This window comes from Gobius niger (genome assembly GCF_951799975.1).
Source record: "Gobius niger genome assembly, chromosome: 12".
Classification (NCBI taxonomy): domain Eukaryota; kingdom Metazoa; phylum Chordata; class Actinopteri; order Gobiiformes; family Gobiidae; genus Gobius; species Gobius niger.
Genome location: NC_136863.1, coordinates 1,525,523 through 1,596,454, shown reverse-complemented (window position 1 = coordinate 1,596,454; position 70,932 = coordinate 1,525,523). Strand labels below are relative to the sequence as shown.

The following is a 70,932-nucleotide window of genomic DNA, read 5'->3' as shown; positions in this document are numbered from 1 at the left end:
CAACCCGGTCCAGAGCTCGAGGTCAGTGTCCCCGAACCCCGGGAGCTCAACCCGGTCCAGAGCTCGAGGTCAGTGTCCCCGAACCCCATGAGCTCCACCCGGTCCAGAGCTCGAGGTCCGTGTCCCCGATCCCCGGGAGCTCGACCCGGTCCAGAGCTCGAGGTCAGTGCCCCCGAACCCCGGGAGCTCGACCCGGTCCAGAGCTCGAAGTCAGTGCCCCCGAACCCCGCGAGCTCGACCCGGTCCAGAGCTCGAGGTCAGTGTCCCCGATCCCCGCGAGCTCGACCCGGTCCAGAGCTCGAGGTCAGTGTCCCCGAACCCCGCGAGCTCAACCCGGTCCAGAGCTCGAGGTCAGTGTCCCCGAACCCCGGGAGCTCAGCCCGGTCCAGAGCTCGAGGTCAGTGTCCCCGAACCCCGGGAGCTCAGCCCGGTCCAGAGCTCGAGGTCAGTGCCCCCGAACCCCGCGAGCTCAACCCGGTCCAGAGCTCGAGGTCAGTGTCCCCGATCCCCGCGAGCTCGACCCGGTCCAGAGCTCGAGGTCAGTGTCCCCGAACCCCGCGAGCTCGACCCGGTTCAGAGCTCGAGGTCAGTGTCCCCGATCCCAGCGAGCTCAACCCGGTCCAGAGCTCGAGGTCAGTGTCCCCGATCCCAGCGAGCTCAGCCCGGTCCAGAGCTCGAGGTCAGTGCCCCCGAACCCCGGGAGCTCGACCCGGTCCAGAGCTCGAGGTCAGTGCCCCCGAACCCCGCGAGCTCGACCCGGTCCAGAGCTCGAGGTCAGTGTCCCCGAACCCCGCGAGCTCGACCCGGTCCAGAGCTCGAGGTCAGTGTCCCCGAACCCCGCGAGCTCGACCCGGTCCAGAGCTCGAGGTCAGTGTCCCCGAACCCCGCGAGCTCCACCCGGTCCAGAGCTCGAGGTCAGTGTCCCCGAACCCCGGGAGCTCAACCCGGTCCAGAGCTCGAGGTCAGTGTCCCGAACCCCGGGAGCTCAACCCGGTCCAGAGCTCGAGGTCAGTGTCCCTGAACCCCGCGAGCTCAACCCGGTCCAGAGCTCGAGGTCAGTGTCCCCGAACCCCGGGAGCTCGACCCGGTCCAGAGCTCGAGGTCAGTGTCCCGAACCCCGGGAGCTCGACCCGGTCCAGAGCTCGAGGTCAGTGTCCCTGAACCCCGGGAGCTCAGCCCGGTCCAGAGCTCGAGGTCAGTGTCCCTGAACCCCGGGAGCTCGACCCGGTCCAGAGCTCGAGGTCAGTGTCCCTGAACCCCGGGAGATAAACCCGGTCCAGAGCTCGTTTCCATGGAGATCTGCCCCGTGAGGAAGGGACGCTCTCTGTATCAGGGACGAGAGCTGGGGCTGAGCGTTTATTTCTTCTTCTTCTGTGAAAACCTTCGGTTGTTCCTGTGAGCGTCGTAAACACCTGGTGACCTTCAGCCGCGGTCAGAAACAAATGCATAGTTTATCGGTGTTTGTGCTCAAGGTTACTCCCCCCTCCCTCCTCTCCCCCCCCCCCCCTCCTCTCGCCCCCCCCCCCCCCCTCGCTGATATGATTCCTGTGTCGCCGTGAGATGGATCGCGCCGCGGAGGATCGTAATCTCAAAGACGTCAGAAAGAGGAACAAATGACGGGATCACAGAGGGAAAAGGGGGGGAGGGGGGAATAGCCGGACCGAGGGGGGGGCAGATGATGGAACGATGCTCCATGTTTCCTCCGTGTAGCTTTCCCTTCGTGTCAGAAACCACAGACTCTCTCTTTATGATTGTGACTCCAGCGTGGTCGTTCATTCATAAATCCTGACGGGTTTGGTGTCCACGTGTAGCACGAAAGACTCTCTGATTCCTGAAGGATTTATTGAGCTTTGAACCAAAAAAACGAGGACAATTTTGAGATTTTTCCTCACAAATAAATAAATCACAGAAAATTAGGGACGTCCCGATCCGATAATCGGTATCGGCCAGAATGAAATGCCTTTGAAATGACCATGTTTGGATCACAGCCTTTTGTGCTACACGTGGATACCAAACATGTCAGGATTTGTGAATGAATAAGCGCGGGAAAAAACATGTTGGAGCCACTTCCTGGATAAATCAGAGAATAAACCTGGTTGGGAGTCTGAGGGTTTGGGGGTTTGAGGGTCTGAGGATATGGGGTTTGAGGATATGGGGGTCTGAGGATATGAGGGTCTGAGGATATGGGGGTCTGAGGATATGGGGGTCTGAGGATATGAGGGTCTGAGGATATGAGGGTCTGAGGATATGGGGGTCTGAGGATATGAGGGTCTGAGGATATGGGGGTCTGAGGATATGAGGGTCTGAGGATATGGGGGTATGGGGTTTGAGGGTCTGAGGATATGGGGGTCTGAGGATATGAGGGTCTGAGGATATGGGGGTCTGAGGATATGAGGGTCTGAGGATATGGGGGTATGGGGTTTGAGGGTCTGAGGATATGGGGGTCTGAGGATATGGGGTTTTAGGGTCTGAGGGTCTGAGGATATGGGGTTTGAGGGTCTGAGGGTTTGGGGGTCTAGGGGCCTGGGGGTCTGGAGGCCTTGGGGCCTGAGGGTCTGGGGGTCTGGACTCACCTCAGTCCCCCCTTAAAGGCGTCCCTGTCGACTCTGAGTCTAACTCTCTGAGACAAACGGCCGTGAGCCTGAGCCTCAGACACGACAGACGCTCGGCGGGATCTGTGCAGAAACAGGCCGCCATTTTGTTTTTTCACATGACGCTAAATCAAGAATAAAAGAAACTTAAATGGATCTAAATGAGGCTGAAAGTCGGTTCTTAATCGTGCAGTAAAAACAAACCTGAGTCTCGTGGTCTCAGAGTCTCGTGGTCTCAGAGTCTCGTGGTCTCAGAGTCTCCGCGGTCTCAGAGTCTCAGAGTCTCGTGGTCTCAGAGTCTCCGCGGTCTCAGAGTCTCCGTGGTCTCAGAGTCTCAGAGGTGACGGTTGTTGATCCGGCGTTTGGCCTGAGTCTGATCCGCGCTGACGGCTCCTGCATTATTCAAACCCGCGCCTGTTTCAGAGGCTAAAAATACCCCCCCCCCTCCCACCGATACACCCCCCCCCCCCGCTGACGGTGGCAGAGCGGTTAGTCTCCTGCTCGTGTACAGCATTAATGTTTCAGACAAAGACAGAGAATCTCGAGGGGGGGGCGGGGCTCCTCAGGGGGGGTCGGAGTCGCTTTATTCACCGTTTACAAACACACAGGGCCGAGTCACGTCAGGCTGAACCGTCCGGTCTCGGAGCAAACCGTTGTGAGAAGATATCGGAGAAAATATCGGCTCGAGATCAGCCGTTCAAATATCGATCTCTAGACAAGTGTGTTGTTCAGGCATCAGTCCTGGTTCAGTCCTGGTTCAGTCCTGGTTCAGTCCTGGTTCAGTCCTGGTTCAGTCCTGGTTCAGTCCTGGTTCAGTCCTGGTTCAGTCCTGGTTCAGTCTTGGCTCAGTCTTTGCTCAGTCTTTGCTCAGTCTTGGCTCAGTCTTGGCTCAGTCTTGGCTCAGTCTTGGCTCAGTCTTGGCTCAGTCTTGGCTCAGTCTTGGCTCAGTCTTTGCTCAGTCTTGGCTCAGTCTTTCCTCAGTCTTTGCTCAGTCTTTGCTCAGTCTTTGCTCAGTCTTTGCTCAGTCTTGGCTCAGTCTTGGCTCAGTCTTGGCTCAGTCTTGGCTCAGTCTTGGCTCAGTCTTGGCTCAGTCTTGGCTCAGTCTTGGCTCAGTCTTTGCTCAGTCTTTGCTCAGTCTTGGCTCAGTCTTGGCTCAGTCTTGGCTCAGTCTTGGCTCAGTCCAGGCTCAGTCTTTGCTCAGTCCTGGCTCAGTCTTGGCTCAGTCTTTGCTCAGTCTTTGCTCAGTCTTGGCTCAGTCTTGGCTCAGTCTTGGCTCAGTCTTGGCTCAGTCTTTGCTCAGTCTTTGCTCAGTCTTTGCTCAGTCTTGGCTCAGTCTTGGCTCAGTCTTGGCTCAGTCTTGGCTCAGTCTTGGCTCAGTCTTGGCTCAGTCTTGGCTCAGTCTTGGCTCAGTCTTTGCTCAGTCTTTGCTCAGTCTTTGCTCAGTCTTGGCTCAGTCTTGGCTCAGTCTTGGCTCAGTCTTTGCTCAGTCTTTGCTCAGTCTTGGCTCAGTCTTGGCTCAGTCTTTGCTCAGTCTTGGCTCAGTCTTGGCTCAGTCTTGGCTCAGTCTTGGCTCAGTCTTGGCTCAGTCTTGGCTCAGTCTTGGCTCAGTCTTTGCTCAGTCTTGGCTCAGTCTTGGCTCAGTCTTTGCTCAGTCTTGGCTCAGTCTTTGCTCAGTCTTTGCTCAGTCCCGGCTCAGTCCCTCCTCGGTCCAGGCTCAGTCCCTCCTCGGTCCCGCCCCCGGCTCGACCCTCTGCGCGGCCGTGATTGATTCTTTCATTTCCGTTTGGCCGCGCTGCGTTCAGGGTCAGCGACGCGGTGGGAATCCGTAAACCTCAGAGTCCAGTCACGTCCGAGGCCTGAGGCGGATTCAGGACCCGCTGGTCTGAGAGACTCCGCCTCCAACTGGTCTGAGAGACTCCGCCTCCAACTGGTCTGAGAGACTCCGCCTCCAACTGGTCTGAGTCTGACTCTGATCCGCCACGAAAACCAGGAAATCAAGTCCTTAAATGTCATTAAAAGCATCAGATCAGATTCAAAGTGGCCTTAACCTCTTAACTCCCGCCTGAACCCAGAGGATCTTTTTCCTCACGTCATCAAATTTATTTATTTTTCCATCATTTTTTTGTTGGGTATTCAACTCATTTTAGTAACTTTATTGTCATTTTTTTTGTCAACTTTTGTCAACTTTTTGTCATTTAAAAAAAAAAAAAGTTCAATTTTTTTGGTTTGTCATTTTTTGTTACATTTTATTATTATTTTTTCGTTAATTTTTTATCATTTTTTTGTCATTTTTTTGGTAATATTTTTGTTATTTTTTGTCAAATTTGTATCACATTTTAGGCATTTTTTGGTCATTTTTTGGCATTTTATTCGTCAATTGTCAATTTCTTGTGACATTTTTGCCACTTTTTCATCAATGTTTTCTCAGTTTTTTTTTTCACATTTCCATCATTGTTTTCGTCTCAGTTTTGTTACAATTTTCTCACCTTTTTTCCAGAAGCTTTTGGATTGGGGTAAAGCCAAACTGGAGAAAATGTGCTCGGTTCAGGTGGGAGTTAAGGGGTTAAATCTGCATTTATTGGAAAATGATGACATCGCTCAACAGTTTTTACTGTGTGAGTTCATAAAAGGTTTAATCCATAATGTGAACAACGATGTAAAATAAGAACCGCGTGTGAGGAGCGTGTGAGGAACGCGTGAGGAACGTGAAGGTGCTGCTCTGTTTCTTCTGTCAGGCCGTTTTCACTCAATGACAAAACTCCTGATCCCACAACCATGTTGGATGTCGGCCATGTTCTAAACTCATGTGACCCGTGTTCTTCCGTGTTCTTCCGTGTTCTAACCCGTGTTCTCCCGTGTCCTTCTGTGCAGGTGATCCATAAGCACTTCTACCTGAAGCGTGTGGAGATCATGTCCCAGTGCGAGGACTGGATCACGGACATTCAGCAGTACAGCTCAGACAAACGTGTGGGACGCACCATGTCGCACCACGCCGCCGCGCTCAAGGTAAACGCCGCCTCAGGTCCTTCTGAGGTCTGACCCTTAACCTCCATCTGACCTTTAAAGGGACAGGCCAGTGTTTTTCCACACTGAGATATGTTCTTACCTGAGCTGTGACGAGTTCTTTAGGACCTGTCTGATCTTCAGTCACGTAAACACAGCACAGACGGCGTTAGCATTTAGCCTCTCCCTCTCTCCAAAACAGGTCAAGATAGAAGCTACCAAGCTCTTCCACGTTTTCCCTATTTAAATATGGTTACGTGAAGTGTTCCACTACAAAGTATAATTACACACAATTAAACAATGTGGATTTTCTAAGCGGATAAAAGGGGGGACTATATTGTAAGGTGTAATAATACCAGGAGTAGTTTGGCGTCCGCACAGTAATCTTCACTTTACTGCGCGGACGCCAAATTACTCCTGGTATTATTACACCTTCGCAATATAGTTATATAATTGACAAAAAATTGACAAAAAATGATTAAAAAATGACAAAAAATTGACAAAAAAATTACAAAAAAATTACAACAAATTCACAAAAAATGATTAAAAAATTACAAAAAAACGACAAAAAATTACCAAAATTTGAAGAAAAAAATGACAAAAAAATGACAAAAAATGACAAAAAATTGATTAAAAAATGAAATAAATTGATAAAAAAATGAAAAAAAAAAATCAGAAAAAAATCACAAAAAAATGAAGAAAAAAAATTACAAAAAAACGACAAAGAAATTGATAAAAAATTAACAAAAAAAATGATTAAAAAGTGACAAAAAATTGATTAAAAATTGATTAAAAAATTACAAAAAAGTCACAAAAAAATTACAAAAAATTGAAAAAAAATTACAACAAAATTACAATAAATTCATAAAAAAATGATTAAAAAAATTACAAAAAAACGACAAAAAATTACCAACATTTGAAGAAAAAAAAATGTCAAAAAAATGACAAAGAAATTGATAAAAAATTGACTAAAAATTGATTAAATAAATGAAAAAAAAAAATGAAAAAAAAATTACAAAAAATTGACTAAAAATTGATTAAAAAATTACAAAAATGTGACAAAAAAATGACACACAGTAAAGTGAAGATTACTGCGCAGTAAGGCACGGCTGAAGATCAGACAGGTCCTCAAGAACTCGTCTAAGGTAAGAACATATCTTAAACTTAAACTTAAACATATCTCGGTGGCCTATTCCTTTAAGTTCCCCTCTGACCCTTGACCCCCTCTGACCCTTGACCCCCCTCTGACCTCTGACCTCCGTCTCCCCCGCAGCGCCACAGCGCGCAGCTCAGAGAGGAGCTGCTCAAACTCCCGTGTCCCGACGGCCTCGAACCCGACGCCGACGACTTCCCCGACAAGAGCCCCGCCCTCCTGGCCGAGCCGACCAATCAGGACGCGGTGGCGGCGGCGGCGGAGAAGCCCGGGGGCAGCCGCGACGACGAAGGCCAGCTCTGAGGGAAAAAAACAAAACACACGAACTGTCTCTTTAAGCGCGGCGTGACCTTCGGCGCCGCCCCCTTTGTGCATATTTGTATGTAAAGATCGTCACCGCGGGAACAACGGAAATAAAACCCCGGGAGAATTTTATTTACCTGTAAAAGAGTGTAAACATTTGTGCTTTTTCCAATGTCGCTGCCACGCTTCTGTACAATAATGACAAATACAGAGTCTATGAGGGAACGGCGAGGGGGCGGAGCTTTCTTTTCCCTTTTTTTATTGTTTTTGGGGAGGAATATTTAAATTAAAGTTTCGGTTTCGGCGGCGGCGGCGGCGATGGCGGTGGTGGTGGGCGGGTCTTAAAGCAACAAGACAATGATGATGAATAAAATGGTTTTAACAAGAAATCCAAGCCGTCTTTGAAGAGAGAAAAACACATCAGGTCAAAGGTCAAACCGAGCACGTTCAGTTCAGCTTTACCTGAATCTGGAGGTTTTACAGCCTGGAGGCCAGAGGAGGATCTGCCCTGACCTTTAACCCCTGAACTCCCGCCTGAACCGAGCACGTTTTCTGCAGTTTGGCTTTACCCCAATCAGAAAGCTTCTGGAGAAAAGGTGAGAAAATAGAAACAAAACTGAGACGAAAACAATGATGGAAATGTGACAAAAAAGATGAAAAAGTGGCAAAAATGTCACAAGAAATTGACAAAAAATTTGGCAAAAAAAAGACAAAAAATAAAAAAAAAATTGACAAAAAATGATGAAAAATGTTTAAAATGTGAAGAAAAAAATTACAAAAAAATTACAAAAAAAATTACAAAAAATGTCCAAAATGTGACAAAAATGTGAGAAAAGAATAATTAACAAAAAAATAAATGTGATAAAAATGTGACAAAAAATTATTAAAAAAAATAAAAAATGTGACAAAATGTGACAAATGACAAAAAATGATGAAAAATATGAGAAAAAAAAAAAAAGACAAAACTGTGATAAAAAATTGATTAAAAAAAAAAAGTGACAAAATGTGAAAATAATTGACAAAAAATACAAAAATGTGATTAAAAAAAATGACAAAAAAGTTACAAAAATGAGTTGAATACCCAACAAAAAAGCACAAACCACAAATAGGCCGACATATTTGGAAAAAGATGGAAAAAGATCCTCTCGGTTCAGAGTTAACAGGTTAAGGATTTTTAGTCTTTTTGTTTCGTTTTTGTCGGGGTTTTTTAAGCAGCTTCAGATTTAGGTAAAGTCGAGCTGGAGAGAATGTGCTCGGGGTCAGAGGTCATGAAAAGGTTTGTGGTTTGTTCTTGAAAGAGGGGGGGGCGGTTTCGTAAAGGCACAAACGACTGAACTCACAGAACTACATGACTCTTCGCTACAAGGATGTGAGAGAAGAAGAAACTTTATTCGTAGCACAATCCAAAAGCTTCTGGAAAAAAGCTGTGAAAATAGCAACAAAACTGAGACGAAAACAAGGATGGAAATGTGACAAAAATGTGACAAAAAACTGATGAAAAATGGACAAAATTACAAAAATTTGATGGAAAAATTGACCAAAAATTGATTTAAAAAAATTCTGACAAAATTACAAAAATTTGATACAAATTTGACTAAAAAATGTAACAAAAATTTGACCAAACAATTGACAAAAATATGATAAAAAAATTTTTACAAAAAAATGACAAAAATGTGATAAGAAAGATGAAAAAGTGGCAAAAATGTCACAAGAAATTGACAAAAAAATGACAAAAAAAGACAAAAAAATTACAAAAAAAATGACAAAAATGTGACCAAAAATGACGAAAAAAGTTACATAAATGAGTTGAATCCCCAACAAAAAAACGATGGATAAAAATCCTCTCGGTTCAGAGTTACAGGTTGAGGGTTTTTGGTCTTTTTGTTTCGTTTTTGTCGTTTTTTTTTTTTAAGCAGCTTCAGATTCAGGTAAAGTTGAGCTGGAGAGAATGTGCTCGGGGTCAGAGGTCATGAAAAGGTTTGTGGTTTGAGGGGGGGGGCGGTTTCATAAAGGCACAAACGACTGAACTCACCTGAGTCTGAAACTGCTCAGTCGTTAGGACTTAGAACTACATGACTCTTCGCTACAAGGATGTGAGAGAAGACGAAGAAACTTTATTCGTATAAAGCACAAAAACAATCTGACCCTCGTCAATGAACAGCAGCGTCTGCAGCTGCTAAAGAGTAAAGAGTAAAGAGTAAAGAGTAAAGGGTAAAGAGTAAAGAGTAAAGAGTAAAGAGTAAAGAGTAAAGAGTAAAGGGTAAAGGGTAAAGGGTAAAGAGTAAAGAGTAAAGAGTAAAGAGTAAAGAGTAAAGAGTAAAGAGTAAAGAGTAAAGAGTAAGGGTTTAGGGTAAAGGGTTTAGGGCAGGGGAGGCAAGTTTGTGTCATGCATTTTCTTCAATACCAAAACATTTTTGGTATTGTAAACAGTATTTTGTGCAGGAAAAGCAACAAAAAAGTTACAAAAAATTGATAAAAAATGTGACAAAAAATTGATAAAAAATTGACAAAAATGTGATTAAAACTAACGAAAAAATGACAAAAATGTGACAAAAAAGTGACAAAAAGTCACAAATTGACAAAACATCAAGGGCCGAAACTCACTATTGTCGCCCAAAGTAAAGCAACTTTTTTCTACAAATATAAGTTTTGCACATAATAAATGACCTAATCAGGTGTTTTGCTGAGAAATGTGAAAATATTAAGAGTATTTTCCACTTTTCACATATTTAGTCTCTGATTTATGAATAAATGTTTCTTCAAAATTCTCTTGGGGGCCAAAGGTTTTATGCTGGAGGGCCGAATTTGGCCCCCGGGCCTGACGTTGCCTACCCCTGGTAAAGGATATAGGGTTTAGGGTAAAGGGTCTGATCGTCCAGTCTGAGCGAGACAAAGGTTTGTTTTCATTAAGTGTCACATCACGACACGAAGCTCCTCCTGTTCCCATGAAAAAACATATTTGATCTAAGAAAGTCTAATGTATTTTTCTGTTTGTTCAGACGTTTAAAAAGAGCCTAAAGGTTCAAAGTGAAGAGAAAAAGCCTCATTAGTGACTTTAAAGCAGTGACATTAGTTTAACCCCTTAACTCCCACCTGAACCGAGCACGTTTTCTCCAGTTTGGCTTTACCCCAATCCAAAAGCTTCTGGAAAAAAGTGACGAAAATAGCGACAAAACTGAGACGAAAACAATGATGGAAATGTGACGAAAAACTGAAAAAACATTGACAAAAAATTTATGAAAAAGTGATAAAAATTTGCCGAAAAAATGACAAAAATTTACCGAAAAAATGACAAAAAAGTGACAAAAAATGGTTGAAAAAATGACAAATATTTGACCAAAAAAAATGACCAAAATTGACAAAAAAAATTACAAAAAATGGACAAAATTACAAAAATTTGATGGAAAAATTGACCAAAAATTGATTTAAAAAAAATTACAAAAAAAATTACAAAATTACAAAAATGTGATACAAATTTGACTAAAAAATGTAACAAAAATTTGACCAAACAATTGACAAAAATATGATAAAAAAAAATGACAAAAATGTGACAAAAAAATTACGAAAAATGTGACAAAAAAAGTTACATAAATGAGCTGAATACCCAACAAAAAAATGATGGGAAAAAATGTGATGCCGTGAGGAAAAAGATCCTCTCGGTTCAGGCGGGAGTTAAGAGGTTAAATATTAAAAACATCACATGTGACTGAAGAAAAACGTCCGAAAAGATAAACTGAGCTGGATCAAAAGTTCTGATTGAGAAGGTCGACGATGAAGAGGATCGGCCGATATTTAACTCATTTATTTGGGTGTTTTTTATCTCATGTGTTTTTATAGTAAAGGTTTTAATCATAGAAATATCTCTGCTGTGGGTTAAACTGAGGCCGATCTGCACCAGCGATACTTGAACCGTCTGCGTGTGAAGCTTCTACACGTGTCAGTGCTGAGCTGTGGCAGCAGGGGGCGCCGGGCCGGGACCTGGACCTGGACCTGGACCGAGACCGAGACTCGGCACATCCAAAACCATCTGAGAGGACAGGTTTTAACGGTGAGACTCTATTTGCACCTTCTGAAACTCGACGCCACCTCAGTCAGTTTGTTCTGGAGATATCGGCCGATGCAAAGATCGAGAGCCGATATATCGGCCGTGCCCAACTTTACACGCAGGAACATTTTATGTAAATTTCTACCTTCTTTAGGCCCAAAGCGCTTTACATCAAGGAACCAGTCGCTCATTCACAGACGCTGGAGGTGAGGAGGGTGAAGTGTCTTGCCCAAGGACACGACGACAGTGTGAAGATCAGTCCTTGTTTTGAAATGGAAAAGACTAAAACTCAACATAAAACCCGTTGTGTTTGTTTTACCCCAAGGAAGAATAAACGAAAAAATGTGACGAAAAATTGAAAAAAAGTGACAAAAAATTGATAAAAAATTGACAAAAAAATTACAATAAATTGATAAAAAATTGACAAAAAAATTACAAAAAATTAATAAAAAATTGACTAAAAAATTACAAAAAATTGATGAAAAAATTGATAAATTGACAAAAAAAATTACCAAAAAAATTACAAAAAGATAAAAAATTGACGAAAAAATTGACGAAAAAATGACAAAAATGTGACAAAAAAATGACACACAGTAAAGTGAAGATTACTGCGCAGTAAGGCACGGCTGAAGATCAGACAGGTCCTAAAGAACTCGTCACAGCTCAGGTAAGAACATATCTCAGTGTGTAAAAACGGGGACCTGTTCCTTTAAGTTCTGACCCTTGACCCCCTCTGACCTCTGACCCCCCTCTGACCCTTGACCCCCTCTGACCTCAGACCCTTGACCCCCCTCTGACCTCTGACCCCCTCTGACCCTTAACCCCCTCTGACCTCTGACCTCCGTCTCCCCCGCAGCGCCACAGCGCGCAGCTCAGAGAGGAGCTGCTCAAACTCCCGTGTCCCGACGGCCTCGAACCCGACGCCGACGACTTCCCCGACAAGAGCCCCGCCCTCCTGGCCGAGCCGACCAATCAGGACGCGGTGGCGGCGGCGGCGGCGGCGGAGAAGCCCGGGGGCAGCCACGACGACGAAGGCCAGCTCTGAGGGAAAAAACAAAACACACGAACTGTCTCTTTAAGCGCGGCGTGACCTTCGGCGCCGCCCCCTTTGTGCATATTTGTATGTAAAGATCGTCACCGCGGGAACAACGGAAATAAAACCCCGGGAGAATTTTATTTACCTGTAAAAGAGTGTAAACATTTGTGCTTTTTCCAATGTCGCTGCCACGCTTCTGTACAATAATGACAAATACAGAGTCTATGAGGGAACGGCGAGGGGGCGGAGCTTTCTTTTCCCTTTTTTTTATTGTTTTTGGGGAGGAATATTTAAATTAAAGTTTCGGTTTCGGCGGCGGCGGCGGCGATGGCGGTGGTGGTGGTGGTGGGCGGGTCTTAAAGCAACAAGACAATGATGATGAATAAAATGGTTTTAACAAGAAATCCAAGCCGTCTTTGAAGAGAGAAAAACACATCAGGTCAAAGGTCAAACCGAGCACTTTCGGTTCAGCTTTACCCAAATCTGGAGGTTTTACAGCCTGGAGGCCAGAGGAGGATCTGCCCTGACCTTTAACCCCTGAACTCCCGCCTGAACCGAGCACGTTTTCTCCAGTTTGGCTTTACCCCAATCCAAAAGCTTCTGGAAAAAAGGTGAGAAAATAGCAACAAAACTGAGACGAAAACAATGATGGAAATGTGACAAAAAAGTGACGAAAAATTGATGGAAAAAAGTGGCAAAAATGTGACAAAAAAATGAAAAAGAAAAAGAAAAAGAAAAAAATGAACAAAATGTGACAAAATGTGACAAAAAATGACAAACATTTGATAAAAAAAGACAAAAAATGACGAAAAAATGACAAAAATGTGACAAAAAATTTACCAAAAAATGACAAAAAAGATGAAAAAGTGGCAAAAATGTCACAAGAAATTGACAAAAAATTTGACAAAAAAAAGACAAAAAAAATTAAAAAAAATTGACAAAAAATGATGAAAAATGTTAAAAATGTGAAGAAAAAAAATTACAAAAAAAATAAAAAAAAAAATTACAAAAAAGGTCCAAAATGTGACAAAAATGTGAGAAAAGAATAATTAAAAAAAAAAAAAAATGTGATAAAAATGTGACAAAAAATTATTTAAAAAAATGTGACAAATGATGAAAAATGTGAAAAAAAGAAAAGAAAAAAAAGACAAAACTGTGATAAAAATGTGACAAAAAATTATGAAAAAAAATGACAAAAAAATGATTAAAAAAAAAAAATTGTGACAAAATGTGAAAATTATTGACAAAAAACCCAAAAATGTGATAAAAAAATGACAAAAAAGTTACATAAATGAGTTGAAAACCCAACAAAAAAAAGATGGAAAAAGATCCTCTCGGTTCAGAGTTACAGGTTAAGGGTTTTTGGTCTTTTTGTTTCGTTTTTGTCGTTTTTTTTAAGCAGCTTCAGATTTAGGTAAAGTCGAGCTGGAGAGAATGTGCTCGGGGTCAGAGGTCATGAAAAGGTTTGTGGTTTGTTCTTGAAAGAGGGGGGGGCGGTTTCGTAAAGGCACAAACGACTGAACTCACAGAACTACATGACTCTTCGCTACAAGGATGTGAGAGAAGAAGAAACTTTATTCGTAGCACAATCCAAAAGCTTCTGGAAAAAAGGTGTGAAAATAGCAACAAAACTGAGACGAAAACAAGGATGGAAATGTGACAAAAATGTGACAAAAAACTGATGAAAAATGGACAAAATTACAAAAATTTGATGGAAAAATTGACCAAAAATTGATTTAAAAAAATTCTGACAAAATTACAAAAATTTGATACAAATTTGACTAAAAAATGTAACAAAAATTTGACCAAACAATTGACAAAAATATGATAAAAAAAAATTTACAAAAAAATGACAAAAATGTGACAAAAATGTGATAAGAAATTGACAAAAAAATGACAAAATGTGACACAAAAAATCACAAAAAATTGACAAAAAAAGACAAAAAAATTACAAAAAAAATTACAAAAAAAATTACAAAAATGTGACCAAAAATGACGAAAAAGCTACATAAATGAGTTGAATCCCCAACAAAAAAACGATGGAAAAAGATCCTCTCGGTTCAGAGTTAACAGGTTAAGGGTTTTTGGTCTTTTTGTTTCGTTTTTGTCGTTTTTTTTAAGCAGATTCAGATTTAGGTAAAGTCGAGCTGGAGAGAATGTGCTCGGGGTCAGAGGTCATGAAAAGGTTTGTGGTTTGAGGGGGGGGGGGCGGGTTCATAAAGGCACTAACGACTGAACTCACACCTGAGTCTGAAACTGCTCAGTCGTTAGGACTTAGGACTACATGACTCTTCGCTACAGGGATGTGAGAGAAGAAGAAGAAACTTTATTCGTATAAAGCACAAAACAATCCCACCTTCGTCAATGAACAGCAGCGTCTGCAGCTGCTAAAGAGTAAAGAGTAAAGAGTAAAGAGTAAAGGGTTTAGGGCAGAGGAGGCAAGTTTGTGTTATGCATTTTCTTCAATGCCAAAACATTTTTGGCATTGTAAACAGTATTTTGTAATGGAAAAGCAACAAAAAAGTGACCAAAAATTGATAAAAAATTTATGAAAAAATGACAAAAAACTGATAAAAAATTGATAAAAAATGGACGAAAAAATGGACGAAAAAATGGACGAAAAAATGAACAAATTGTGACAAAAAAAAGACAAAAAATTGATAAAAAATTGACAAAAAAACGACCAAAATGTGACAAAAAAGTGACAAAAAGTCACAAGAAATTGACAAAAAATCAAGGGCCAAAACTCACTATTGTCGCCCAAAGTAAAGCAACTTTTTTCTACAAATATAAGTTTTGCCCATAACATATGACCTAATGGGTGTTTTTCTGGGAAATGTGAAAATATTCACAGTATTTTCCACATATTCGGTCTCTGATTTATGAATAAATGTTTCTTCAAAATTCTCTTGGGGGCCAAAGGTTTTATGCTGGAGGGCCGAATTTGGCCCCCGGGCCTGACGTTGCCGACCCCTGGTATAGGGTAAAGGGTAAAGGGTAAAGGGTCTGATCGTCCAGTCTGAGCGAGACAAAGGTTTTTTTTCACATCACACGAAGCTCCTCCTGTTCCAATGAAAAAACATGTTTGATACAAGAAAGTCTAATATATTTTTCTGTTTGTTCAGACGTTTAAAAAGGTTCAAATCAAAGTCCGTTAAAGTGAAGAGAAAAAGCCTCATTAGTGACTTTACAGCAGCGACGTTAGTTTAACCCCTTAACTCCCGCCTGAACCATTTTCTCCAGTTTGGCTTTACCCCAATCCAAAAGCTTCTGGAAAAACGTGTGAAAATAGCTACAAAACTGAGACGAAAACAATGATGGAAATGTGACAAAAAAGTGAGAAAACATTGACAAAAAAAGACGAAAAATGGTCCAAAAAATGACAAATATTTGACCAAAAAAATGACAAAAAAATGGACAAAATTACAAAAATTTGATGAAAAATTGACCAAAAATTGATAAAAGAAATTCCGACAAAATTACAAAAATGTGATACAAATTTGACTAAAAAATGTAACAAAAATTTGACCAAACAATTGACAAAAATATGATTAAAAAATTTACAAAAAAATGACAAAAATGTGACAAAAAAATGACGAAAAATTGACGAAAAAATGACGAAAAATGTGACAAAAAAAGTTACAAAAATGAGTTGAAAACCCAACAAAAAAATGATGGAAAAAAATGTGATGACGTGAGGAAATCCTCTCGGTCCAGGCGGGAGTTAAGAGGTTAAATCATATTAAAAACATCACATGTGACTGAAGAAAAACTTCCGAAATGATAAACTGAGCTGGATCAAAAGTTCTGAATGAGAAGGTCGACGATGAAGAGGATCGGCCGATATTTAACTCATTTATTTGGGTGTTTTTTATCTCGTGTGTTTTTATAGTAAAGGTTTTAATCATAGAAGTATCTCTGCTGTGGGTTAAACTGAGGCCGATCTGCACCAGCGATATTCAAACCGTCTGTGATCCTGTGTGAAGCTTCTACACGTGTCAGTGCTGAGCTGTGGCAGCAGGGGGCGCCGGGCCGGTTCATTCAGGACGGTCATGATCCGAGGTTTCTTCAGATCGAGCTCGTTTGAAACACAGAAAAAGGTGAGTCTTTAGCAGGGGGGGACTGGCCATATGTCCTGTATTCTGGAAGAGCACAGAAGGGCCACCGGTCTGGCCTCTCACTTTACTGTACCCTTACCCCCGGGCGAAACCGAGCTTTACCCAAATCTAAAAGCTTAACCTCTTAACCCCCGACTGAACCGAGAGGATCTTTTTCCTCACGTCAACAGACCGTTTTTTCGTTGGATATTCAACTAATTTTTGTAACTTTTTTGTCATTTTTTTGTCATTTTTATGTCATTTTTTTGTAAAATTTTTGTCTTTTTTTCGTCCATTTTTCGCCAATTTCTTGTGACATTTTTGCCACTTTTCCATCATAGTTTTCGTCTCAGTTTTGTTCCTTTTTCACAGCTTTTTTCCAGAAGCTTTTGGATTGGGGTAAAGCCAAACTGGAGAAAATGCTCTCGGTTAAGGTGGGAGTTAAGGGGTTAAAAGAAAAGCATCCAAAAACAAAAATGTGCTGGATAAGCAACAAAAAAAAACAACAAAATGCCACAAAAAAGTGACGAAAAAGCAACAAAAACATGACAAAAATGCAGCGACAGCGTGACAAAAAGTTACCGTCACTTTTCTAGATTTTATCTTTCAAATTAGACGTTACAGTGTTGCTCTCCAGTCAAGAAGCTTTTTAGATTTGGGCAAAGCCGAACCGGAGAAAATGCTCTCGGTTAAGGCGGGGGTATTTGTGGAAGTGTCACATTTACGCTAATTTGGGCCAGGCTGGTCAGAGTCCAGGGCTGGTTTTCAGTCCCAGTCCAGCCCTGGACCTGGACCTGGACCTGGACCTGGACCTGGACCTGGACCTGGACCTGGACCGAGACCTGGCACATCCAAAACCATCTGAGAGGTTTTAACGGTGAGACTCTATTTGCGCCTTCTGAAACTCGAAGGCACCTCAGTCAGTTTGTTCAGGAGATATCGGCCGATACAACGATCGAGAGCCGATATATCGGCCGTGCCCGACTTTACACGCGGTAACATTTTATTTAAATTTCTACCTGCTTTAGGCCCAAAGCGCTTTACATCAAGGAACCAGTCGCTCATTCACAGACACTGAAGGTGAGGAGGGTGAAGCGTCTTGCCCAAGGACACGACGACAGTGTGAAGATCAATCCTTTTTTAGGAATGGAAAAGACTAAAACTCAACATAAAACCTGTTGCGTTTATGTTTTACCCCAAGGAAGAATGAACGAAAAAATGTGACAAAAAAATGACCAAAAAAATGGAAAAAAAGTGACAAAAAATTTACGAAAAATGGTCAAAAAAATGACGAAAAAGTGACGAAAAAATGACAAAAAATGTGACAAAAAATTATATAAAATTGACGAAAAATGACAAAAAAGTGACGCAAAATGATTCGAGGTTTCTTCAGATCGACCTCGTTTGAAAGAAGGTGAGTCTTTAGTCTGGACTCGAACAGTGGCCGGTCTGTGATCCACAGTTCAGACCGAGACCTGGACCTGGACCTGGACCGAGACCTGGACCTGGACCTGGACCCGGCACATCCAAAACCATCTGAGAGGACGGGTTTTAACGGTGAGACTCTATTTGCACCTTCTGAAACTCAAAGGCACCTCAGTCAGTCTCAGGGGCTGGACTGGGACTGAAAAACGGCCCCGGACTCTGACCAGCCTGGCCCAAATCAGCGTAAATGCAGCACAAACCACAAATAGGCCGACATATTTTCTCAAGTTCAGCTTTACCCAAATCTAAAGCCTCTCAACTGGAGAGCAACAGAGTAACGCCTCATCTGGAGAACAAAAGTGATGTTGTCGCCACGTTTGTCAATTTTTTGTGGCTTTTTTTGTTGCTTTTTCATGCAGTGTTAATTTTGACATATTTTTTATTTAGTTTTAGTCTTTTGACGGAAACGTAATTCAATTTTAGTCGAGATTTAGTCAAAAAAATATCTTCAATTTGAGTCTAGTTTTAGTCGACTAAAATTTAAGACGAATTTAGTCGACTTTTCATTTACAATATTCATTCTAATCATATTTAATGTTGTTCCTCTGCTTCATGTTTCTGCTCCACATGAACAAAGCAAGTCAACAGAAGTTTGGATGATTTTAGTCTCTCCTTTTCATTTTTATTTAGTCTGATTATAGTCGACGAAATTAACACTGTTTTCTTGGCTTTTTTTCTTTTTTGCCGTTTTTTTTTGTCACGTTTCTGTTGGTTTTTCATAGATGTTTTTCCCATTGCTTTGTTTTCATGTTTTTTCATCACGTTTTTGTCACTTTTTCGCTGCGTTATTGCTGCTTTTCCAGCCAATTTTTGTCATTTTTTTCATCCTCGTTTTCGTCACTGTTTTGATGCTTTTCTTTTGAGCTTTTAGATTTGGGTAAAGCTCTGTTAAGGCGGGGGTCAGAGCGAGGTTAAGGAGAAACATTCAGAGGCGGGACCGGTGGCCCTTCTGTGCTCTTCCAGAATGGACGTGTGGCCAGTCCGCCCCTGGTCAGTTTGTTCTGGAGATATCGGCCGATACAAAGATCGAGAGCCGATATATCGGCCGTGCCCGACTGTACACGCGGTAACATTTTATTTAAATTTCTACCTGCTTTAGGCCCAAAGCGCTTTATATCAAGGAACCAGTCGCTCGTTCACAGACACTGGAGGTGAGGAGGGTGAAGCGTCTTGCCCAAGGACACGACGACCGTGTGAAGATCAATCCTTGTTTAGGAATGGAAAAGATTAAAACTCAACATAAAACCCGTTGTGTTTGTTTTACCCCGAGGAAGAATGAACGAAAAAATGTGACAAAAAAAGTGACAAACATTTTTTTTAAAATGGACAAAAAATGGACGAAGAATTGACAAAAATTTGATAAAAAATTGACGAAAAAATTGACAAAAATTTGATGAAAAATTGACGAAAAAATGCCAAAAAATGTATAAAAAATTGACAGAAAAAGTGACAAAAAAAAAAATTTGTTAAAAAATCACAAAAAAATGACGAAAAAATTGACAAAAAAGTGACAAAAAATTAAAAAAAAATTGATTAAAAATTGACAAAAATGTGACAAAAAAGGGACAAAAAATTGATAAAAAATTGGTAAAAAATTGATGAAAAATTGATGAAAAATTGACGAAAAAAAGTGACAAAAAATTAAGTAAAAATTGACTAAAAATTGATAAAAAATTAATGAAAAATTGGTTAAAAAATCACAAAAAGATGACGAAAAAATTGACTAAAAATTAACAAAAAATTGACGAAAAAATTGACAAAAATGACAAAAATGTGACAAAAAAGTGACAAAAAATTTATAAAAAATTGACGAAAATGTGACAAAAAATGTGACACAAAATTAACGAAAAAAAGTGACAAAAATGAGTTGAAAACCCAACAAAAAAATGATGGAAAAAAAATGTGATGACGTGAGGAAAAAGGTAAAACCCTTTTCGTTTATGTTTTACCCCAAGAAAGAATAAACGAAACAAAACCTCTCGCATTAAACAGTAAAACGTTCGGGGCTTTTATTGTGAAAGTCTCCGCCTCCTCCTCCTCCCGGCATGCACCGCGGCAGTGTCATGGCGGCCCTCCTGTCCGCACATGTTCGAACATAAACACCAGATAAACTCCATCCTCTCCTCCGCGACTCTCACCGACCCCTGCGCGCGGCTGTACCCGGCTCTCAGCGCTCTCTCCCCGGGGACTCACGGACCTCTGTGCGGCGCGATGCTGGGCGTGGAGGTGCCCGTGCTGCGGGGCTTCCTGACCCGGACCGAGGCGGCCGAATGGAAGCAGAGCGTGTTCAGCCTCCCCGGTAAGAGCCCCGGCCCCGGGACATCCGCGGAACTCCACAGAAATGATCATTTTACTCAAGTTTTAGTGTTTTAATCCCTTAACTCCCGCCTCAACCGAGAGCATTTTCTACAGTTCAGCTTTACCCAAATCCTGTAGGCCAGTGTAACGCCTCATTTGAAAGCTAAGACCTACAAAGCTCATCTGAATGGAGCTTTTTCCTCACGTCATCACATTTTTTCCCCATCATTTTTTTTTTTTGGGGGGGGGGGGGGGTTCAACTTTTTTTCTTAATTTTTTTTGTCACTTTTTGGTAAATGTTTTGTCACATTTTTGTCATTCTTTTGGGTCATTTTTTGTCAATTTTTTATCAAATTTTGTCATTTTTTTTGGACATTTTTTGTTAATTTTTTGTCAAATTTGTATCACATTTTTGTCCAATTTTTTTTTTTTACATTATTGTATTTTTTTTTTTTTTTTTTACATATTTGTCATTTTTTGTCCATGTTTTGTGACATTTTTGCCACTTTTTCATAATTTTTTTCGTCATTTTTTGTCAAATTTTTGTCACATTTTTGACATTTTTTGTCAAATTTTTGTGACATTTTTGGCAGTTTTCATCATTTTTTGTCATTTTTTTCGTCAAATTTTTGCAAATTTTTTGTCAAATTTTTGTCACATTTCCATCCTTGTTTTCGTCTCAGTTTTGTTGCTATTTTCACACCTTTTTTCCAGAGGCTTTTGGATTGGGGTAAAGCCAGACTAAGATCTACTAAACTGAATCTGAATGGATCTTTTTCCTCAAGTCATCAGTTTTTTTTCCATCATTTTTTTTGGGGGGGGGGTATTCAACTCATTTTTTTATTTTTTATTTTTTTGTCACATTTTTGTCTTTTTAAAAAAATAAAAAATCATTTTTGACATTTTTTTGTCCATTTTTTGTAATTTTTTGGACATTTTTGCCACTTTTTCATACATTTTTTGTGATTTTTTTTCTTTTTTTTGGGTCATTTTTTTGTCAAATTTTTATCACATTTTTGACATGTTTTGTAAATATTTTTGTGACATTTTTGCCACTTTTTCATCAATTTTTGTCATTTTTTTCTCACTTTTTTGTCACATTTCCATCATTGTTTTCGTCTCAGTTTTGTTGCTATTTTCACACCTTTTTTCCAGAGGCTTTTGGATTGGGGTAAAGCCAAACTGGAGAAAATGTGCTCGGTTCAGGCGGGAGTTAAGGGGTTAAAGCGGTACATTCACGTTAGCCACAGCGCGCTTTGCAGGAAACTCATTCACCGCTTTTAAACTGGTTAAATCAGGGTTTTTCTGTCATAAACCTGTATTTAAATGCTGTTTATTAAAGCGCTGGGTTTGTCTCTGTCCCGCCTGTGGCTCAGTGAGCGCGAGGCGTCACTTGTCATCCCAGACTGCGCTGGAAATATTGCCGATTTTAGAAGAAAGATCGTTAAAGATGGTGTTTCCAACGGCAGCGGTTAATAGTTACACATGTTGTGGTTTTATGAACTTGTTTTCTTCAGTTCGGTGGAAATGTCACGTGGAAATAAGATTCAGATCAGGAGGAACAGACGTGTCGCGAGGCCACGCTGCTCGTTGTGTTTACTTCACGTTGCGGCGTTAACGTCTGAAACCCCGCGTGACCGAGCACGTAACGTGACGAAAACACGTCAAAAAGAAAACAACAACAAAAGAGCAATAAAACTTTACGAAAAACAGTGATTAAAACATGGCAAAAAAAATAAACAAAACGTGATGAAACGTAGCGAAAAACAAACGCTTCTAAAATGTGACACAAACGTGGCGACGATTTGACAAAGTTACAACTAGGGCCCGATACCGATATTGATTTTCCGGGTCGATACCGATATGAAGGTGGTTGCCATGGCCGATATAAAGGCTGATATTTTAAGTCATTTAATTTGACGTTTTTTAAAATCTCTGAAATAGTTTAAAGCAGTGGTTCTCAACCTGGGGGTCGCGAGACAAATTTGGGGGGTCGCCAGAGCATGTAGATAAAATATACAGACTGTTTAGCGTATATTATAACATTTTATTGACGCATGTGTGTGTTATTTTACCAGAGTGACATTATAGGTTTGTAATTTGATTAATTTTATTTTAGACATTTGTTTTATTCTTTGTTTTTAAGAAATATCTTCCTAATGTTAGGGTTTCTCACGGTGAGACCCGGGCAGGGGGTCACGAACCCCTTTAACTGTTATAATGGGGGCCGCGGCTCCAAAAGGTTGAGAACCACTGCTCTAAAGTTAAGCATTTATTATTATTCTAGTAAAGGTTGAATCATAGAAATATATAGAAATATTGGTCGACCGATGTGGGGACACAGATTATGCTAATTAATGCTAAATCTGGTGCAGCATCTTTGTAATGTAGCCGCTCACAGTCCTTTCTATAAATTAAACAAAGCGGTTATCGGGTGTTCTGATTGGCCGATGCCGGTTTGCACCACTGTCCTGTTTGAAGCTTCTACATGTGTCAGTGTGTAACTGTGACAGCAGGGGGCGCTGTATATTCATGTTTAGTAGTTACTCCACAGGGAGCTTGTCTCTGTATCTTAAAGGGGGGGTATTCTGCAAAATGGACTTTTTCCAGCTTTCCATCCTGTTATTCTGTCCCTCCCTCATTAAAAACATGGCTGAAGTGTTGCCTTGGCACATTCACGTATTTTTGAGTAATCTGTAAAAACTCTGATGGCGGCCATTTTAGGGATAGGTTTGCCTGAGTCCTCCTAGGAACGCCCCCACCTCCTGGAGACGCCTCCGAGCTTTGGTCACCAGCCGAGTGACCAACCACTGCTCCTCAGCAGAGCCCCCTCCCCACTGATGCCACAGACAGCGTGTGGAGGGGGCGTGTCTAAAGGCTCAGAGGTTCTTAAAGAGACAGAGGCCTATTTCAAGACATTCACTACAGCCATTTTGAGAGAGACATTTTATACAAGGCAGTTATTCTAATTTACTGCATTTACAGACCAACAGAAGGTTTCATTGTAGTGTGATATAGACTGGTGCTGTGGGACTGAAAAAAGCAGAACACCCCCTCTTTCAGGGGATGATTGGGGGGTCTTTCCCTGCCTCCAACCCGGAGCCCCAATACACACTAATGTGCTCTCAGTCGTCCACTTTTGGCTCACATGTCTGAGGTCAGTCCTGACTCTATTCTGTCGACAGCTTTCGGTTTGTAGATGATTTTGCAAAAGGGTTCATTTTAAAGCTCTTTCTGGGCTTTTAGATTTGAGTAATAAGGCAATAAGTAATAAGGTTTTGTTCGACCCCAAAATAGATGTTTCTTATGATCAGTTTAATCGAAAACTCAAGATCCAAAATCCCTCTGGAAAAATCTATGTAACTAATACGTCACAAAACAAAAACTTACATTTACAGAAAACCTGCAGGACATTTCCTTTTATTATTATATTTGATCCATATTTATATCCGTGATTCAAATATTTCATTGAAATCACTACGTTTATTTTTCCTCTTTTAACCTCTTAACTCCCGCCTGAACCGAGAGCATTTTCTCCAGTTCAGCTTTACCCAAATCCTGTAGGCCAGTGTAACGCCTCATTTGAAAGCTAAGACCTACAAAACTCAAACTTTTTTTCAACTCATTTTTGTAACTTTTTTGTAAATTTTTTGACATTTTTGCCACTCTTTCATAATTTTTTCAAAAAAAATAGTTTTTTGTCCTTTTTTTGTCACATTTTTGTCATTTTTCTGGTCATTTTTTGTCAGATTTTTTTTAATTTTTTCGTCAATTTTTTGTTTTGTTTTTGTCCATTTTTTATCAATTTTTTATCACATTTTTGTCACTTTTTTGTAATTTTTTGTCAGATTTTGTTCATTTTTTGTTCATTTTTTTTATCACATTTTTGTCATATTTTTGTAATTTTTTGTCATCTTTTCATCCATTTTTAAATTTCTTGCCACTTTTTCATCAATTTTTCCTCACTTATTTGTCAATGTTTTCTCCCTTTTTGTCACATTTCCATCATTGTTTTCGTCTCAGTTCTGTCGCTATTTTCACACCTTTTTTCCAGAAGCTTTAGGATTGGGGTAAAGCTGGAGACCCTGTGCTCTTTCAGGCGGGAGTTAAGGGGTTAAAGCATCGTCAGTGTTTCTCAAACGTTCGACTCCAAACCCGCCTCGTTCCTCCTCCGGGACACGAACCTGTGGCTGTAATCAGAGCCGTCCCGGTTTAATCGTCCTCTCGTTCTGCCCAGTTTGCCTCGTCTCTCCTCTGGAATCGTGGGTAATTTGGGCGGTTTCTGAAAATGGCCGCCGTTAAAGTCAATGTTTCAGAAACTCATTATGTTGAAGCTGTTTCTGACCCGCGGCTTCTTTTAAATCCAGAAAATCACCAGATTCTTCAGGCTCAATAAAACATCAGGATCTGACTTTGGAAAACTTTCTTTATTTTATATATTAATTTAGCTTAAGCTACATCAGTTAACTATATTATATTATATAGTATGAGTCTCAAGTCTCAAGCATAATCATTTTTACTTAATTTTTTTTTTCTTGCCAAAATGAAACTGCTAAAGCATCATCAACCATGTTTAACCTCTTAACTCCCGCCTGAACCGAGAGCGTTTTCTCCAGTTCAGCTTTACCCAAATCCTGTAGGCCAGTGTAACACCTCATTTGAAAGCTAAGACCTACAAAACTCATCTAAATGGATCTTTTTCCTCACGTCATCAGATTTTTTTCCATCTTTTTTGGGGGGGTTTTCAACTCTTTTTTGTAACTTTTTTTGTCACGTTTTTGCCACTTTTTCATCATTTCTTCATCATTTTTGTGACATTTTTGCCATTTTTTCATCATTTTTTGTCAATTTTTTGTTAGTTTTTTGTCTACGTTTTCTCACTTTTTTGTCACATTTTTTTAAATTTTTTGTCATTTTTTCATCATTTTTTGTCACATTTTTTACATTTTTTCATCATTTTTTTGTCACATTTTTTACATTTTTTGTCATTTTTTTGTCATTTTTTTTGTAAATTTTTTGACAGTTTTTTGTCCAAGTTTTCTCACTTTTTTGTCACATCTTCATCATTGTTTTCGTACGAAGGAGCAGTGTAGTCAGTGAAAAAAAAATTAAAAGTCTGTTTTTCACGAGAAAAGTTCCTCTAAGCAAAGTCCAGTATGTCTGTTTTACAAGAACTCGCATGAGCTGATCAGGGTTTCACTATCTCTGCCGACGCGAAAATGTCACAATTAAGCAGTTTAATTAGCTTTTATTTTGATTTAGGCTCACGCCGTGGCGGTTCACTGCTGGGAACCATAGACTGTAAAAAATAATGGACGTCTTCTCCTCACTCCTCCCCGTTTACCACAATGACCACAGCTGTGGGGCAATTCATGGCGGATTTACAGACTCCTCCTCCCCAGCTCTGACGAAGCATGTTCCTAAAAAGGACATAAGGGCGGGATCTTCACTGTAGACTCCGCCCTTGTGTGACGTGTAGCTCGCGCTGCTCCAATGCTAACAGTCCGACCCTCATTAAAGAGTAACTAAACACCAAATCCACTTTTTTTTGCTGATAAACGGTCTAAATGGTTGTTGAATAGAGTTAGCTACATGTCCCAGTCAATATGTTGACATTTGGTGCAAACTTGTTCAAAATCTCACTTTTGTGTCTAAAACCGCATGGTTAGCGCCTCTGCTGGTTTCACGCAGCAACTACATTTGATATTTTGTGGTTGGAGGAGAGTGTGTCCACGGCGTCCACAAAACGTCATCAGTTCTGCCTCTGTGCCTCTGTGGCCCCGCCCACACACGCCTCTGTGGCCCCGCCCACACACGCCTCTGTGGCCCCGCCCACACACGCCTCTGTGGCCCCGCCCACACACGCCTCTGTGGCCCCGCCCACACACGCCTCTGCCTCCGTCACGTAGCAACCAGGACACGCGTCGCGCAGTCAAACCAGTAGATGGCGCCCCTGCGATGCTCACACTTCGGCCGAGGTGGTGTGGAGGAATAAATCCCTTAGAAAAGCTATTGTGCGATGCTCTCTCTCTGTTCGCAGTCACTGACAGCGAGCGAGTATCTACCGGCGGCCATCTTTTTTTTTCTCCATAGGATAGTTGCTACTAGTGATGCGCGGGTTGCAGGTTCCACCGTCGTCTTTACAGCAGGTTTTTGGCGTAAATATACGTCGGATTTTCCTAAAACAAGCAGCGTTTTGCAGCTTGTGATCCAGAGAACACTTTTGTGGAGCTCATGTCTCCTGTTTTCCACCGTATGTGTGACTGTGTGTGACTTTGCGTTAGGCCGACCTCTGCTCTTCTCCTCTCTCCCTCTTGCCCAGCGCTCTTCAGAGGGAGAGAGAGAGAGAGAGCGCGATGACACGCAGGTACTGTTCATACGGATCATATTTGTAACGCGTAATATTTAATGGTTGCGGGGGCGGGGCAGGTTGTAAAAATAGAACAACGTTGCGGGGCGGGCTGGGGCGGGTTAGAACCTGCTCCAAATGCAGGACCCGCGGGTTGAAAAAAAAACCTGACCCGCATCACTAGTTGCTACATCAAGCAATCACGAAAACATAAAGCTTGCGCACAGTGGTGACAGCGGTAACAGCTCTGTCAGTCCTGTCAGATCGAGGGGCGTGGTCTGAGACTGTCAACAGAGCAGACCCCGCCCACACACTCACCCCCCTCGTCTCCCCCAAAGCCTCCGAGACCACCCCTTTCTCAGCACTTTTTGACTTCTGTTTGTGGGTGGGGAAAGGCTCTGCCACGCCCGTTTAGTTGCGCTTTAAGTACGAGATTTCTAAAATTCATATTACGAAAACCAGCCTGGTTTCTTAAACTGTGATTAACCCAGCGTTTTCTCAGGAGGAAGATCTAGCCTAGTCTAGTGTTGAAAAAATTGAAACCAGGCGTTAAAGTAGTTTTTAACGTGTCTAAACTCCAATGCTTTTCAATGGGGGCCTAGCGGCGATATGGAGGAACTACAGCAATGGCGGCCCCCAGTGGCGTGGTCAAAAAGCAGAGCAGCCAGAGCACATTGCTGGGAACCCTTCACTCTCGTGGACCAGCGTGTTGGCTCCATGGACGGCTCTGTTTTGATTGCGCCTCTTGGAGAATATCGCGTTGATTTCAATAAAACATTGTTTAACTCCAACAAAACTTTTCTTGTTAAAACAGACTTTTATTTTTTTTTCACTGACTACAATGCTCCTCCGTATTTTCGTCTCAGTTTTGTTGCTATTTTCTCACCTTTTTTCCAGGAGCTTTTGGATTGGGGTAAAGCCAAACTGGAGAAAATGTGCTTGGTTAAAATGTAAAAATCTGTTACTCGTGTGTGTTCGTACAAAACGAAGCTGTAAGAAATACAAGAACAACAGTTTTCTGTCTTTTGGTCCTTAAGGCCTCATGTTTTAAGATAGTACACGTTTCAGGTTTCAGGTAAAAATCAAATCACAATATTTGTCCGACCAAAGGTTTTTGCCGCCCAGTATTTGTGAGGGAATAATGTTGGAGCGCCGCCATGTTGGAGTCACTTCCCGTGGTTTTGTTTTCCCAGATGTGGGGCGTCTGCTGGAGCTGTTCTTCGCCGCAGACTTCAGGGGAGTCCTCCAGAGCGCGGCGGTGCGGACGCTGCTCTGCGGCGGCGGCCATGTTGGACAGGGCGGAGACATCGAGACTCACCTGGAGACGACGCTGACGCTTTACCTGAGCTCCGCCCCCGACGAGGAGCGACAGAACAGGTGAGGAGCAGAACACGCCAGGTCATAAAGGTCAAAGACTGATAAACCCTAAAGTGAGGCTAAACTGGAGCTAAATGAGGAGAACTGAACCTTTGCAGATGTTTTAGTTTCAGTCAGTGATGTTTATGGCAGTGAAACGAGGAGCGTGCAGAGATAACCACTGTGCCACCGGCCCGGCTGGAGCTCAGACTCCTCCTCCTGAGCCGGGTTCTTGAGGCTCTGAGGCGAGAGTTCAGGAGGACGTTCTTGTGCAGAAGGTTCAGGTTTAGTGTGTGGCGGCCTCGAGGTTTGAGGACTTCTGCCTGGTCTCGGTGGAACTCTCCTGTTCATACTTTACACTGGACTGAAATGAAATAAAACGCGAGAGACTAAACCTCTGACCTTTGACCTCAGCTTCGCCGGAGCAGCTGAGGAAGAGGAGTTTTGTGTGGATGAAGGCTCAGGCTGTTGGTCTCGTTCCTCCTCGTCTTTAATGCGTCGCAGACTTTCATTAAGTTTGGAGACATTTTTTCCCCTTTGACGCCGCGGCGGATCAGGAGACCGAGAAGCCCCGCCTTCATTTTCTCACCGAACACGAACGCTTCTAGATGTTGTGTTAGTGCATCTGCCCAAACATCCAGGAGTCAGAGTCTCCTCAGAGTCTCCTCAGTGTCTCCTCAGTGTCTCCTCCGTGTCTCCTCCGTGTCTCCTCAGTGTCTCCTCAGTGTCTCCTCAGTGTCTCCTCAGAGTCTCCTCAGTGTCTCCTCAGTGTCTCCTCAGTGTCTCCTCAGTGTCTCCTCAGTGTCTCCTCAGTGTCTCCTCAGTGTCTCCTCAGTGTCTCCTCAGTGTCTCCTCAGTGTCTCCTCAGTGTCTCCTCAGTGTCTCTTCAGTGTCTCTTCAGTGTCTCTTCAGAGTCTCCTCAGAGTCTCCTCAGAGTCTCCTCAGAGTCTCCTCAGTGTCTCCTCAGTGTCTCTTCAGTGTCTCTTCAGTGTCTCTTCAGAGTCTCCTCAGAGTCTCCTCAGAGTCTCCTCAGAGTCTCCTCAGAGTCTCATCAGTGTCTCTTCAGTGTCTCTTCAGTGTCTCTTCAGTGTCTCTTCAGTGTCTCCTCAGTGTCTCCTCAGTGTCTCCTCAGTGTCTCCTCAGTGTCTCCTCAGAGTCTCCTCAGTGTCTCCTCAGAGTCTCCTCCGTGTCTCCTCAGTGTCTCCTCATTGTCTCCTCAGAGTCTCCTCAGAGTCTCCTCAGTGTCTCCTCAGTGTCTCTTCAGTGTCTCCTCAGAGTCTCCTCCGTGTCTCCTCAGTGTCTCCTCATTGTCTCCTCAGAGTCTCCTCAGAGTCTCCTCAGTGTCTCCTCCGTGTCTCCTCAGAGTCTCCTCAGTGTCTCCTCAGAGTCTCCTCAGTGTCTCCTCAGTGTCTCCTCTTTGTCTCCTCAGTGTCTCCTCAGTGTCTCCTCAGAGTCTCCTCAGTGTCTCCTCAGAGTCTCCTCAGTGTCTCCTCTTTGTCTCCTCAGTGTCTCCTCAGTGTCTCCTCAGTGTCTCCTCAGTGTCTCCTCAGTGTCTCCTCAGAGTCTCCTCAGTGTCTCCTCAGTGTCTCCTCAGTGTCTCCTCAGTGTCTCCTCAGACTCTCCTCAGAGTCTCCTCAGTGTCTCTTCAGTGTCTCTTCAGACTCTCCTCAGAGTCTCCTCAGAGTCTCTTCAGTGTCTCTTCAGTGTCTCTTCAGTGTCTCCTCAGTGTCTCTTCAGTGTCTCCTCAGAGTCTCTTCAGTGTCTCCTCAGAGTCTCTTCAGTGTCTCCTCAGTGTCTCCTCAGTGTCTCTTCAGACTCTCCTCAGAGTCTCCTCAGAGTCTCTTCAGTGTCTCCTCAGAGTCTCTTCAGTGTCTCCTCAGACTCTCCTCAGAGTCTCCTCAGAGTCTCTTCAGTGTCTCTTCAGTGTCTCCTCAGAGTCTCTTCAGTGTCTCTTCAGTGTCTCCTCAGAGTCTCCTCAGTGTCTCCTCAGTGTCTCCTCAGACTCTCCTCAGAGTCTCCTCAGACTCTCTTCAGTGTCTCTTCAGTGTCTCCTCAGACTCTCCTCAGAGTCTCCTCAGACTCTCTTCAGTGTCTCTTCAGTGTCTCCTCAGACTCTCCTCAGACTCTCCTCAGTGTCTCCTCAGTGTCTCCTCAGTGTCTCTTCAGTGTCTCTTCAGTGTCTCCTCAGACTCTCTTCAGTGTCTCTTCAGTGTCTCCTCAGACTCTCCTCAGACTCTCCTCAGTGTCTCCTCAGTGTCTCCTCAGTGTCTCCTCAGTGTCTCCTCAGTGTCTCCTCAGTGTCTCCTCAGAGTCTCCTCCTCTCCTCCTCCGCTGCTGCTCTGATCTGAGAGTTTAAATATTCTGCTCCGTTGGTCCTGATGGAGCTCAGACCTTCACGCTCTCTGGTTTTTCGATTACCTGCAGAAAGTGGTTTTGTCTCGAGCAGCCGGAGCTTCACGTCCTCGGAGCGAAACCAACCGGGCGTGAAGGAGTTAACGGAGAAACCGCAGAGGAACCACAGAGGAACCGCAGAGGAACCGCAGAGGAACCACAGAGGAACCACAGAGGAACCACAGAGGAACCACAGAGGAACCACAGAGGAACCACAGAGGAACTGAGCGAGACACGGAGAAGGTCCATCCCTGAAGTCAGACAGATCCCATCACTCTAAGAACAGATAACTAAGAGGAAGCAGAACTTAAAGGTTTCAGAGCGACTGTTTCTCTCATGAATGAAGCTCCCGTTCTTCTCATGTGTCTGTGTTTCAGATGTTTTCTATATTTAAATAAACTCTCGGAGCTCGAGTCCCGGACGGGTCTGGAGGTCCCGGATCCTTCACCTCCAGCTTCAGGCCCCGTTAGAGAAAAAAGATCTTTTCTATTAATCTTTTAACCCCTTAACTCCCACGAAAACAATGATGTAAATGTGGCAAAAAAGTGAAAACATTGGCAAGAAAAGTGATGAAAAAATGTGACAAAAAAATGTGATACAAATTTGACAAAATATTACAAAAATTTGACCAAAAAATTACCAAAATGTGAAAAAATTACCAACATTTTTTGTCATTTTTTCATCCATTTTTTATCAATTTCTTGTGACATTTTTGACACTTTTTCATAAATTTTTCGTCATTTTTTTGTCAAATTTTAATCAAATTTTTGTTATTTTTTGTCAAATTTTTGTCCATTTCTTGTGAGAAAACATTGGCAAAAAAAGTGATCAAAAATTTATGAAAAAGTGGCAAAAATTTCACAAGAAATTGACAAAAAATGGATGAAAAAATTACAAAAATTTGACCAAAAAAAAAAAATCTACAAAAAAATTACAAAAATGTGATACAAATTTGACAAAATATTACAAAACTGCGACCAAAAAATTACCAAAATGTGACAAAAAATTACCAACATGTGGTAATTTCAATTTTTTGTCAATTTCTTGTGACATTTTTGACACTTTTTCATAAATTTTTCGTCATTTTTTTGTCATATTTTAATCAAATTTTTGTCGTTTTTTGTCACATTTTTGTCATTTTTTCCTTACATTTTTTGTCAATTTCTTGTGAGAAAACATTGGCAAAAAGTGATGAAAAATTGATGAAAAAGTGGCAAAAATGTCACAAGAAATGGAAGGAAAAAATGACAAAAATATGACAAAAAATTACGAAAATTTGACAACAAAAAAAAATCTACAAAAAAATTACAAAAATGTGATACAAATTTGACAAAATATTACAAAACTGTGACCAAAAAATTACCAACATGTGGTCATTTCAATTTTTGGTCAATTTCTTGTGACATTTTGGGACATTTTTGACACTTTTTCATACATTTTTTGTCATTTTTTTGTCAAATTTTAATCAAATTTTTGTTATTTTTTTGTCACATTTTTGTCATTTTTTTGTCAAATTTTTTGTCAATTTCTTGTGAGAAAACATTGGCAAAACTGATGAAAAATTGATGAAAAAGTGGCAAAAATGTGATTCAAATATGACAAAATATACAAAAATGTGACAAAAAATTACCAAAATGTGGTAATTTCAATTTTTTGTCAATTTCTTGTCACATTTTTGACACTTTCATAAATTTTTCGTCATTTTTTTGTCCAATTTTAATCAAATTTTTGTTATTTTTTGTCACATTTTTGTCATTTTTTCCTTCAATTTCTTGTCAATTTCTTTTGGCAAAAAAAGTAATGAAAAATTGATGAAAAAGTGGCAAAAATTTCACAAGAAATTGACAAAAAATGGATGAAAAAATGACAAAAATGTGATAAAAAATTACGAAAATTTGACAAAAAAAATTAAAAAAAATCTACAAAATTTTTTTTAAAAAAATGACAAAGTTACAAAAATGAGTTGAATACCCAACAAAAAAATGATGGTAAAAAAATGTGACGTGAGGAAAAAGATCCTCTCGGTTCAGGCGGGAGTTAAGAGGTTAATAAAAACAAACCTTTGCAAAAAAGTAAGATTGTTAAAGTAAACACTGAATGTGCTGATGTTTTTACTGAGAGCCGGTCTCGTCTCTGGGATCAGAACCCGTGACCCTCTGCTCGTGTGCACAGGGAGCTGCTGCTGCTGGTGCTCGCCGCCTCCGCGCTGCAGATGTTTGCTCAGAACAACTGGACCGGACCTCCTGTGGAGCTGCGGGACGAGGAGCTGCTGCCGGAGGCTCTGCTGCAGGACCAGGTACCAGCATCACTCACTGTGCGGGATCCACGTGTAGCAGGAGAGGCTGAGGGGACCACGGGGGCGGAGCCTCGGAGGTCACAATGTCACATTTTTGTCCTTTTTTTGTCACATTTTTTATCAAATTTTTGTCCTTTTTTTGTCACATTTTCCTTCAATTTTTTTGTCATTTTTTGTCACATTTTTTGTCACATTTTGTCATTTTTTTGTCACATTTTTGTCAATTTTTTATCAATTTTTTGTCATTTTTTGTCACATTTTGTCACATTTTTTGTCACATTTTGTCACATTTTTTGTCACATTTTTTGTCAATTTTTTGTCACATTTTCCTTCAATTTTTTTGTCATTTTTTGTCACATTTTTTGTCACATTTTGTCATTTTTTTGTCACATTTTTGTCAATTTTTTATCAATTTTTTGTCATTTTTTGTCACATTTTGTCACATTTTTTGTCACATTTTTTGTCAATTTTTTGTCATTTTTTGTCACATTTTTTATCAAATTTTTGTCCTTTTTTTGTCACATTTTCCTTCAATTTTTTTGTCATTTTTTGTCACATTTTTTGTCACATTTTGTCATTTTTTTGTCACATTTTTGTCAATTTTTTATCAATTTTTTGTCATTTTTTGTCACATTTTGTCACATTTTTTGTCACATTTTTTGTCAATTTTTTGTCATTTTTTGTCACATTTTTTATCAAATTTTTGTCCTTTTTTTGTCACATTTTCCTTCAATTTTTTTGTCATTTTTTGTCACATTTTTGTCAATTTTTTATCAATTTTTTTGTCATTTTTTGTCACATTTTTGTCACATTTTGTCATTTCTTTGTCACATTTTTGTCAATTTTTTATCAATTTTTTGTCATTTTTTGTCACATTTTGTCACATTTTTTGTCACATTTTGTCACATTTTTTGTCAATTTTTTGTCATTTTTTGTCACATTTTTTATCAAATTTTTGTCCTTTTTTTGTCACATTTTCCTTCAATTTTTTTGTCATTTTTTGTCACATTTTTTGTCACATTTTGTCATTTTTTTGTCACATTTTTGTCAATTTTTTATCAATTTTTTGTCATTTTTTGTCACATTTTGTCACATTTTTTGTCACATTTTGTCACATTTTTTGTCACATTTTTTGTCAATTTTTTGTCATTTTTTGTCACATTTTGTCATTTTTTTAATCACATTTTTTTGTCATTTTTTTGTGACATTTTTGCCACTTTTTCATAGATTTTTCGTCATTTTTTATACATTTTTTGTCAATTTTTTGTAGTGTAGCAGGAGAGGCTGAGAGGACACGCTTGTCCCAGAGTGAAGTGGGCGGAGCCTCTGTGGGGGGGGGGGGGGTTGGGGGTCCCTGAGGACGTGTCTGTAAATACTGCAGACGCTCATGTCTAATTCACTCCTGCTCTATATTTGGAGCTCATTAGAGTCTGTGAAGCTCATGGAGGAAACGACCTGAGCTGAACCGGGTCAGGTTCCACTTCAGGCCAGATGTTTCTCCAACAACGACGGGTTTAACCTCTAAACTCCCGCCTGAACCGAGAGGATCTTTTTCCTCACGTCAGCACATTTTTTTTTCATAATTTTTTTGTTGGGTATTACACTCAGTTTTGTAACTTTGTCATTTTTCGTCAAATTTTCTGGGTCTCGTCCCGCTCTGGCTCACAGCCTCTCCTGCTACACGTGGATCCCGGACACTGACTTTGTGACTGTGTTTCAGAGCTCGTCTTCAGTGCGAGACTCGGTTCTGTCGTCTCTGCTGTTGGACGGAGACGCCGTTTACATCCTGGTCTCCAACCCTCTGCTGCTGCTGCTGAGCCGCGCCCTGCTCAGCGCCGTCGCCAAGGAGACGTCTCTGCAGGTGAGGCCACGCCCACACGGCTGAGGCCACACGGCTGAGGCCACGCCCACACGGCTGAGGCCACGCCCACACGGCTGAGGCCACGCCCACACACCTGACGTGCACATCTGAGGTTCAACCCGTTTGTCTCAGATCTTTAACCCCGCCTCCTGTCAGATCTTTAACCCCGCCTCCTCTCTGGTCTCAGATCTTTAACCCCGCCTCCTCTCAGATCTTTAACCCCGCCTCCTCTCTGGTCTCAGATCTTTAACCCCGCCTCCTCTCAGATCTTTAACCCCGCCTCCTCTGGTCTCTTATCTTTAACCCCGCCTCCTCTCTTATCTTTAACCCCGCCTCCTCTCAGATCTTTAACCCCGCCTCCTCTGGTCTCTTATCTTTAACCCCGCCTCCTCTCAGATCTTTAACCCCGCCTCCTCTGGTCTCAGCTCTCTAACCCCGCCTCCTCTCTGGTCTCAGATCTCTAACCCCGCCTCCTCTCAGATCTTTAACCCCGCCTCCTCTCAGCTCTCTAACCCCGCCTCCTCTCAGATCTCTAACCCCGCCTCCTCTGGTGTTGCAGATGGTGGGATGGTGGACTCTGCGTTACGTGGCGCTGCATCAGCAGGTCCTCGAGGCGTGTTCTCCTCAGCTCCTGACTCTGGCCCAAAGCAGCATCTCCTCAGGTCAGAATACACTCCCCCATTTTTGCAGATTTCTCATGTTTGCAGGAACATCTCTGGTCCTGGTCCCGGTTCTTCTCACGGCGAAAGTCGGACTCGGGCGACACAATGACCTCATTCAGAGCCGAGGTTCTGGAGCTCAGGAGCCGAACTCGAGGCCGTCCAGGTTCAGATGTTTGACCTCTTTACGATGCTGAGGCTTTTTCTCACTTTCCCAGAATGATTCCCCGTTTTTGCCTCAGTTCGGGCGTCCTGGGGGAGCGTGTTCGTTCTCCTTCATCGGAGCACGGTTCTGCAGCTGATGTTTTGACTGTTCTGACCCTACCCACCCCCCCCTCTACCTTCACTGCCCCGCTGTCCGGTCTCCCGCCCGGCTATAGCTCAGCGCTGCCCCCGGTGTCTGTGAGCTGTCACTGCGAGACTAAAGAGCCTCTGATTCTCTCTCTGCTCAGTCACATTAATGCAACAACTCCACATTTTCCCCACATTTTTTGCCACAATTTCTCCCCATTTTCCCCCAAATTATTCCCCATTTGTTTCCACTTTTGTTGACATTGGAGATGAGCCCAGTGTTGCAGATCTTCCTCCTGGTTCCTGGTTCTCGATGACACATATTTAAGTATCAGAAGAAGAATTGATAAAGTCCAGGGATCAAAATAATATAACAGTGCCCAGATCTACTCATGTTTAACATTTTCCTCTGGTGTGTAACATGTTCCTCTCTCCATGTTTAACGTGTTCCTCTCATGTTCCTCTCGTGTTCCAGTGATGGAGCACCAGTCGCTGCTGGAGAAACACCAGAATCTGCTGCTTCAGTTCCACCTGGAGTGCGTCTACGTGAACCTCAGCTACTACGAGTACTCGGAGGCCAAAGAGCACGTGAGGAGAGCACAGGAGCTGACGGGGCTGGGCGTCAACATGACCGGTACCACCTCCTCCTCCTCCTCCCCCTCCTCCTCCTTTACCTCCTCCTCCTCCTCTCCTCCTCTGACCTCGGCGATGTGTTCCAGGCGCTCTGGGGAAACGCACGCGCTTCCAGGAAAAGTCTGTGGCGCAGCTGGTCCTGGAGGTGAAGCGAGAGGAGCGACCCGATTGGACGAGCGGAGAGACGAGTCCCGCCCCCACACCTGTCAGTCTCCTGCCCAAGGTAAAACATGGAGGATACGTAGAAGAACCTCCTCACTCTGCTCTCCTCACTCAGAAAAAAATGGTCAATAATAGGGATAAAATGGGAATAAATTTGGGAATAAAAATGTGAAAATTGAGGGAAAAAAGGGGCAATAATGGGGGGGGGGAAATGGAGAAATTGTGGCAAAATTAAGGAAAAAAATAAAAGACTTGAGGAAAAAAATGGGGCAAAATAGGGAAAAATTGGGAGTAAATGGGGGGAAATTTTGCAACAAAAATAAATAAAAAAATCCGGAAATTCAGAAAAAAAATAGGCAATAATAGCAGGAAATGGAGAAGAAATGGGGTGAAAAACAGAAGAAATTGTGGCAAAACTAAGGAAAAATTTAGCAAATAAAAGACTTGACTGTGAATAAATTTGGGAAAATTTTGTAAAAAAAAAAAAAAATGTGAAAATTGAGGGGAAAAAGGGGCAATAATAGGGGGGAAAATGGAGGAAAAACTGAAGAAATTGTGGCAAAAATATGTGAAAATTGTGTAAAAAAAATCCGGAAATTCAGAGAAAAATGGGCAATAATTCTGGGAAATGGAGAACAAATTGGGGAAAAATTGGAGCAAAATTAAGGAAAAATTTAGCAAAAAAATAAAAGACTGGGGCAAAAATGGGGCAAAAATAGGGATTAAATAAGGGGGAAAATTGTGTCAAAAAAAAAATCTGGAAATTCAGAAAAAAATGGGCAATAATAGGGGGAAATGGAGAAAAAAATTGGGGGAAATTGAACAAATTGTGGCAAAATTAAGGAAAAATTTAGCAAAAAAACCAATAAAAGACTTGAGGAAAAAAATGGGGCAAAAATAGGGATAAAATGGGAATAAATTTGGGAACATTTTGTAAAAAATATGTTAACATTGAGGGAAAAAAGGGGCAATAATAGGGGAGGAAAACTGAGAAAAAACTGAAGAAATTGTGGCAAAAATATGTGAAAATTGTGTTTAAAAATTGGGAAAAAATAGCACAAAGTTGTGGACAAAACCAGGGGAAAATAGGGGAAAATATATTAAAAATTGGGCAAAAAATCATGAATTTGAGCTGAAACAACCAAGTCTTTACTTTAATCCTGTCCCTGGACCAACAGCATCAAAACCTGGATCTGAAGAGACTTTTTTCATTTTCAGGAGTAAAACATTTGTGCCACAGAGAGTCAGAGCTTTGTGCTGGTTTTTGTTTCAGGCGGATAAACTCAGACATCAGCCATAAACCGACGTTAAATCAAAGGGAAAACGTTTAAACATATTTTTGAACTGAGCGGTTTTGGAACATGGTTTTGTGAGTTAAATCAGAGATATTTTTGTATCAGTCACGTGACCCTCGGACCAGGCGGCGGCTCCGGGTTCAGAGATGAAGTACTTCCTGTTTGGTTTCATGGGTTAAACGTGATAATTATTCAACTGTGGAAACTTTTATAAATATATTTGAATAAAGTGGATGTTCTGTGAAAACAAGCCTCCTGTGAACGATTATTCTAACAGCACAACATCCTCTACAAACATGAAACACTCCCAGCCTCTACAACAGCTCCACAAACACCTGGATATGTGGTCAGGTGAAGACATGGAGATCACTGTGCTCTCCTCACTCTCCTCTCCTCACTCTCCTCTCCTCACTCTCCTCACTCTCCTCACTCTCCTCACTCTCCTCACTCTCCTCACTCTCCTCACCTTGGTCTCCTCTCTCCTCACTCTCCTCTCCGCTCTCTCCTCAGGACTGCGCTCTGAACGACGACACTCGCCTGGAGAAGATCAGCCTGGAGGACCCAGAGAAGTTCTCTCTGCCGGAGCTGAGCCCTGAGGAGCAGGCGGCCGTGCTGGGGCTGTGGTGAGTTCCTCCTGAAGCCTTCAGAGACCTTCAGTCCAGGAGATCTCCAGCTCACACGTCTGTCTGTCTGTCCCGCAGCACGGACTTCCAGAAGAACAACCCGGTCCACAAGCTGACGGAGGAGGAGCTGCTGGCCTTCAGCTCCGTGAGTCCTTCCTCTCCGTGCACGTGTGTGAGGATCATCTGCCCGGCCTTCAGGAGCTCAGGCTGGTCAGATGATCGTCACATGACCTGCTCTCTGCTCCTCCTCTTCATGTGACCAGCATCTCCTCACCCTGGTCATGATGCTGAGGTTCATGAGGCTGGTGGAAGCTCCCAGAACCTCTGACCTCCCGCCTGAACGGATCCATTTACTCCAGTTTGGCTTTACCCAAATCAAAAAGCACCAAAACAGCCACAAAAAACTGAGAAGAAAACAAGGATGTGAATGTGACAAAAAAAGTGACAAAAAATCAACAAAAAAGTGACAAAAATTCAACAAAAAAGTGACAAAAATTCAACAAAAAAGTGACAAAAATTCAACAAAAATGTGACAAAAATTCAACAAAAATGTGACAAAAATTCTGCAAAAATGTGACAAAAATTCAACAAAAAAGTGACAAAAATTCAACAAAAATGTGACAAAAATTCAACAAAAAAGTGACAAAAATTCAACAAAAAATGTGACAAAAATTCAGCGAAAATGTGACAAAAATTCAGCAAAAAAGTGACAAAAATTCAACAAAAAAGTGACAAAAATTCAGCAAAAAAGTGACAAAAATTCTACAAAAAAGTGACAAAAATTCAACAAAAGTGACAAAAATTCAACAAAAAAGTGACAAAAATTCAGCAAAAAAGTGACAAAAACTCAACAAAAATGTGACAAAAATTCAACAAAAAAGTGACAAAAATTCAACAAAAATGTGACAAAAATTCAGCAAAAATGTGACAAAAATTCAACAAAAATGTGACAAAAATTCAGCAAAAAAGTGACAAAAATTCAGCAAAAAAGTGACAAAAATTCAGCAAAAAAGTGACAAAAATTCAGCAAAAAAGTGACAAAAACTCAACAAAAATGTGACAAAAATTCAACAAAAAAGTGACAAAAATTCAACAAAAAAGTGAAAAAAATTCAACAAAAAAGTGACAAAAATTCAGCAAAAAAGTGACAAAAATTCAACAAAAATGTCACAAAAATTCAACAAAAATGTGACAAAAATTCAGCAAAAAAGTGACAAAAATTCAACAAAAAAGTGACAAAAATTCAACAAAAAAGTGAAAAAAATTCAACAAAAAAGTGACAAAAATTCAGCAAAAAAGTGACAAAAATTCAACAAAAATGTCACAAAAATTCAACAAAAATGTGACAAAAATTCAGCAAAAAAGTGACAAAAATTCAACAAAAAAGTGACAAAAATTCAACAAAAAAGTGACAAAAATTCAACAAAAAAGTGACAAAAATTCAACAAAAATGTCACAAAAATTCAACAAAAATGTCACAAAAATTCAGCAAAAAAGTGACAAAAATTCAACAAAAAAGTGACAAAAATTCAGCAAAAAAGTGACTAAAATTCTACAAAAAAGTGACAAAAATTCAACAAAAATGTGACAAAAGTCCAGCAGAAAAAGTGACAGAACAGCAGCAAAAAGTAATAAAAAAATGACAGAAGCACTTAATGGAAATAAAAAGTGAGGACAATGGCCTAGAGGAGAGAATGGATTTGGTTTTGGCGGGTGGTCAGAGGTTCAGATCTGATGATCCGGCTTTAGTTTCACTCAGAGGAAAAACAAACCAAACTCTCTAAGTTTATTTGCGTGACAGTTTCTCCGTCATGTCTGTGTCTCTGGTGGTTCTGGCGCCGCTTCGTTCACAAATACTGACGTGTTTGGTTTCCACGTGTCGCCTTCGTCTTGTGCTGTGAAGTATTTCTCAGTATTCGTTTGTGCTGTGAAGTATTTCTCAGTATTCGTGTTATGCTGTGAAGTATTTCTCAGTATTCGTGTATTTCCAGGCGTTGCTGTCGCAGCCGCAGCTGTTCTCGGTCGAGGCGTCGGCGCTGAGTCTCAGGACCAAACTGGAGCGAGGCCAGAGGCGCGGCGTGGAGCGCGCCATGATGCAGACTCAGGTCAGAGCGATACGACCAGTGTGGTGACGATACGACCGGTGTGTGGTGACGATATGACCAGTGTGTGGTGACGATGTGACCAGTGTGTGGTGACGATACGACCGGTGTGTGGTGACGATGTGACCGGTGTGTGGTGACGATGTGACCGGTGTGATGACGATGTGACCGGTGTGTGATGACGATGTGACCGGTGTGTGATGACGATGTGACCGGTGTGTGATGACGATGTGACCGGTGTGTGATGACGATGTGACCGGTGTGTGGTGACGATGTGACCGGTGTGATGACGATGTGACCGGTGTGTGATGACGATGTGACCGGTGTGTGGTGACGATGTGACCAGTGTGTGGTGACGATGTGACCGGTGTGTGGTGACGATGTGACCGGTGTGTGATGACGATGTGACCAGTGTGTGGTGACGATGTGACCGGTGTGTGATGACGATGTGACCGGTGTGTGATGACGATGTGACCGGTGTGTGATGACGATGTGACCGGTGTGTGATGACGATGTGACCGGTGTGTGATGACGATGTGACCGGTGTGTGATGACGATGTGACCGGTGTGATGACGATGTGACCAGTGTGTGATGACGATGTGACCTGTGTGTGATGACGATGTGACCTGTGTGTGATGACGATGTGACCGGTGTGTGGTGACGATGTGACCGGTGTGTGATGACGATGTGACCGGTGTGTGATGACGATGTGACCGGTGTGTGATGACGATGTGACCGGTGTGTGGTGACGATGTGACCGGTGTGTGATGACGATGTGACCGGTGTGTGATGACGATGTGACCGGTGTGTGATGACGATGTGACCGGTGTGTGATGACGATGTGACCGGTGTGTGATGACGATGTGACCGGTGTGTGGTGACGATGTGACCGGTGTGTGGTGATGATACGACCGGTGTGTGGTGACGATGTGACCGGTGTGTGATGACGATGTGACCGGTGTGTGATGACGACGTGACCGGTGTGTGGTGACGATGTGACCAGTGTGTGGTGACGATGTGACCAGTGTGGTGACGATGTGACCGGTGTGTGATGACGATGTGACCGGTGTGTGATGACGATGTGACCGGTGTGTGTTGACGAAGTGACCGGTGTGTGATGACGATGTGACCGGTGTGTGATGACGATGTGACCGGTGTGTGATGACGATGTGACCGGTGTGTGGTGACGATGTGACCGGTGTGTGATGACGATGTGACCGGTGTGTGGTGACGAAGTGACCGGTGTGATGACGATGTGACCGGTGTGTGGTGACGATGTGACCGGTGTGTGGTGACGATGTGACCGGTGTGTGGTGACGACGTGACCGGTGTGTGATGACGATGTGACCGGTGTGTGATGACGATGTGACCGGTGTGTGATGACGATGTGACCTGTGTGTGGTGACGATGTGACCGGTGTGTGATGACGATGTGACCGGTGTGTGGTGACGATGTGACCGGTGTGTGATGACGATGTGACCGGTGTGTGATGACGATGTGACCGGTGTGTGATGACGACGTGACCGGTGTGATGACGATGTGACCGGTGTGATGACGATGTGACCGGTGTGTGATGACGATGTGACCGGTGTGTGGTGACGATGTGACCTGTGTGTGATGACGATGTGACCGGTGTGTGATGACGATGTGACCGGTGTGATGACGACGTGACCGGTGTGATGACGATGTGACCGGTGTGTGATGACGATGTGACCGGTGTGTGGTGACGATGTGACCTGTGTGTGATGACGATGTGACCGGTGTGTGATGACGATGTGACCGGTGTGTGATGACGATGTGACCGGTGTGTGATGACGATGTGACCGGTGTGTGGTGACGATGTGACCAGTGTGATGACGATGTGACCTGTGTGTGATGACGATGTGACCGGTGTGTGGTGACGATGTGACCAGTGTGATGACGATGTGACCTGTGTGTGATGACGATGTGACCGGTGTGTGGTGACGATGTGACCGGTGTGTGATGACGACGTGACCGGTGTGTGGTGACGATGTGACCGGTGTGTGATGACGATGTGACCAGTGTGATGACGATGTGACCGGTGTGTGGTGACGATGTGACCAGTGTGATGACGATGTGACCGGTGTGTGGTGACGATGTGACCGGTGTGTGGTGACGATGTGACCGGTGTGTGGTGACGATACGACCAGTGTGTGATGACGACGTGACCGGTGTGTGGTGACGATGTGACCGGTGTGTGATGACGATGTGACCTGTGTGTGATGACGATGTGACCGGTGTGTGGTGACGATGTGACCGGTGTGTGGTGACGATATGACCGGTGTGTGATGACTGTGTGACCGGTGTGATGACGATGTGACCGGTGTGTGATGACGATGTGACCGGTGTGATGACGATGTGACCGGTGTGTGATGACGATGTGACCGGTGTGATGACGATGTGACCGGTGTGTGGTGACGTTGTGACCGGTGTGGTGACGATGTGACCGGCGTGTGGTGACGATGTGACCGGTGTGTGATGACGATGTGACCGGTGTGGTGACGATGTGACCGGTGTGGTGACGATGTGACCGGTGTGGTGACGATGTGACCGGTGTGTGATGACGATATGACCGGCGTGTGGTGACGATGTGACCGGTGTGTGATGACGATGTGACCGGTGTGTGATGACGATGTGACCGGTGTGTGATGACGATATGACCGGCGTGTGGTGACGATGTGACCGGTGTGTGGTGACGATGTGACCGGTGTGTGGTGACGATGTGACCGGTGTGTGATGACGATGTGACCGGTGTGATGACGATGTGACCGGTGTGTGGTGACGATGTGACCGGTGTGTGGTGACGATGTGACCGGTGTGTGATGACGATGTGACCGGTGTGGTGACGATGTGACCGGTGTGTGGTGACGATGTGACCGGTGTGTGATGACGATGTGACCTGTGTGTGGTGACGATGTGACCGGTGTGTGGTGACGATGTGACCGGTGTGTGGTGACGATGTGACCGGTGTGTGGTGACGATGTGACCGGTGTGTGGTGACGATGTGACCGGTGTGTGATGACGATGTGACCGGTGTGTGATGACGATGTGACCGGTGTGGTGACGATGTGACCAGTGTGATGACGATGTGACCGGTGTGTGGTGACGATGTGACCAGTGTGATGACGATGTGACCGGTGTGTGATGACGATGTGACCGGTGTGGTGACGATGTGACCGGTGTGTGATGACGATGTGACCGGTGTGTGGTGACGATGTGACCGGTGTGTGATGACGATGTGACCGGTGTGGTGACGATGTGACCGGTGTGTGGTGACGATGTGACCGGTGTGTGATGACGATGTGACCTGTGTGTGATGACGATGTGACCGGTGTGGTGACGATGTGACCGGTGTGTGATGACGATGTGACCGGTGTGTGATGACGATGTGACCGGTGTGTGATGACGATGTGACCAGTGTGATGACGATGTGACCTGTGTGTGATGACGATGTGACCGGTGTGTGATGACGATGTGACCAGTGTGATGACGATGTGACCGGTGTGTGGTGACGATGTGACCGGTGTGTGATGACGATGTGACCGGTGTGGTGACGATGTGACCGGTGTGTGGTGACGATGTGACCGGTGTGTGATGACGATGTGACCTGTGTGTGATGACGATGTGACCGGTGTGGTGACGATGTGACCGGTGTGTGGTGACGATGTGACCGGTGTGTGGTGACGATGTGACCGGTGTGATGACGATGTGACCGGTGTGTGATGACGATGTGACAGGTGTGTGGTGACGATGTGACCGGTGTGTGGTGACGATGTGACCGGTGTGTGGTGACGATGTGACCGGTGTGTGATGACGATGTGACCGGTGTGATGACGATGTGACCGGTGTGTGATGACGATGTGACCGGTGTGTGGTGACGATGTGACCGGTGTTTGATGACGATGTGACCGGCGATGCGACCAGTGTGTGATGACGATGTGACCGGTGTGTGGTGACGATGTGACCAGTGTGTGGTGACGATGTGACCAGTGTGGTTGTATCATTGTTCTTATCACGCTTTGTCACGTTTTCTTCCTCATTCACGTCTTGTTTTCATTGCTCTTTTTGACGCTCTTTGAAGAAGCTCGTACATTTGGGTAAAGTCGCCTGGAGGACTCTTTGCCTCTGTTCTGTGTATTTGTACATATGTAAAAATGTCAAAAATCCAGCAAAAAAATGACAAAAATCCAGCAAAAAAGTGACAAAAATCCAGCAAAAAAAAAAGAAAATCCATCAGAAAAAAGACAAAAATCCAGCAGAAAAAAGACAAAAATCCAGCAGAAAAAAAGACAAAAATCCAGCAGAAAAGTGACAAAAATCCAGCAAAAAAACAAACAAAAATCCAGCAGAAAAATGACAAAAATCCAGCAGAAAAATGACAAAAATCCAGCAGAAAAATGACAAAAATCCAGCAGAAAAATGACAAAAATCCAGCAGAAAAATGACAAAAATCCAGCAGAAAAATGACAAAAATCCAGCAGAAAAATGACAAAAATCCAGCAGAAAAGTGACAAAAATCCAGCAAAAAAGTGACAAAAATTCAGCAAAAAAGTGACAAAAATCCAGCAAAAAAGTGACAAAAATCCAGCAAAAAAGTGACAAAAATCCAGCAAAAAAGTGACAAAAATCCAGCAAAAAAGGACAAAAATCCAGCAAAAAAAAGACAAAAATCCAGCAGAAAAAAGACAAAAATCCAGCAGAAAAAAGACAAAAATCCAGCAGAAAAAAGACAAAAATCCAGCAAAAAAAAAAGAAAATCCATCAGAAAAAAGACAAAAATCCAGCAGAAAAAAAGACAAAAATCCAGCAGAAAAAAAGACAAAAATCCAGCAGAAAAAAGACAAAAATCCAGCAAAAAAACAAACAAAAATCCAGCAGAAAAATGACAAAAATCCAGCAGAAAAATGACAAAAATCCAGCAGAAAAATGACAAAAATCCAGCAAAAAAGTGACAAAAATCCAGCAAAAAAGTGACAAAAATCCAGCAAAAAAGTGACAAAAATCCAGCAAAAAAAGTGACAAAAATCCAGCAAAAAAAAGACAAAAATCCAGCAAAAAAAAGACAAAAATCCAGCAAAAAAACAAACAAAAATCCAGCAGAAAAAATGACAAAAATCCAGCAAAAAAAAGACAAAAATCCAACAAAAAAAAGACAAAAATCCAGCAAAAAAGTGACAAAAATCCAGCAAAAAAGTGACAAAAATCCAGCAAAAAAGTGACAAAAATCCAGCAAAAAAGTGACAAAAATCCAGCAAAAAAGTGACAAAAATCCAGCAAAAAAAGACAAAAATCCAACAAAAAAGTGACAAAAATCCAGCAAAAAAGTGACAAAAATCCAGCAAAAAAGTGACAAAAATCCAGCAAAAAAGTGACAAAAATCCAGCAAAAAAGTGACAAAAATCCAGCAAAAAAGTGACAAAAATCCAGCAGAAAAATGACAAAAATCCAGCAGAAAAATGACAAAAATCCAGCAGAAAAATGACAAAAATCCAGCAGAAAAATGACAAAAATCCAGCAGAAAAATGACAAAAATCCAGCAGAAAAGTGACAAAAATCCAGCAAAAAAGTGACAAAAATTCAGCAAAAAAGTGACAAAAATCCAGCAAAAAAGTGACAAAAATCCAGCAAAAAAGTGACAAAAATCCAGCAAAAAAGTGACAAAAATCCAGCAAAAAAGGACAAAAATCCAGCAAAAAAAAGACAAAAATCCAGCAGAAAAAAGACAAAAATCCAGCAGAAAAAAGACAAAAATCCAGCAGAAAAAAGACAAAAATCCAGCAAAAAAAAAAGAAAATCCATCAGAAAAAAGACAAAAATCCAGCAGAAAAAAAGACAAAAATCCAGCAGAAAAAAAGACAAAAATCCAGCAGAAAAAAGACAAAAATCCAGCAAAAAAACAAACAAAAATCCAGCAGAAAAATGACAAAAATCCAGCAGAAAAATGACAAAAATCCAGCAGAAAAATGACAAAAATCCAGCAAAAAAGTGACAAAAATCCAGCAAAAAAGTGACAAAAATCCAGCAAAAAAGTGACAAAAATCCAGCAAAAAAAGTGACAAAAATCCAGCAAAAAAAAGACAAAAATCCAGCAAAAAAAAGACAAAAATCCAGCAAAAAAACAAACAAAAATCCAGCAGAAAAAATGACAAAAATCCAGCAAAAAAAAGACAAAAATCCAACAAAAAAAAGACAAAAATCCAGCAAAAAAGTGACAAAAATCCAGCAAAAAAGTGACAAAAATCCAGCAAAAAAGTGACAAAAATCCAGCAAAAAAGTGACAAAAATCCAGCAAAAAAGTGACAAAAATCCAGCAAAAAAAGACAAAAATCCAACAAAAAAAAGACAAAAATCCAGCAAAAAAGTGACAAAAATCCAGCAAAAAAGTGACAAAAATCCAGCAAAAAAAAGACAAAAATCCAGCAGAAAAACGACAAAAATCCAGCAGAAAAAAGACAAAACTCATTGCTCTTTTTGACGCTCTTTGAAGAAGCTTGTACATTTGGGTGAAGTCGCCTGGAAGACCCTTTGCCTCTGTTCTGTGTATTTGTACATCTGTATATTCTGTATATTCTGTATATCCAGGCGCTGGTGGATTACTTCGAGGAGCCGACCTGCCCGGCGTCCGAGCGGCTGAAGCTGTTCCACTGCTGCCGCCCGCCGCCGCGCTGGAGCGTCCAGAAGACGCTGGCGTCGCTGCTCACGGACCTGGGCTGCACCAGCGCCGCGCTGCTCATGTTCGAGAAGCTGCACCTGTGGGAGGACGCCGTGGTCTGCTACGAGAGGCTGGGGCAGCACGGCAAGGTCAGGAGTCCAACCCGAGACCCCGGGGTCGCCACAGGCTCCGTCAGAGAGAGAGAGAGAGAAGTTTAGGGACGTTTTCAGCTCGCTCTGTAACCCCGTAACTCCCACCTGAACGCAACAAAACTGAGACGAAAACAATGATGGAAATGTGACAAAAAAGTGACGAAAAATTTACGAAAAAATGACGAAAAAATTACAAAAATATGACAAAAAATGTATTAAAAAAATTGATGAAAAAATGAAAAAAATGTGATAAAAAAAATTACAAAAAAAATGACAGAAATGTGACAAAAAATTGACGAAAACATGATGAAAAAAAAAGACGAAAAAATGGACATGTGACAAAAAATTTACTATTTGACAAAAAAATTACAAAAAATGATGGGGAAAAATCTGATAATGTGAGGAAAAAGATCCATTTAGATGAGTTTTGTAGATCTTAGCTTTCAAATGAGGTGTTACACTGGCCTACGGGATTTGGGTAAAGCTGAATTGGAGAAAATGCACTCGGTTAAGGTGGGAGTTAAGAGGTTAAGTTGGTTTCAGTGGCATGAAATGATCCTGAATAATATTGTTTACGCCTCAATAACGATGCCTCAAATTGTAACAGTGAAGATCTAGAACTAAACCAGATCTAAATCCCTCTGAGCAGATCTGTAGCTTCATCAGGTGCCTCCTCTCTCTGCCCAGGCAGAGGAGATCAGACCTGTAGCTTCATCAGGTGGAGGAGATCAGATCTGTAACTTCACCAGGCAGAGGAGATCAGATCTGTAGCTTCATCAGGTGCCTCCTCTCTCTGCCCAGGCGGAGGAGATCAGATCTGTAGCTTCATCAGGTGCCTCCTCTCTCTGCCCAGGCAGAGGAGATCAGACCTGTAACATCAGGTGTCTCCTCTCTCTGCCCAGGCGGAGGAGATCAGACCTGTAGCTTCACCAGGTGCCTCCTCTCTCTGCCCAGGCGGAGGAGATCAGACCTGTAACATCAGGTGCCTCCTCTCTCTGCCCAGGCGGAGGAGATCAGATCTGTAGCTTCACCAGGTGCCTCCTCTCTCTGCCCAGGCGGAGGAGATCAGATCTGTAGCTTCATCAGGTGCCTCCTCTCTCTGCCCAGGAGGAGGAGATCAGATCTGTAGCTTCACCAGGTGCCTCCTCTCTCTGCCCAGGCGGAGGAGATCAGATCTGTAGCTTCATCAGGTGCCTCCTCTCTCTGCCCAGGCGGAGGAGATCAGATCTGTAGCTTCACCAGGTGCCTCCTCTCTCTGCCCAGGCGGAGGAGATCAGATCTGTAGCTTCATCAGGTGCCTCCTCTCTCTGCCCAGGCAGAGGAGATCAGACCTGTAACATCAGGTGTCTCCTCTCTCTGCCCAGGCGGAGGAGATCAGACCTGTAACATCAGGTGTCTCCTCTCTCTGCCCAGGCGGAGGAGATCAGATCTGTAACATCAGGTGCCTCCTCTCTCTGCCCAGGCGGAGGAGATCAGATCTGTAGCTTCATCAGGTGCCTCCTCTCTCTGCCCAGGCGGAGGAGATCAGATCTGTAGCTTCATCAGGTGCCTCCTCTCTCTGCCCAGGCGGAGGAGATCAGACCTGTAGCTTCATCAGGTGCCTCCTCTCTCTGCCCAGGCGGAGGAGATCAGATCTGTAGCTTCATCAGGTGCCTCCTCTCTCTGCCCAGGCAGAGGAGATCAGATCTGTAGCTTCATCAGGTGCCTCCTCTCTCTGCCCAGGCGGAGGAGATCAGACCTGTAACATCAGGTGCCTCTTCTCTCTGCCCAGGCGGAGGAGATCAGACCTGTAGCTTCATCAGGCAGAGGAGATCAGATCTGTAGCTTCATCAGGTGCCTCCTCTCTCTGCCCAGGCGGAGGAGATCAGACCTGTAACATCAGGTGCCTCCTCTCTCTGCCCAGGCGGAGGAGATCAGATTTGTAGCTTCATCAGGTGCCTCCTCTCTCTGCCCAGGCGGAGGAGATCGTGCGTCGGGAGCTGCAGCAGAAGGAGACTCCTGGGCTGCTGTGTTTGCTCGGGGACATCCTGAGGGAGCACGAGTTCTACGACCGCGCCTGGGAGCTGTCGAGGCGCCGCAGCGCCCGGGCCATGAGGTCCAAGGGGCTGCTGCACCTGGCACAGCACCAGCTGGAGGAGGGCGCCCGCTGCTTCGAGGAGAGCCTCCGAGTCAACCGCATGCAGGTACTGACGCCACGGTACTGACTGCAGGGTGGTTTATCTACTGTAGTTTAGGTATGTGACCACTAGAGGGCACTACATTACACTACAGTTAATCTACTAGGTTAGCTACTGTTAATAACATATGAGCTTTACATTTCTATTGGAAACGGTTTCCAATAGGTTTGCAGCTGTTTCCATAAACAGTTGAGCTGGTTGAGCTAGCTAGCTTTAGCTTCAGGTTAAACCTTGTAAAAGGTAAATAACTCCTGCCCACGAGTGCCGCATATCGGTGTTTACTTCCAGGGGCGGACTGGCCATGTGTTCGTTCTGGAAGAGCACAGAGGGGCCACCGGTCCCGCCTCAACCGAGCTTTACCCAAATCTAAAAGCTAAAAAGAAAAGCATCAAAATAGCGAGAAAAAGAGGATGAAAACAAAACAAAAACATGAGAAAAACACAACAAAAAATGATAGAAAAAAATGATTAAAAAAACAACAAAAAAAGTGACAAAAATGTGGCGACGTGACGAAATGTTTCCATCACTTTTGTAGGTCTTAGATTTCAAATGAGGCGTTACATTGTTGATCTCCAGTCAAGAAGCTTTTAGATTTGGGTAAAGCCCAGTATAAAAAAACATGAATCTAAAAGGAATTCCGTGGAGTATGGTGCACCACAAGGGTCAGTTTTGGGACCATTATTATTCATTATTTATATTAATGATTTTGCTTCTGTTTCTATGACCGCCTTTCCCGCTCTTTTTGCTGATGATGCCGATCAAAAAAATAATAATAAAAAGCAGAACTGGGGGAAATGCACTCGTTAGTGTTGAGGCGGGAGGTCAGAGGTTAAAATATGTCTTTGTGGAAGTGTCACAATTACGCTGATTTGGGCCAGGCTGGTCAGAGTCCAGGGCTGTTTTTCAGTCCCAGTCCGGCCCGTTTACTTCCAGGGAAAAGTGTTTCCGGGTTAGTCCTGTTGTGTTGTGATTCTGTGCTGATGTTGTGTCGTTGAGCCTGACTGAGATCCTCGTAATAGCTGCGGAGAATGACTCGCTCTGAGACCAGCCTTCAGTGACCGGCTAATAACCCACACAAAATAGTCCCGTAGTCTGGCAGATTTAGTGACTTTAGTCAATGAAAAACACATTTATTATAAATGTTAGGTTTGTGGGACCCTGGTATAAGCGGATTAAACAACGAGGAGCCGCGTTAGACGTTATAATGCAGGAGGAACAACACTGTGTCGGGCGTTAGAACCGTCTAACGCGGCTGCGAGGTGTTTAATCCTTACGTAGTGTAGTGACCACTAGAGGGCCCTTTGACGCGTCACATACAGATCATATTATTTCCTGATCTCCTGTTTGTTTGTGTTCACAGCTCGGCCTGTGGTTTTCTCTGGGCTGCACTCACCTGGCGCTGCAGAACTACGAAGGAGCCGCTCAGGCCTTTCAGTCGTGTGTGGGCCTCGAACCCGACGTCAGTCACTCACAAATCACCTCCAGTATTATCTATATTCTTGTATGTGTGAGGCTAAAGTCCTGCTTTTGTGTGAACAGAACGCAGAGGCCTGGAACAACCTGTCCACGGCCTACATCCGGCTGAAGAAGGAGTGAGTCTCATCACCTCATCACTCACAGATTATTATTATTTTATTATTATTTTTTTATTATTTTTTATTATTATTTTATTTTTATTTTTTTATCATTATTTTATTATTTTATTATTATTTTTTATTATTATTTTTTTATTTTTTTATTATTATTATTTTATTTTTATTATTTTTTTATTATAATTATTTTTTTATTATTATTATTTCATTATTATTTTATTATTATTTTATTATTATTATTTTATTATTATTATTATTTTATTATTTATTTTTTATTATTATTATTTTTTTATTATTATTTTATTATTTTTATTATTATTTTATTATTTATTTTTTATTATTGTTTTTTTAATTATTATTTTTTATTTTTTTTTATTATTATTTTATTTATTTATTATTATTATTATTATTATGATTTTATTTTTTTAAATTATTTTTTTATTATTATTTTATTATTAATATATATTTTTTTTTTTTTTTTTTTTTTTTTTTTTTAATTATTATTATTATTATTATTATTTTTTAATTATTATTATTTTTTATTTTTTTATTATTATTATTTTATTATTATTTTATTATTTTATTATTTTATTATTATTTTATTATTTTATTATTATTATCACCTGAATAAACCTGATGTGTCTCTGCCGCCGCAGCTACAAGGCCTTCCTCACCCTGCAGGAGGCGCTCAAGTGCAACTACGAGTCGTGGCAGATCTGGGAGAACTTCCTGCTGGTGAGCACCAACATCGGGGCGTTCCGCGAGGCCACGGGGGCGCTCCACAGACTCATGGACCTGAGGGACGGCTACAAGGACCTGGAGGTGAGGAGGCTCGAACTAAACGCACCAATAAATGAGGACAAAAAAACCTCCGTAATTCACCTTTAACCCCAGTTTCACTTTTGATTTGCACATGTCCTGTTTCGGAGGTGACTTCAGGTATTATTATTATTATGCGGAATGGACTTTTTCCAGCTTTCCATCATGTTATTCTGTCACTCCCTCATTAAAAACATGGCTGAAGTGTTTCCTTGGCACATTCACGTGTTTCTGAGTAATCTGTAAAAACTCTGATGGCGGCCATTTTAGGGATAGGTTTGCCTGAGTCCTCCTAGGAACGCCCCCACCTCCTGGAGACGCCTCCGAGCTTTGGTCACCAGACGAGTAACCAACCACTGCCCCTCAGCAGAACCCCCTCCCCACTGATGCCACAGACAGCGTGTGGAGGGGGCGTGTCTAAAGGCTCAGAGGTTCTTAACCCCTTAACTCCCGCCTGAACCGAGAGCATTTTCTCCAGTTTGGCTTTACCCCAATCCAAAAGCTTCTGGAAGAAAGGTGAGAAAATAGAAAGAAAACTGAGACGAAAACAATGATGGAAATGTGAAAAAAGTGCCAAAAAATGGACAAAAAAATGACAAAAAAAAAAGTAAAAATCTGACGAAAAATTGAGAAAAAATTGACAAAAAAGTGATAATAATTTGACCAAAAAAAAATCGAAAAATTTGACGAAAAAGTGACAAAAAAGTCATGAAAATTTGACAAAAATGAGACGACTGCCCAATAAAAGCAGTGATGAAAAAAATCTGAAGATGTGAGGAAAAAGATCAGTTTAGTTTTGTAGATCTTAGCTTTCAAATGAGGCGTTACACTGGCCTACAGGATTTGGGTAAAGCTGAACTGGAGAAAATGCTCTCGGTTCAGGCGGGAGTTAAGAGGTTAAAGAGACAGAGGCCTATTTCAAGACATTCACTGCAGCCATTTTGAGAGAGACATTTTATACGAGGCAGTTATTCTAATTTACTGCATTTACAGACCAACAGAAGGTTGTGTTTTATAGAAGGAAACCAGTGCTCAGATGTTTGAGGCGCCACTGAAGCAAAAAGTATGAGCGTCAAAGTCACTGTTCCGCTTGATACAAAAAGCTCATTGTCTCAGCTTTTTGGGCAGAAAATAAAGAACTGAAAGACGTACGAACACACAGAACGTCTCCTCACTCTCCCCTCTGATCCTCAGGTCCTGGAGGTGCTGGTATTTCCTCACTCTCCCCTCTGTGCCTCAGGTCCTGGAGGTGCTGGTGTCTCCTCACTCTCCCCTCTGATCCTCAGTTCCTGGAGGTGCTGGTGTTTCCTCACTCTCCCCTCTGTGCCTCAGGTCCTGGAGGTGCTGGTGTCTCCTCACTCTCCCCTCTGATCCTCAGGTCCTGGAGGTGCTGGTGTTTCCTCACTCTCCCCTCTGATCCTCAGGTCCTGGAGGTGCTGGTGTTTCCTCACTCTCCCCTCTGATCCTCAGGTCCTGGAGGTGCAGAACGTCTCCTCACTCTCCCCTCTGATCCTCAGGTCCTGGAGGTGCTGGTGCTTCCTCTGCAGAACGTCTCCTCACTCTCCCCTCTGTGCCTCAGGTCCTGGAGGTGCTGGTGTCTCCTCACTCTCCCCTCTGATCCTCAGGTCCTGGAGGTGCTGGTGTTTCCTCTGCAGAACGTCTCCTCACTCTCCCCTCTGTGCCTCAGGTCCTGGAGGTGCAGAACGTCTCCTCACTCTCCCCTCTGCGCCTCAGGTCCTGGAGGTGCAGAACGTCTCCTCACTCTCCCCTCTGATCCTCAGGTCCTGGAGGTGTTGGTGTCTCCTCACTCTCCTCTCTGCGCCTCAGGTCCTGGAGGTGCTGGTGTCTCCTCACTCTCCCCTCTGATCCTCAGATCCTGGAGGTGCTGGTGTCTCCTCACTCTCCCCTCTGCGCCTCAGGTCCTGGAGGTGCAGAACGTCTCCTCACTCTCCCCTCTGTGCCTCAGGTCCTGGAGGTGCTGGTGTCTCCTCACTCTCCCCTCTGCGCCTCAGGTCCCGGAGGTGCTGGTGTTTCCTCTGCAGAACGTCTCCTCACTCTCCCCTCTGATCCTCAGGTCCTGGAGGTGCTGGTGTCTCCTCACTCTCCCCTCTGATCCTCAGGTCCTGGAGGTGCTGGTGTCTCCTCACTCTCCCCTCTGATCCTCAGGTCCTGGAGGTGCTGGTGTTTCCTCACTCTCCCCTCTGATCCTCAGGTCCTGGAGGTGCTGGTGTCTCCTCACTCTCCCCTCTGATCCTCAGGTCCTGGAGGTGCAGAACGTCTCCTCACTCTCCCCTCTGATCCTCAGGTCCTGGAGGTGCAGAACGTCTCCTCACTCTCCCCTCTGATCCTCAGGTCCTGGAGGTGCAGAACGTCTCCTCACTCTCCCCTCTGATCCTCAGGTCCTGGAGGTGCAGAACGTCTCCTCACTCTCCCCTCTGATCCTCAGGTCCTGGAGGTGCTGGTGTTTCCTCTGCAGAACGTCTCCTGCAAAAAAAAGACAAAAATCCAGCAGAAAAATGACAAAAATCCAGTAAAAAAAAAAGACAAAAATCCAGATCCAAATAATACTGTGAAATAAGTCAAACGCTGAACTGTCACTTTAACCTGAACTTTATTTATGATCAGATTTGGTTTAAATCTGATTTAACTCCCACCTGGACATGTTTTCTCCTGTTGTCCGAATCTAAAAGCTAAAAGCTTCTTCAAAACAGCGATGAAAAAGAAAATGAGGATGTAAACAGAACAAAAAAGGGCTAAAAGGGACCAAAAACAGCGACAAAAATGACAAAAACTCAATAAAAAGGTGACAAAAGGGCAGAAAGGAAATGACAAAAATCCAGCAAAAAAAAGACAAAAATCCCCAAAAGAAAATAATTCAAAAAAAAAAAAATTCAAAAAAAAAAGACAAAAATCCAGAAAAAAAAAAAGTGCTGGTGTTTCCTCTGCAGAACGTCTCCTCACTCTCCCCTCTGTGCCTCAGGTCCTGGAGGTGCTGGTGTCTCCTCACTCTCCCCTCTGTGCCTCAGGTCCTGGAGGTGCTGGTGTCTCCTCACTCTCCCCTCTGATCCTCAGGTCCTGGAGGTGCAGATCATCTCCTCACTCTCCCCTCTGATCCTCAGGTCCTGGAGGTGCTGGTGTTTCCTCTGCAGAACGTCTCCTCACTCTCCCCTCTGATCCTCAGGTCCTGGAGGTGCTGGTGTTTCCTCTGCAGAACGTCTCCTCACTCTCCCCTCTGATCCTCAGGTCCTGGAGGTGCTGGTGTTTCCTCTGCAGAACGTCTCCTCACTCTCCCCTCTGTGCCTCAGGTCCTGGAGGTGCAGAACGTCTCTTCACTCTCCCCTCTGTGCCTCAGGTCCTGGAGGTGCTGGTGCGCGCCGTCGCAGAGGACCTGCCCGACAGAGAGGGGGCGCCGTCCTCCGCCCTCAAGCCCAAGCTGAAGGAGCTGCTGGGGCGCGTCAGTTCCAGGCACAGCCGGGAGGGGGCGGTGTGGAGGCAGTACGCCCGGCTCTACGGCGACGGGGCGAGCGAGAGCCCGGACGACAACGACAAGGTGAAGGCCCGCCTCCACCTGATGATGTCACGGGGGGGGGGACCCGGTCTGACGGCGTGCTCCTGTTGTGCATGTTTTAGGCTCTCCACTTCCTGTGTAAGGCCCATCGCTGTGAGCTGCAGGGCGCGGGCTGGGACCAGGACCCGGCGCTGTTCAGGGGAGTCCTGCAGAGGGCGCTGTCCATGGGGCGAGGTGAGAAACGGGATGTTCCTGAGCGTTAGCAAACAAGCTACTCCGGGCTCCTAGTTAGCCTGCTCAGTGTGTTTTCCCTATAGCCGTTAGCATTAGCCACCAAACAGCTCAAATAATACTGTGAAATATGTCAAACTGTCACTTTAACATCAGATTTGGTTAACCTCTTAACTCCCACCTGAACATGTTCTCCAAATTCTCCAAATCTAAAAGCTTCTTCAAAACAGCGATAAAAAAAGAAGAAGAAAAAATGTTAAAAAAAATGTAAACACAACAAAAAAGCGCTGAAAGGGACCAAAAATAGCAACAAAAATGACAAAAAGGTGACAAAGGGGCAGCAAGAAAAAAGACAAAAATCCAGCAAAACGGGACAAAAATCCAGCAAAAAAAAGACTAAAATACAGCAAAAAAAGACAAAAATCCAGCAAAACGGGACAAAAATCCAGTAAAAAAATGACAAAAATCCAGCAAAAAAAAAGACAAAAATCCAGCAAAAAAGTGACAAAAATCCAGCAAAAAAAAGACAAAAATCCAGTAAAAAAGTGACAAAAATCCAGCAAAAAAAAGACAAAAATCCAGTAAAAAAGTGACAAAAATCCAGTAAAAAAAAGACAAAAATCCAGTAAAAAAGTGACAAAAATCCAGTAAAAAAGTGACAAAAATCCAGCAAAAAAGTGTCAAAAATCCAGCAAAAAAGTGACAAAAATCCAGAAAAAAAAAGACAAAAATCCAGAAAAAAGTGACAAAAATCCAGTAAAAAAGTGACATAAATCCAGCAAAAAAAAGACTAAAATCCTGCAAAAAAAAAGACAAAAATCCAGCAAAAAAGTGACAAAAATCCAGCAAAAAAAAGACAAAAATCCAGTAAAAAAGTGACAAAAATCCAGTAAAAAAAAGACAAAAATCCAGTAAAAAAGTGACAAAAATCCAGCAAAAACGTGACAAAAATCCAGCAAAAAAGTGTCAAAAATCCAGCAAAAAAGTGACAAAAATCCAGAAAAAAAAGACAAAAATCCAGCAAAAAGTGACAAAAATCCAGTAAAAAAGTGACAAAAATCCAGCAAAAAAAAGGACTAAAATCCAGCAAAAAATGACAAAAATCCAGTAAAAAAGTGACAAAAATCCAGCAAAAAGTGACAAAAATCCAGCAAAAAAAAGACAAAAATCCAGCAAAAAAGTGACAAAAATCCAGCAAAAAAAAGACAAAAATCCAGCAAAAAAAAGACAAAAATCCAGCAAAAAAGTGACAAAAATCCAGCAAAAAAAGTGACAAAAATCCAGTAAAAAAAAAGACAAAAATCCAGTAAAAAAGTGACAAAAATCCAGCAAAAAATCCAGCAAAAACGTGACAAAAATCCAGCAAAAAAGTGTCAAAAATCCAGCAAAAAAGTGACAAAAATCCAGAAAAAAAAAGACAAAAATCCAGCAAAAAGTGACAAAAATCCAGTAAAAAAGTGACAAAAATCCAGTAAAAAAAGACAAAAATCCAGTAAAAAAAAGACAAAAATCCAGTAAAAAAGTGACAAAAATCCAGCAAAAAAAAGACAAAAATCCAGTAAAAAAAAGACAAAAATCCAGTAAAAAAGTGACAAAAATCCAGCAAAAACGTGACAAAAATCCAGCAAAAAAGTGTCAAAAATCCAGCAAAAAAGTGACAAAAATCCAGAAAAAAAAAGACAAAAATCCAGAAAAAAGTGACAAAAATCCAGTAAAAAAGTGACATAAATCCAGCAAAAAAAAGACTAAAATCCAGCAAAAAAGTGACAAAAATCCAGTAAAAAAGTGACAAAAATCCAGTAAAAAAATGACAAAAATCCAGCAAAAAAAAAGACAAAAATCCAGCAAAAAAGTGACAAAAATCCAGCAAAAAAAAGACAAAAATCCAGTAAAAAAGTGACAAAAATCCAGTAAAAAAAAGACAAAAATCCAGTAAAAAAGTGACAAAAATCCAGCAAAAACGTGACAAAAATCCAGCAAAAAAGTGTCAAAAATCCAGCAAAAAAGTGACAAAAATCCAGAAAAAAAAGACAAAAATCCAGCAAAAAGTGACAAAAATCCAGTAAAAAAGTGACAAAAATCCAGCAAAAAAAAGGACTAAAATCCAGCAAAAAATGACAAAAATCCAGTAAAAAAGTGACAAAAATCCAGCAAAAAGTGACAAAAATCCAGCAAAAAAAAGACAAAAATCCAGCAAAAAAGTGACAAAAATCCAGCAAAAAAAAGACAAAAATCCAGCAAAAAAAAGACAAAAATCCAGCAAAAAAGTGACAAAAATCCAGCAAAAAAAGTGACAAAAATCCAGTAAAAAAAAAGACAAAAATCCAGTAAAAAAGTGACAAAAATCCAGCAAAAAATCCAGCAAAAACGTGACAAAAATCCAGCAAAAAAGTGTCAAAAATCCAGCAAAAAAGTGACAAAAATCCAGAAAAAAAAAGACAAAAATCCAGCAAAAAGTGACAAAAATCCAGTAAAAAAGTGACAAAAATCCAGTAAAAAAAGACAAAAATCCAGTAAAAAAAAGACAAAAATCCAGTAAAAAAGTGACAAAAATCCAGCAAAAAGTGACAAAAATCCAGTAAAAAAGTGACAAAAATCCAGCAAAAAAAAGACTAAAATCCAGCAAAAAAATGACAAAAATCCAGTCAAAGAGTGACAAAAATCCAGTAAAAAAGTGACAAAAATCCAGCAAAAAAAAGACAAAAATCCAGCAAAAAAAAGACAAAAATCCAGTAAAAAAGTGACAAAAATCCAGTAAAAAAGTGACAAAAATCCAGCAAAAAAATGACAAAAATCCAGCAAAAAGTGACAAAAATCCAGCAAAAAAAAGACAAAAATCCAGCAAAAAAAAGACAAATATCCAGCAAAAAAATGACAAAAATCCAGCAGAAAAGTGACAAAAATCCAGCAGAAAAGTAATTAAGAAATGGCAAAAACACATGAGGGAAATATAAAGTGGCGACAATGGCAAAGAGGAGAGCATGCACTTGGTTTTGGCAGGTGGTAAGAGGTTTATTTTCGTTTTACCAAACTTTAACGGCAGTTTGTGACGCTGGTGTTTTTTAGAATCAGAATTTGCCCATCAGGAAATATGAATAATTATTAACGTAAAACATTGCTTCTAGTTAGCCTGCTCAGTGTGTTTTCCCTATAGCCGTTAGCATTAGCCACCAAACAGCTCAAATTATGTATTCAGATGTTTGCAGATGTTCAACCATCGACCACGTTCAGGCCAAAGCCTCGTTAGGGATCATTAGTGAATGTACAGACCTTTGGATAATTCAAAACAGCTTCTAAAAGTGTCCGAGCTAAATGCTAAATGCTAAATGTATGCTACATGCTAAATGTTCGTTTCTGCCCTTCAGGGGTCGGATTCACAAATACACATTATTAAACATTAAACATGATCTTCTGACATGATAAAGAAACCACAGAACAGTTTATAAATACTGTGAAATATGTCAAACGCTGCACTGTCACTTTAACCTTAACCTCTTAACTCCCGCCTGAACCGAGAGGATCTTTTTCATCACGTCATCAGATTTTTTTTCCATCATTTTTTTTTTGGGTATTCAACTCATTTTGTAACTTTTTTGTCTTTACAGAGTCAGTTACAGAGTCAGTTACAGGTCAGTTACAGAGTCAGTTACAGGTCAGTTACAGGTCAGTTACAGGTCAGTTACAGGTCAGTTACAGGTCAGTTACAGGTCAGTTACAGGTCAGTTACAGGTCAGTTACAGAGTCAGTTACAGGTCAGTTAGAGTCAGTTACAGAGTCAGTTACAGAGTCAGTTACAGAGTCAGTTACAGGTCAGTTAGAGTCAGTTACAGGTCAGTTACAGGTCAGTTACAGAGTCAGTTACAGGTCAGTTACAGGTCAGTTACAGGTCAGTTACAGAGTCAGTTACAGGTCAGTTACAGAGTCAGATACAGAGTCAGTTACAGGTCAGTTAGAGTCAGTTACAGGTCAGTTACAGAGTCAGTTACAGAGTCAGTTACAGGTCAGTTACAGAGTCAGTTACAGGTCAGTTACAGAGTCAGATACAGAGTCAGTTACAGGTCAGTTACAGGTCAGTTACAGGTCAGTTACAGGTCAGTTACAGGTCAGTTACAGGTCAGTTACAGAGTCGGTTACAGGTCGGTTACAGGTCAGTTACAGGTCAGTTACAGGTCAGTTACAGGTCAGTTACAGAGTCAGTTACAGGTCAGTTACAGGTCAGATACAGGTCAGATACAGGTCAGTTACAGGTCAGATACAGGTCAGTTACAGAGTCAGTTACAGGTCAGTTACAGGTCAGTTACAGGTCAGTTACAGAGTCAGTTACAGGTCAGTTACAGAGTCAGTTACAGGTCAGTTACAGGTCAGTTACAGGTCAGTTACAGAGTCAGTTACAGAGTCAGTTACAGGTCAGTTACAGGTCAGTTACAGGTCAGTTACAGAGTCAGTTACAGAGTCAGTTACAGGTCAGTTACAGAGTCAGTTACAGAGTCAGTTACAGGTCAGTTACAGAGTCAGTTACAGGTCAGTTACAGGTCAGTTACAGGTCAGTTACAGAGTCAGTTACAGAGTCAGTTACAGAGTCAGTTACAGAGTCAGTTACAGGTCAGTTACAGGTCAGTTACAGGTCAGTTACAGGTCAGTTACAGAGTCAGTTACAGGTCAGTTACAGGTCAGATACAGGTCAGTTACAGGTCAGTTACAGAGTCAGTTACAGAGTCAGTTACAGAGTCAGTTACAGAGTCAGTTACAGAGTCAGTTACAGGTCAGTTACAGGTCAGTTACAGGTCAGTTACAGGTCAGTTACAGAGTCAGTTACAGAGTCAGTTACAGGTCAGTTACAGAGTCAGTTACAGGTCAGTTACAGAGTCAGTTACAGAGTCAGTTACAGGTCAGTTACAGAGTCAGTTACAGGTCAGTTAGAGTCAGTTACAGGTCAGTTACAGAGTCAGTTACAGGTCAGTTACAGGTCAGTTACAGGTCAGTTACAGGTCAGTTACAGAGTCAGTTACAGAGTCAGTTACAGGTCAGTTACAGAGTCAGTTACAGAGTCAGTTACAGGTCAGTTACAGAGTCAGTTACAGGTCAGTTACAGGTCAGTTACAGAGTCAGTTACAGAGTCAGTTACAGGTCAGTTACAGGTCAGTTACAGGTCAGTTACAGGTCAGTTACAGAGTCAGTTACAGAGTCAGTTACAGAGTCAGTTACAGAGTCAGATACAGGTCAGTTACAGAGTCAGTTACAGGTCAGTTACAGGTCAGTTACAGAGTCAGTTACAGAGTCAGTTACAGGTCAGTTACAGAGTCAGTTACAGGTCAGTTACAGAGTCAGTTACAGAGTCAGTTACAGGTCAGTTACAGGTCAGTTACAGGTCAGTTACAGGTCAGTTACAGGTCAGTTACAGGTCAGTTACAGAGTCAGTTACAGAGTCAGTTACAGACTCAGTTACAGAGTCAGTTACAGGTCAGTTACAGGTCAGTTACAGAGTCAGTTACAGAGTCAGTTACAGAGTCAGTTACAGAGTCAGTTACAGGTCAGTTACAGAGTCAGTTACAGGTCAGTTACAGGTCAGTTAGAGTCAGTTACAGAGTCAGTTACAGAGTCAGTTACAGGTCAGTTACAGAGTCAGTTACAGGTCAGTTAGAGTCAGTTACAGGTCAGTTACAGAGTCAGTTACAGGTCAGTTACAGGTCAGTTACAGAGTCAGTTACAGGTCAGTTACAGGTCAGTTACAGAGTCAGTTACAGGTCGGTTACAGGTCAGTTACAGGTCAGTTACAGAGTCAGTTACAGAGTCAGTTACAGGTCAGTTACAGAGTCAGTTACAGAGTCAGTTACAGGTCAGTTACAGAGTCAGTTACAGAGTCAGTTACAGAGTCAGTTACAGGTCAGTTACAGGTCAGTTACAGAGTCAGTTACAGGTCAGTTACAGAGTCAGTTACAGAGTCAGTTACAGGTCAGTTACAGAGTCAGTTACAGAGTCAGTTACAGGTCAGTTACAGGTCAGTTACAGAGTCAGTTACAGGTCGGTTACAGGTCAGTTACAGGTCAGTTACAGAGTCAGTTACAGAGTCAGTTACAGGTCAGTTACAGAGTCAGTTACAGAGTCAGTTACAGGTCAGTTACAGAGTCAGTTACAGAGTCAGTTACAGAGTCAGTTACAGGTCAGTTACAGAGTCAGTTACAGAGTCAGTTACAGGTCAGTTACAGGTCAGTTACAGGTCAGTTACAGGTCAGTTACAGAGTCAGTTACAGAGTCAGTTACAGAGTCAGTTACAGAGTCAGTTACAGAGTCAGTTACAGAGTCAGTTACAGAGTCAGTTACAGAGTCAGTTACAGGTCAGTTACAGAGTCAGTTACAGAGTCAGTTACAGGTCAGTTACAGGTCAGTTACGAGTCAGTTACAGAGTCAGTTACAGAGTCAGTTACAGAGTCAGTTACAGAGTCAGTTACAGAGTCAGTTACAGAGTCAGTTACAGAGTCAGTTACAGAGTCAGTTACAGAGTCAGTTACAGAGTCAGTTACAGGTCAGTTACAGAGTCAGTTACAGAGTCAGTTACAGAGTCAGTTACAGGTCGGTTACAGAGTCAGTTACAGAGTCAGTTACAGAGTCAGTTACAGAGTCAGTTACAGGTCAGTTACAGGTCAGTTACAGAGTCAGTTACAGAGTCAGTTACAGGTCGGTTACAGAGTCAGTTACAGAGTCAGTTACAGAGTCAGTTACAGGTCAGTTACAGAGTCAGTTACAGAGTCAGTTACAGGTCAGTTACAGGTCAGTTACAGAGTCAGTTACAGGTCAGTTACAGAGTCAGTTACAGAGTCAGTTACAGGTCAGTTACAGGTCAGTTACAGAGTCAGTTACAGGTCGGTTACAGGTCGGTTACAGAGTCAGTTACAGGTCAGATACAGGTCAGTTACAGGTCAGTTACAGGTCAGTTACAGGTCAGTTACAGAGTCAGTTACAGAGTCAGTTACAGGTCAGTTACAGGTCAGTTACAGAGTCAGTTACAGGTCAGTTACAGAGTCAGTTACAGAGTCAGTTACAGGTCAGTTACAGAGTCAGTTACAGGTCGGTTACAGGTCGGTTACAGAGTCAGTTACAGAGTCAGTTACAGAGTCAGTTACAGGTCAGTTACAGGTCAGTTACAGAGTCAGTTACAGGTCGGTTACAGGTCGGTTACAGAGTCAGTTACAGGTCAGATACAGGTCAGTTACAGGTCAGTTACAGAGTCAGTTACAGAGTCAGTTACAGGTCAGTTACAGGTCAGTTACAGAGTCAGTTACAGGTCAGTTACAGAGTCAGTTACAGAGTCAGTTACAGGTCAGTTACAGAGTCAGATACAGGTCAGATACAGGTCAGTTACAGAGTCAGTTACAGAGTCAGTTACAGGTCGGTTACAGGTCAGTTACAGAGTCAGTTACAGGTCAGTTACAGAGTCAGTTACAGAGTCAGTTACAGGTCAGTTACAGGTCAGTTACAGAGTCAGTTACAGGTCGGTTACAGGTCAGTTACAGAGTCAGTTACAGGTCGGTTACAGGTCGGTTACAGGTCAGTTACAGGTCAGTTACAGGTCAGTTACAGGTCAGTTACAGAGTCAGTTACAGAGTCAGTTACAGGTCAGTTACAGGTCAGTTACAGAGTCAGTTACAGGTCAGTTACAGAGTCAGTTACAGAGTCAGTTACAGGTCAGTTACAGAGTCAGTTACAGGTCGGTTACAGGTCGGTTACAGAGTCAGTTACAGAGTCAGTTACAGAGTCAGTTACAGGTCAGTTACAGGTCAGTTACAGAGTCAGTTACAGGTCGGTTACAGGTCGGTTACAGAGTCAGTTACAGGTCAGATACAGGTCAGTTACAGGTCAGTTACAGGTCAGTTACAGGTCAGTTACAGAGTCAGTTACAGAGTCAGTTACAGGTCAGTTACAGGTCAGTTACAGAGTCAGTTACAGGTCAGTTACAGAGTCAGTTACAGAGTCAGTTACAGGTCAGTTACAGAGTCAGATACAGGTCAGATACAGGTCAGTTACAGGTCAGATACAGGTCAGTTACAGGTCAGATACAGGTCAGTTACAGGTCAGTTACAGAGTCAGTTACAGGTCAGTTACAGAGTCAGTTACAGAGTCAGTTACAGAGTCAGTTACAGGGTCAGTTACAGGGTCAGTTACAGGTCGGTTACAGGTCGGTTACAGGTCGGTTACAGAGTCAGTTACAGAGTCAGTTACAGAGTCAGTTACAGGTCGGTTACAGAGTCAGTTACAGAGTCAGTTACAGAGTCAGTTACAGAGTCAGTTACAGGTCAGTTACAGGTCAGTTACAGAGTCAGTTACAGGTCAGTTACAGAGTCAGATACAGGTCAGTTACAGGTCAGTTACAGGGTCAGTTACAGAGTCAGTTACAGAGTCAGTTACAGGTCAGTTACAGGTCAGTTACAGAGTCAGTTACAGAGTCAGTTACAGAGTCAGTTACAGAGTCAGTTACAGGTCAGTTACAGGTCAGTTACAGGGTCAGTTACAGGGTCAGTTACAGGTCGGTTACAGGTCGGTTACAGGTCGGTTACAGAGTCAGTTACAGAGTCAGTTACAGAGTCAGTTACAGGTCAGTTACAGGTCAGTTACAGGTCAGATACAGAGTCAGTTACAGAGTCAGTTACAGGTCAGTTACAGGTCAGTTACAGAGTCAGTTACAGGTCGGTTACAGGTCGGTTACAGAGTCAGTTACAGGTCAGATACAGGTCAGATACAGGTCAGTTACAGGTCAGATACAGGTCAGTTACAGGTCAGTTACAGGTCAGATACAGGTCAGTTACAGGTCAGTTACAGAGTCAGTTACAGAGTCAGTTACAGGGTCAGTTACAGAGTCAGTTACAGGGTCAGTTACAGGTCGGTTACAGGTCGGTTACAGGTCGGTTACAGGTCGGTTACAGAGTCAGTTACAGAGTCGGTTACAGAGTCGGTTACAGGTCGGTTACAGGTCGGTTACAGGTCAGTTACAGAGTCAGTTACAGAGTCAGTTACAGAGTCAGTTACAGAGTCAGTTACAGGTCAGTTACAGGTCAGTTACAGGTCAGTTACAGGGTCAGTTACAGAGTCAGTTACAGAGTCAGTTACAGAGTCAGTTACAGAGTCAGTTACAGAGTCAGTTACAGGTCAGTTACAGGTCAGTTACAGAGTCAGTTACAGAGTCAGTTACAGAGTCAGTTACAGGTCAGTTACAGAGTCAGTTACAGAGTCAGTTACAGAGTCAGTTACAGAGTCAGTTACAGAGTCAGTTACAGAGTCAGTTACAGAGTCAGTTACAGGTCAGTTACAGAGTCAGTTACAGAGTCAGATACAGGGTCAGTTACAGGGTCAGTTACAGGGTCAGTTACAGAGTCAGATACAGGTCAGTTACAGGGTCAGATACAGGGTCAGTTACAGGGTCAGTTACAGAGTCAGTTACAGAGTCAGATACAGGTCAGTTACAGAGTCAGATACAGGGTCAGTTACAGGGTCAGTTACAGAGTCAGTTACAGAGTCAGATACAGGTCAGTTACAGAGTCAGTTACAGAGTCAGTTACAGGGTCAGTTACAGGGTCAGTTACAGAGTCAGTTACAGAGTCAGATACAGGTCAGTTACAGAGTCAGATACAGGTCAGTTACAGAGTCAGTTACAGAGTCAGTTACAGAGTCAGTTACAGAGTCAGTTACAGGTCAGTTACAGAGTCAGTTACAGGTCAGTTACAGGTCAGTTACAGGTCAGTTACAGGTCAGTTACAGGTCAGTTACAGGTCAGTTAGAGTCAGTTACAGAGTCAGTTACAGAGTCAGTTACAGGTCAGTTAGAGTCAGTTACAGGTCAGTTACAGAGTCAGTTACAGGTCAGTTACAGGTCAGTTACAGGTCAGTTACAGAGTCAGTTACAGGTCAGTTACAGAGTCAGTTACAGAGTCAGTTACAGAGTCAGTTACAGAGTCAGTTACAGAGTCAGTTACAGAGTCAGTTACAGGTCAGTTACAGAGTCAGTTACAGGTCAGTTACAGGTCAGTTACAGGTCAGTTACAGGTCAGTTAGAGTCAGTTACAGAGTCAGTTACAGAGTCAGTTACAGAGTCAGTTACAGAGTCAGTTACAGAGTCAGTTACAGGTCAGTTACAGAGTCAGTTACAGGTCAGTTACAGGTCAGTTACAGGTCAGTTACAGGTCAGTTACAGAGTCAGTTACAGGTCAGTTACAGGTCAGATACAGGTCAGTTACAGGTCAGTTACAGAGTCAGTTACAGAGTCACTTACAGAGTCAGTTACAGGTCAGTTACAGAGTCAGTTACAGAGTCAGTTACAGAGTCAGTTACAGAGTCAGTTACAGAGTCAGTTACAGAGTCAGTTACAGGTCAGTTACAGAGTCAGTTACAGGTCAGTTAGAGTCAGTTACAGGTCAGTTACAGAGTCAGTTACAGGTCAGTTACAGGTCAGTTACAGGTCAGTTACAGGTCAGTTACAGAGTCAGTTACAGGTCAGTTACAGGTCAGTTAGAGTCAGTTACAGAGTCAGTTACAGGTCAGTTACAGGTCAGTTACAGAGTCAGTTACAGGTCAGTTACAGGTCAGTTACAGAGTCAGTTACAGGTCAGTTACAGGTCAGTTACAGGTCAGTTACAGGTCAGTTACAGAGTCAGTTACAGGTCAGTTACAGGTCAGTTACAGGTCAGTTACAGGTCAGTTACAGGTCAGTTACAGGTCAGTTACAGAGTCAGTTACAGGTCAGTTACAGGTCAGTTACAGGTCAGTTAGAGTCAGTTACAGGTCAGTTACAGGTCAGTTACAGGTCAGTTACAGAGTCAGTTACAGGTCAGTTACAGAGTCAGTTACAGGTCAGTTAGAGTCAGTTACAGAGTCAGTTACAGAGTCAGTTACAGGTCAGTTACATAGTCAGTTACAGGTCAGTTACAGGTCAGTTACAGAGTCAGTTACAGGTCAGTTACAGGTCAGTTACAGGTCAGTTACAGAGTCAGTTACAGAGTCAGTTACAGAGTCAGTTACAGAGTCAGTTACAGAGTCAGTTACAGGTCAGTTACAGAGTCAGTTACAGAGTCAGTTACAGGTCAGATACAGGTCAGATACAGGTCAGTTACAGAGTCAGTTACAGGTCAGTTACAGGTCAGTTACAGGTCAGTTACAGGTCAGTTACAGGTCAGTTACAGGTCAGTTACAGAGTCAGATACAGAGTCAGTTACAGGTCAGTTACAGGTCAGTTACAGAGTCAGTTACAGAGTCAGTTACAGGTCAGTTACAGGTCAGTTACAGGTCAGTTACAGGTCAGTTACAGGTCAGTTACAGGTCAGTTACAGAGTCAGTTACAGGTCAGTTACAGAGTCAGTTACAGAGTCAGTTACAGGTCAGTTACAGAGTCAGTTACAGGTCAGTTACAGAGTCAGTTACAGAGTCAGTTACAGGTCAGTTACAGTTCAGTTACAGAGTCAGTTACAGGTCAGTTACAGAGTCAGTTACAGAGTCAGTTACAGAGTCAGTTACAGAGTCAGTTACAGAGTCAGTTACAGAGTCAGTTACAGAGTCAGTTACAGGTCAGTTACAGAGTCAGTTACAGGTCAGTTACAGGTCAGATACAGGTCAGATACAGGTCAGTTACAGAGTCAGTTACAGAGTCAGTTACAGAGTCAGTTACAGAGTCAGTTACAGAGTCAGTTACAGAGTCAGTTACAGAGTCAGTTACAGAGTCAGTTACAGGTCAGTTACAGAGTCAGTTACAGAGTCAGTTACAGAGTCAGTTACAGAGTCAGTTACAGAGTCAGTTACAGAGTCAGTTACAGGTCAGTTACAGGTCAGTTACAGAGTCAGTTACAGAGTCAGTTACAGAGTCAGTTACAGAGTCAGTTACAGGTCAGTTACAGGTCAGTTACAGGTCAGTTACAGAGTCAGATACAGGTCAGTTACAGAGTCAGATACAGGTCAGATACAGGTCAGTTACAGGTCAGTTACAGAGTCAGTTACAGAGTCAGATACAGAGTCAGTTACAGGGTCAGTTACAGAGTCAGTTACAGAGTCAGTTACAGAGTCAGATACAGAGTCAGTTACAGAGTCAGTTACAGGGTCAGTTACAGAGTCAGTTACAGAGTCAGATACAGGTCAGTTACAGAGTCAGATACAGGTCAGATACAGGTCAGATACAGGTCAGATACAGGTCAGTTACAGGTCAGTTACAGGTCAGTTACAGAGTCAGATACAGGTCAGTTACAGGTCAGTTACAGGTCAGTTACAGAGTCAGATACAGGTCAGTTACAGTTCAGTTACAGAGTCAGATACAGGTCAGATACAGGTCAGTTACAGAGTCAGATACAGAGTCAGTTACAGAGTCAGATACAGGTCAGTTACAGAGTCAGATACAGAGTCAGTTACAGAGTCAGTTACAGGTCAGTTACAGTTCAGTTACAGAGTCAGATACAGGTCAGTTACAGTTCAGTTACAGAGTCAGATACAGGTCAGATACAGGTCAGTTACAGGTCAGTTACAGGTCAGTTACAGAGTCAGATACAGGTCAGTTACAGAGTCAGATACAGAGTCAGTTACAGAGTCAGTTACAGGTCAGATACAGGTCAGTTACAGGTCAGTTACAGGTCAGTTACAGAGTCAGATACAGGTCAGTTACAGAGTCAGATACAGGTCAGTTACAGGTCAGTTACAGAGTCAGTTACAGGTCAGTTACAGGTCAGTTACAGGTCAGTTACAGGTCAGTTAGAGTCAGTTACAGGTCAGTTACAGAGTCAGTTACAGAGTCAGTTACAGGTCAGTTACAGGTCAGGTACAGGTCAGTTACAGGTCAGGTACAGGTCAGTTACAGGTCAGTTACAGAGTAAGTTACAGGTCAGTTACAGGTCAGTTACAGGTCAGTTACAGGTCAGTTACAGGTCAGTTACAGGTCAGATACAGGTCAGATACAGGTCAGATACAGGTCAGTTACAGGTCAGTTACAGGTCAGTTACAGGTCAGTTACAGGTCAGTTACAGGTCAGTTACAGGTCAGTTAGCAGAGTCAGGCCTGTTTGATGATGTGCTTCCTCCTGCAGTGAGTCTGACGGTGTCTCGGTCGAAGGCGAGTCCGGCTGAAGCTCTGCAGACGCTGTCGTCGAGTCGCCTCAGCCTCAACAGTCTGATCAGCAAGGCCAAGGTCACACACAGAGACACACACACACACACACACAAGTTAAAAGTTTGTGAATAAATAATTTGTCAAAACAAAAGACGAGAGAACGAGGAAAGAAAAGGAAATCTCTGCTGCAAACACAAACAAATCACATTTTAAAACTAACCACTTATGTTTGTCAAATGAAGAGTTACAAAAAGAAACTCATTTTATCAAACAGAATTTAGATTTAGTTTGTTTTTGTAAAAATGTTTAAAGGAATATTGTAAAACATGGAGTTCTGGTGATGGAGCGTGTGTTAGCGTGTCTCTAAAGTCCTGGTTCTCCTGCAGCAGCTGCACGTGGACCTCACATGTGTGTTAGCGTGTGTGTTAGCGTGTGTTAGCGTATGTTAGCGTGTCTCTAAAGTCCTGGCTCTCCTGCAGCAGCTGCACGTGGACCTCACCACGTCTCAGATCCTCCCGGAGCTGAAGGACGAGGTCGAGGCTCTGGAGAAGCTCCTCACAGAGATCCAGGAAGAGAGCGCCGCGCTCAGGAGCCAATCACAGTGAAGCTCCGGGACCAATGACCAATCACAGCCGAGGACTCTGGGACTTTCGTTTTGAAGGCGGTGTTTTCTTTACGCTCACATTTGACAAAGACAATATAACGTTTTATATTATTTCTCTGTAGTGAAACAGAAACGTCTTATTCTGTAAAACCCAAACCATGAAACACTTACGGTGTCGTTTATGAACCGTCTGACAATAAAATAATACAAACAGAAATAAACATTTTCTCTCGTCTTTACTTTGTGCCTGTTTGAAAGATGATTGTCAAACCCGTCATTTGTAAATAAAGCGTCCATGTGAAACAGATATTTGTCCTTTACCTTTAATTGTTTTTGTAAAGTCAGATCCCATCAGTCCCTCCGACCCCCCCCCACCCCCCCCCCCCCCCCCCCGTTTTATTTTGTTATGATTATACTAGGGAGGCACCGATAACACTTTTTATACAACCGATACGAGTACGAGTACTTTGATTTAAGTACTCGTCGATACCGAATACCGATACGAGTACAAGGCATTTTCTTCAACATTCTTACTTGTTTCACAGCAGATTGTTTTGTAATGAGTTAATTTACTCAAGTACATTTCCTTAAGTAAAGTCGGCGACACATTTAAGAGCAGCTATATTAGAATTGTGCAGATGCCATTTATTTATTGATTTTAGTTTCATTCAATATAATTGTTTATTTTTATGTCTCTGTCCATCATAGACAGAAAAGTCCATGTCCTAAAGCTCCCAATGCCTGAGCTTTATTCATTTATGTGTTTTTATTTAACAATAGTATTGAGATGTTTCTTAAATGGTCTCTTTTCGTCTTTACTTCAGCTCCTGTAGATTTTCTCGTGTGTTTGTAGTAACTTAGCGAGAAGCTACAGCGTTTTCATTGTTAACATTACTAACAACATTAAGCTCTGGTTAAATCCAGCTCAGACTCTGGTTTAGAGAGCGCAGTCTGTAATAAAGTCAGCTCTATGTGGATTATTGGATTTGCACTCACGAGAGCTGCGCCTCGTAGCTGCGCCTCGTAGCTGCGCTGGCCGCACGTCAAATGGTGTCGGTTTCTGGTATCGGGACCTCATGAATGAGTATGAGTACAAGCATGTGGTATCGGCCCGATACCCGATACTGGTATCGATCCCTAGATCATATTGTATTTCATGTAAGGTGACCTTGGGTGTCCTGAGCGTCTGAACAGACGTCATGTTTAAGCAGCTCTTTCTAACCTGCTCTGGACACGCCTGTTCTTTATTCTTACCTAACGATAATGTCACGGAGAAAAAAAACACATTTGGCTACGAGGACTTTATTCAACCTTCTAAAGAAGAGGCCACTCGGCAGGAGTAGTTTTTTTCTCTCCAGGATTCGGCGACTTTCACCAAAACAGTGTTTTTCTGTGACGTCTCTGATGTTTGTGAACCTGAATCAAAGTGGATTCACTTTTAGAACCAACGCCCATAATGTGAACACCTGATGGACCAGAGCGTGTGTGTTAGCGTGTATGTGTTAGCTTGTGGGTTAGCTTGTGTGTGTGTTAGCGTGTGGGTTAGCGTGTGGGTTAGCTTGTGTGTGTGCTAGTGTGTGGGTTAGCTTGTGTGTTCGTGTGTGTTAGCGTGTGTTAGTGAGTGTTAGCGTGTGGGTTAGCGTGTGGGTTAGCTTGTGTGTGTTAGCCATTTATGAAGCTGTGTTGCAAATGTCAACTTATAACTGCATTGTGAAGTAACTTTTTGCTGTGTATTTATATTTCTGCTACTGCAAAAGTTGTTTGAGCGGAGAGAGGGGGCGGAGTTAACTGAATCCAAGCGTTGTGTGTTTTGGGTTTGAAAAATATCCTCAGAAAATACTCAGAAAATTAGCATTCCATCGTGGTAGAGGTACAATATTTCATATAAATATACTTTTCTTTAGACTGAAACAAAAACTTGTAGCTAAACTATTTTCGCTGTGATGTTTCTCTGTTCCTCTGAGGCCGAGGGAGTTTTAAAGCCCTGACTTCGCTCATTCCGAAGTAAAAAACGGCTTTTATCGGCGCTACATCGACCGATAAAAGCCGATATTGTAAAATGTTTGTTGTTTGTTT

At 42.5% G+C, this 70,932-nt stretch overlaps 2 protein-coding genes across 2 annotated transcripts in view; both read left to right on the top strand.

Annotated features, from left to right (window-relative positions):
* LOC306971972 (dual E2 ubiquitin-conjugating enzyme/E3 ubiquitin-protein ligase BIRC6-like) overlaps positions 1-7,073 on the top strand; it is a gene marked incomplete at its 5' end in the record, with an annotated part of 30,550 nt that extends 23,477 nt beyond the window's left edge. Inside the window, 2 exons of the mRNA XM_079568415.1 lie at positions 5,463-5,597; positions 6,868-7,073. Of these exons, the coding sequence (XP_079424541.1) occupies positions 5,463-5,597; positions 6,868-7,050 (318 nt within the window). The 3' untranslated portion in view covers positions 7,051-7,073. The remainder of the gene's footprint in view (positions 1-5,462; positions 5,598-6,867) is intronic.
* A 12,663-nt stretch (positions 7,074-19,736) lies between these two features.
* Positions 19,737-68,975, top strand: ttc27 (tetratricopeptide repeat domain 27). Its single transcript, XM_079568014.1, has 19 exons — positions 19,737-20,012; positions 27,554-27,737; positions 32,280-32,403; positions 34,124-34,264; positions 34,824-34,926; positions 35,690-35,848; positions 35,934-36,070; positions 37,815-37,927; positions 38,006-38,072; positions 39,919-40,032; positions 46,634-46,852; positions 48,811-49,038; positions 50,393-50,491; positions 50,572-50,624; positions 51,281-51,446; positions 54,796-54,993; positions 55,074-55,185; positions 68,230-68,330; positions 68,732-68,975. The coding sequence occupies exons 1-19, from the start codon at positions 19,799-19,801 to the stop codon at positions 68,855-68,857; spliced, it is 2,658 nt and encodes an 885-aa protein (XP_079424140.1). The 5' UTR covers positions 19,737-19,798; the 3' UTR covers positions 68,858-68,975.
* The last annotated feature ends 1,957 nt before the right edge of the window (positions 68,976-70,932 follow it).

Bases quoted from the DNA above. Each gene is read 5' to 3' on its own strand.
- ttc27 (XM_079568014.1), top strand. From the start codon at position 19,799: ATGTTCGAACATAAACACCAGATAAACTCCATCCTCTCCTCCGCGACT. The intron at 37,928-38,005 runs GTGAGTTCCTCC...TCTGTCCCGCAG, and splicing joins GCGGCCGTGCTGGGGCTGTG to CACGGACTTCCAGAAGAACA. The intron at 40,033-46,633 runs GTCAGAGCGATA...CTGTATATCCAG, and splicing joins GCGCCATGATGCAGACTCAG to GCGCTGGTGGATTACTTCGA.